This window comes from Spinacia oleracea, chromosome 5 (assembly GCF_020520425.1).
Source record: "Spinacia oleracea cultivar Varoflay chromosome 5, BTI_SOV_V1, whole genome shotgun sequence".
In the NCBI taxonomy this organism is placed as follows: Eukaryota; Viridiplantae; Streptophyta; class Magnoliopsida; order Caryophyllales; family Amaranthaceae; genus Spinacia; species Spinacia oleracea.
In genome coordinates, this window is record NC_079491.1 from 97,381,192 (window position 1) to 97,453,280 (window position 72,089).

Genomic DNA, 72,089 nt, shown 5'->3' on the forward strand with positions numbered 1-72,089 from the left:
GAACAACTGTGTAATCATGGATCATCAAGAAATTCCTAAATGCTTCTTTATACTGTCGCCACGGAAAAGGTTCAGGTAGGGAGAACTCTTATATTCTCAAGTTTTATATAGTCTTTATGAAAATCCATCTCCACCTATGTTGTGTCCTTTCTCCCAAAGCATTTCGCATCTGTTATTCTTGGTCTCTCCCTGTGAAGCAAAGTCGGACATAGAGTTGATAGGGAACCGTAGCCAAGTGGCTAAGGCATGAGTCTGCAAAACTTCTATTCGTCGGTTCGAATCCGACCGGTTCCTGCAGCGCCATTCTATTTAGCGATTACATACCGAAAGCTTCGCTTTAGCTATTACAAACCTCAGCCCTTGCTTGGTTTAAAGCTAAAGCTATGCTTTTGAATAAAGCGAAGATTTTGGAAAGAAATCTACCCCTTATTGTTAGCCTTCCTTATCCTTTTTTAGCTAAGGTTATGAAATAGCTTAGTGCACTAAGTAATTTCATTTCCTTACCCTCAGAGGTGAATCGTTTACGGGTTTAGGATAAAGCAATCTAGATAAGAAGACCCACCCGACTGTAACCTTCGATCTCTTCTGGCATCTGATAGTTTCGGTATACATGGTTGGAACTCAACCCTACTCCCATTTAGTAGCTAGGCACTGCTATCTGTCGGAAAGTTCAGGCAAAACTACATCTTGTCCTTCCTATCAGGTAAGTAAAGAAGTCGCTCCACCGATCTATCGAACTTTCGCATGCAAGAAGGCAGCTGTCACTCGGAGGAGACGGGGAATGGAATGAACAAGTCAATTGGCAGAGAAGGTAATCTTGCTTCCGACAGCTCAAAGACAGAGGAAATTAGATCGAATCGATCTTGGATGTGCATATTGAAGTAAGCAAAATTGCTTTACCTTAAGCTTTGGAGACGTTCTCAGCAACTCCAAGATAGATATGTGGGCAGGTAACTTACTGAGATGACCGAGAAGATCATACTCCGGCTGTGTGGCTACCTTTTGCGCTTGATCGGCAACCCTTTCTTCTTGGGTCAGGTCGTGCATAGATCCTTCCCGTCTTGGTGACAGGATTGATTTCGTGACCAGCTTTTGCCTATTAAAGATGCAATCGTAGCTTCCTTCGGTTCTGGAGGTTGCTTTCTTCGAACTATCGTAGTAGATCTTCTGGTATGTAATCTCTTATGCGAAGCTGTTGGGAGTGCTAATTTGCTTACTCGTCCCGAGTATGGGAGTAGGGGAGTCTTAGTCAAATTACCCGGGAGACTCTTATTAGCTCATATTGATTAGAGTTTCTATGCCGACGGTTCTATTTATAGCGTAGGATTTGACGATCGTAGTATGATTGATTCCCTCGAAAATCCTGAGTCCCTCGCTAAAGACATGGTAGCCCCTCGCGCTTAAGACAAGAAAGTGAGGCGCTAAAGTCGGCCAAAGATGCAACAAAGCCAGCTCCTCTTTCTGTTTCGGCATAAGCTATTTAAGCTGGTTCGGATGAGGAAGTAAGGTCTGTTACGCAAGGAACGTAGTCGCTTAAGCGAAGCTTTTGGTTAGGTAGGTGGTTTTTTCGAAGCGTAGAAGGAGACTAAGGCATCAGTCGTGCCGGAATTGATTTCCTATTTCTAGCTGAATGAGGGCCACACAGCCGTCAACCCTTTTTAAGTGCAGTGCCTAGATACAATCTTCTGGTCTTTCGTCCGCTATTCTAATTTCTCTCTTAGAAAATGGCCCTGGCCCCAAAAGCGCCGGAAAGAGTCAAGACCGGTGACGAGAGCAGCGGCAAGAGAAAGAGCTGGAAAAGCCTTCCGGATCCGGGAAGGCGATGGACCAGGTTCGGAATCCGAGTTGGAGAGATCTGCCCCTTAGGCCTTTTCCGCTTACGGCTCAACTACGGATTGAGAAGTAGAAGTCCAACCGGAAAGAAGAGTCAGCATACGCCCCTTATTGATAGGGGCGGCCTTCTTTGATCGTTCCACTTCGGAAGTCAAGGAAGGAGCCGACTAGACTAGAAGTGTACTTACTAAGCTAAGAGAGGTCTGCCGAGCCTTGAGATTGGGTCCTTCGTTTGGAACTCCCCTTTTCCTTTCCCCTTTGACCTGTGCCAAACTCTACATTTGCTGTTGCCAGGTGGAATAATTCATTCAACCTAGGTCGGCTCTTCTTTCATCTGGTCCTCTCCTTTCTTTCAAATAGTTATCCCATTACTGCGGCACATGCGGTACCCGCTCTTGTTCTTGATGTGGCTCTTTCGGATAGATGCTCCTGTTCTTTCTGCGGATGCGCTTTACTTCTTTCGGAGTATCCCAAGCTGTCTTGTTCAAGCTATGGATCTTAGATAGAGAAGGAGTGTGAAAGCTAGATCTTGAAAGTAGTGCGAGTTAGGCCCGAATCCAATCCCTGAGATTGGAATGAGATATCGAACAATTCATTCAACTGAAAATCAATATTTTGTTTGTGTTCGGGGAAGTATGAAAGTCTGGGTATCCCGCCTGTGTTATCTCTTCTTCTTCTGCTAAGGGTCATCCGTAGCTTTGAGCGACTTTTACGAATTCTTTGGATGAAATACTCTTTTGTCAACTGCAACTGGAAACGGATTTCGCTTGGCCGCGGCTACTATAATTTGCAATTTGACAGCACGTATGTGTATGTAGTCGCTTAAGCGAAGCTTTTGGCTCCTAGAGGCTCGAGAGACCTTTCGGACAAAACGTCGCGTCTTGCCGCTGGTTAAAGGCAGGCAGAGAGATAAAAGGACCACTTCACGCTGAGTTTCATAAAGGGAAATTCGGCCTCCTTGATTCTCGCCTCAAAGCCAACGCATGAGTTTGGTGCTTCCATTAACCGCAAAAATATTGTGCTCAATGAGGTCCCGGTACCTTCTTCTTGGAGCTAGGCTAAAACTCGTACACATCTCCTGTCCGAACGATCATCTCCCGTCGTCCTTCCGGCTTGCTATGTCTTTATATCTCGAATCACTCGTGATGGTAGGACTCTCTCTTCGCCTTGGCTGCTGATTAAATTGAAGACATCCTTTTAGTTTAGAGGCGCCATCTTTCTTAAGAAAAAACGTAACTTTCATAGGCCTCTAGGTGGTCTTTTACTGGTGCTCTACTTGAAAATACGATAATTGAGTTTTTGAGACCAGTGCGATAAAAGTTTGAGACTCCGTTTTGTTAACAACAGTGTTTCTTCCTTACTTTAACAAGTAAGCAAGTAAACTACCTTCACGAGTAAGGATCGTCTGTGCTATGAGTTTCTCTTCCTCGATAGTGATCTAAGGCAAGTATAAATCCCTCTTACTCAATAGTGGCTAAGGCAAGAAAGTATGATCAATGATCTTCTGCTAATGCTAGCGTCTTTTTCATCTCTAATCTCATCTATGCTTCCGGAAAAAGTTTCACCTACCCGCTATTCTTCGGAAGGAAGGGGTATCCGTCACTCTCCTCAATGGAGGAACCCGCCTTTGCTGCCTCTAGTGCCCTCTCCCCCAAAAATCTCAATCTAGGTTCGATTCAAGTCCAGATCAGATCCTGAATCCTTTCTTGCCATCGGCCGAAGTTGTGCTGACCAGAAGAGTTAAGGTCAACCGGAGAACCCTTAGAGAGAGACTCGGGAGCTAATGAGCTGCCAACAAAAAAAAATTGGCATCCTCAGATGGTCGAGGCAAGCTTTTTTATTACAGATCCTATTATACTTCCAGACCTAGGTTCACAAATGCTGGCTAAGCAGATCCAGGCCCTGGTCTTAGGATCCCCATCCGCTGCATTCGCGCCTGGAATAAGCTCCGGGAAAGCGCCCTTCCAACCAGCTAAGGAATGGGAGCGGGCGATAAGTAATCACCATCCTCGGCCAAACCTAGGGCATCAACCGCCATCACAGATAACAAAAAAGCAAAACCCGACAGTTTAGAGTTCGTGCTTCATTTTGAAGCAGATTCTTATCATCTCAGCTTTTGTCCGAGAAGAGCTTCATGGAAAAAAAAGGTGCCTCTTTAACAGATCTTTTACTGGAGGAGAAGAAGTCGCAAAAGCGGAGTTTTTGGATTAGACCTCCTTTTTCGTTTCTCATTACCAATCTCTCCCCCCATTTAACATTGTGTATTATTTTCGAAGGGAGGTGGTATCTTTCAACATGAAGAACCTTCATTCTGACCGATCTTTGTGATTCCAAACCAGAAAAATGAGTGTGAGAGAAATAAAGGGACACCGAATGATGCTTTGTATCTGACCTAAGATCCATTCCGAACTCAATATCTGGAATCGTATTTTGAAAAATGTATTGTTCCGTGTTCGGGAGACATGCTTTTAGCAAAGTCAAAACTAAAAAGTTGTTTCCTTTTTTTTTCTAAGTGACATAGAACATAGAAGAATAAGAGCGGTACGGAAGAGAGGAGACAACCCGCCCTACCACCAAGACCAGTATGGATTCATTAATGAAAAGCATTGTGGGTGGAGGCCTCTCATACTAAGACGACTATTAGAGCTGATCCGACCAGTCGAATAGATTGGCATGCCGCAAGTAAATCTCTCCTTATGCCGGTGGTTGGTCTGTAGGTGATGAAGAGAGACCATAGAGTTTGCTGCAAGGAATTTCTTTCTCGCCAAGTTAGAACAAAAGACGTGAAAAGAGCCGGTCCATACTGGCGAAATAAGGATAAGGCTGGTGGACAATAAAAGACTGATTTGTCACAAAGCGAACCAGCAAACCAGATGTATGGGCCCCATACATGGCATCCCTATGGAACTTCATTCTTGCGACATCTCTGAACGTCAACTTGTCACCACTAAGTGATATGCGGCGATGGTGGAACACAATGTTATGATTCCGGCGATAAAGAGTGCTATATGGACACCGAGAAACTTTTTCTGACCTGAGTGAATGGCGCTAGGAATGGAGATGGTGACAAGCTCAAGTCAAGCAGAACTAAGAATGGAAAATCTTCATTAAAAAGAACTGTTGTCAATTAACAAAAAAGATTGATCCAAGGATCCGAAAACAAAGCACAAGAACGACAAAGTGAAAAGGTTCCGAATGTCCATCTGAACCAGATCGAATCCGGAAGCACAGAAGATGGACTCCGTGATGTGCCTCTATCCAAGACAATGACTGGAGGATCTGAAAGAACTGGGATGGATCATCCCGGATGAAGAGGACCCGTAAGAATGTACCCCTCCAAGCCTTCCAATAATGAAAAAGAGAATAATTAGGAATGTGAGATGCGCGGCTAATCCGTAGTTCCGGCGCTAGTTTTGTTCGATATCACAAACCGTGACTGGTTATTGTCGCGGAAACCCGTGTAGGCGGCGAATGAGCAGATTTCTCGGAGAACTCTGAGTCTAAGGAGGCTCAGGTTCAGAGCAAACCCTTTTATCTTCCAAGATATCAATGTGGATGAACCTCAACAACCTCTATACCAGACCATTCATTCTATCTTCCTCCCAATTCGAAGTTTTTTTCCAAACAAAGAAGAATCCCCATGGCATAAACAAGCGATAATAGAATGAAAAAAGTGACTCCGCACCACACCTACTTAATTGTGTTGGGATATCGAAGATTGGGATGGAACCCCAACGACAAAGGAAGAGCATTTTCAGGGCTTAGCTCATATATGTAAAGGCCTCTCCAAGAGATTCGTCAGATGAGGGCGGTTCCGTTGCCTCAATCGCAAGGAGTTTTTCCAGTCGTCAATCTCGGCTTGGTAGGCTCGTCGGTAGGTTTCGAGTTCAAGAGCATCAGTCAACCTCGTAGCAAGAAACTAGAAAATTTCTTTTCTTTCAAGTCAGAAGAGGCTCCTCCCACACCACAAGGATGGCTAAACTCGCCGCAGGAATGGTTGAATATCAGGGCTTGTTCTACCCCAGCTCAAAGCTTTCAAATCCTTAGAACGAGACAGTAACCGGGTGGGTTTGAATTCCTTCCTTCATGCATGTAAACAACCTAAAGCTTATGGAGCTTTTGAGCTTAAGCGAAGCTTTCGGTAAGAGGTCAATGGTAAATGCAATCCCTCCTCCCAAAAGCTCTTAGAGCTTTAGCGAGTCAACTACCTGTGCTGTGAGAAAGCCTTACCTTAGAGATGTATCGACAGTTATCTTTCTTTTAAGATAAGTGAAAGCTGGCTTAGGAGCGTGCCCCTATAAAAAAGAAAGTTCTTTCTAGTGCTTAGCTCTTTTATTCGTAATGTCTTCGAGCCAGTTTGAAACCATGACCTGGCAAGGAGGTATATTGAAAAGCGGCACGTACCAGTCTTTCATTTCATTCCTGTAGGTACTTGATGAAGTAGCTAAAGCTTTTGTTTTTGGATTGAATAAGCTTCAGGCTTTAAAGCAAACTAATTTAAGAGCAAAGTTCGAAAGAAGGAGAGAGGTAATGGTATAGCACTATATGAAATATATAAATATTTAGGAATTAGGAAGCAGATGGGACATAAGAGAGAGAAACTAGAGCTTATGCCAAGGATTACTTTTCAAAGACGATCAGTCTACTACTCATTTTGAAAGGATATCCCCCTACGAGGATTGCTAGTTAGCCACCTTCCATATACAACCAGTTGAATATCCGACTTCAGGAATTGACTCTGCTACTCTTTCATCCAAGCCCAGTTCAAGCTCTCATATATAGGCCTCGTCTTGGTCGAATATCACCAACCAAGGTCAGAATTTTCGCTGTTAAGCATGTAGCTAGACTTTCTTTTTTCAAGAGATTCTGTAAGCTAAGAAGGTAATTGCTTTGAAATGCCCAGTTCTTAGCTCTTAGCGAGAATAGGTTCGTAGCCAAGGTAGGGCCGAATCCACTTAAGTAAAGCTTCCCAGCATTGAGTTAAGTTCCAAGCCTTCAGTCTGTCAGGTACTTATCAAGACCCACGATTAGCAGGATAAGCGCCCTTTGATGCTATACTTCCTTCACCAATGTAGTCTATTGCTCTCCTTGTCGATGACCCGCATAGCTTAGTAGCTAAACGCCAAGCTAAAGGAATAGCTTTGATTGAAAGATATCCCATTTCCCCCTTCGCATTCAATAAGTTCTTTTTTGATTTATTGAAATTGTACACCAACTAATTACGACTTCTCCCACTTTAAAGTGAACAGTCACTAACGGAGGTCAACTTCCAAGAGGTAGGATTCCGATTCCTCGATTGATTAGTTCTCCATTCCAAAGCAACAGCCGACGTTACAGTGTAGTACCCCATATGGGAGAAACCCCAAGAGGAGACTCTATTCTCGGTATTCAGCCAATCACTTAGACTGGCTTGAGCTAAGTGGTATGGTAAGGCCTTTGAGGCAGTGCCGTATGTTTCATATTCTATTGATCAAATCCAGTTTAGGCAAGTCCCCACAGTTGATTCGTGCTAACTCCTAGCAGCGGTTATGTAGGATCTCTGAGACCAAGCCATAATTCAAATGGATAATCACTTGAACTAGTATACATAGCGAAGATACGGGCAAAATGCCTCGATGCGCTGCAGTCACTACTTTGACTCCTTTTATACAATTATGAACTTTACGTAACTTTCTCAATTTCAACGCAATTTATCCTTTTGGAGTTGACGTAACAAACTACGCGAGCCTCCCAACGAAGCCAACAGAAATCCTATCTGAATAAAAAAAAATAAAAGGCAGTTTCATTATGGTAGTATACCGGCCGCCTGTTCTTGAACTTCCAGTTCCAATCGAAACATATAGATCCGAAATGGATTTGTATGGATAGCTACTTCAGTCTTGCTCGTTGTTTCTCGAAAGTATCTTTTTTCTGGGAACATGCTTAACCAGAAATTTAGATGTTCGCGATTCTTCATCCACCGATGCAGAAAACGCTCCAGTTTTCCATTCTCAAGCAAAAAGTTTATTGACAACAGGTCGGCACGAAGTGATTCCTCATGCTCAAAGATGAGCCGATCATTCGTTAAGGACGGTTTATGGATCATCAAATTCCCACAAATGGAATGAAAAGTGGGTCCATGTAAATGATCGAGACCCCGCAAACAACAACGTTCCTTCCCCATATGGAGTTCGGAACCCAAAGGCAATCGTTGAGTGAACTGTATCTTCTTGGTGTTAGTTGACCTAAGCCGCACCATTACTGCTGGGGTGGGGCTCGGCCTTCGAACCGTACGTGAGATGAGTTTCTGCCTCATACAGCTTAGGCCGAAGACCGGGGGAAGTTACGAAGAGATGAGGAGACCCAGCAGCTGTCGGTCGGGGCGGGGACAAGCTTGTGAAGAAGCAAGCTTCCCAAAAACCGACCCTATAGCGCTAGCGCTTCGCGTTCTTTCTATCCCATTCCGGGATAGGTAGCTAATACTAATCTAATAAGTTAAGTAGTCGTCTGATCAATCGGCTCGGACACTAGACCGCTCTTGCCCGCCCATTCTGTCTCGTCCTAAATGGAATCTTTTAGTTACGCTGCGCTCCGACCCGAGTCCCCAAGTCCGCTTTTTCCGCCCGCAACCCAAGAAGTTGGCAAAGCCAACACAACATTAGGGCCGTCCCCTTCATTCTATGCTGACCTCGGCCGGGGCTGGCTTTTTGGGAAGCCCTTTCCCACTGCGCTCACGGCCCGGCTGGCCTGCCAGCGGTAGTGGGAATTATCCCGTTCCCTTGTCAAAGACTTAGTTGGATGCGGGATCTACTCCACGAGGAGCGGTACGGACGTAGATGATATCATCACGACCTCTCTTTTCGTACCGCTAGGGATGCTGAACGCCACTTCGCCAACTGGCGTTACCTGCGCGTTCGTGTCTCTTAGTGTGGTCAGCACTGGGTGTTTTCGAGCAGCGAAGCTTACACCCATTCGCATTAGTTCTTCCAAAGTTCCTTACCCTTATACACGAATTATGGAATAAGCCATCTTCCTATCAAGGTTAAGGATTCAACTGAGCACCTCAGCGGCGGGATTGAATACCCGGATCGAATCAGAGTTCACACCGCCCGCCATGAATAAATAGGAGGCGTGGGCCACAGGTCGCACATAAGCCGCCGGGTCGCACGACAGAAGAACACCCAACATAAAGATGCACACTCCCCCATGTGAAATATTCATCTTCATGTTCACTTTTTGGTAGTAGTTGCGACCAACAGCCATCAGCTGTCGGCTCGTTGGTAAGGCGGGAGCTTCAAGCCCGATTTCAGGTAGCACACCCCCCATGCAAGCACCACCCGACGAAGGGGGGACGGGGAAAGCTACAGGCCCAAACCCTTCGACCCTTCTTTCTAAATGGGGGCGCCCGGGGCACTTTCTCTTTTCATTTCGTCGTTGCTCATTCCCGTTAGGCCGAAGTGTTTGGCCTTTTCTTCTCCGCGCCCGCTCACGCTTCGCTGACCTATCGCGTGGTAAAGAGAAGAAAGTATGAAAGAATAGTAAACGGAGCACACCGTAAAAAGATTCTAAATAGGGTAAGTCCCCCTTTAATTCGAGAAGAAGAAAATGAAGAATGGGAACGAAACAAAATAAGGCGTTTCTAGCTCTAGTTTCGGATGAGCTTCTCCCAATTATGTCTGGTAATAAAATAGGGCAACTTGCTCTGACCAAGACTCCACTTTTGACTCCGTCCATAGAGCGTATGAATTTCCTAGAATGTAGATAAACCAAAAGAAGGAATCAAGGGGTAAGAATAGGAATTAAAGTACCATTGGAAAAAGGGGCACCTGTGGTAACATCTCTACTGACGAACCATTTCAATAGTACGGGTGCTGCCGTGCCACAAGGCACGACCATGGAAGTAATGAAAAAGAAAAAGTTCTGGAGTTTTACTATCTGCTCTATCCGTTCGAGTTTCTCTTTTCTCTCTAAGATGAAAGACTAAAAAAGAAAGTGTTCGCAAGGCATACCGAAAGGATACCAATTAAGCCGACCATTAATGACTAGTTTGAACACGAGGAGGGGTCTGATCCCTTATTTGATCAGACCGCTCTTAGAAAGAGAAAACAAAAGAAAACTCTCCAAAAGCTTCGCTTTAGCGACTTCTTAATGCTTCGCACTAAGCGTGTATACAAAAGCATAGCTTTAGCTATTACAAATCCAAAATTTTCTCTTTAGCCCAACTTCGAGCTTTAGGTTGTTTACATGCTTTATGAAAGCATGGAAATATTGAGTGTTGGAGTCACCTAATTGAATCCAGTCAACTCTAGACTTCTGTTGCCAGATCTTCTCCTCAATCAAACTCCACTTTTCCAATTGTTCCAACTACTTCTTTGTAAGTGAGGTTCGTTTTTTCGGTTTGAATAGGGGATCTTTTTTTATTGAAGTAGCCACGACTTTGGTCGTGGTTAGTTTAAACACATAAACTTAGTCCACTTGCAGCCATGTTGATAAAATTGAATGACTTTACCAGTCACTCGCCCTCGTAAGATCATCTTACCCTGTGGTCGACATTCTATTCTTCTTAGTCGTAGGTGCTCATTCTATTTTGATTTGAATGGGCCGAGTCTCCCGAGGTACATATGGCCGGCCCTTCGGGTGTCTCGATGATACAAAGAAAAAAAAGACGAATTCCAATCACATCCCCTATCACTTAAAGCCAATCCTTACCAAAGGAGGAAATGAAATCGAACAGCCTGGCTGCCTTCTTTTTTTCCTCGTCAATCAAGCTGCACTTCCTTCTAACAAGTGGCTGAGAGTTAGCAAGTAACCTTTGCCTCTTGACAGGAGGTTCGCTATCCCCCTCCTTTCCGGTCCGGCCGCGGTACGGCACCTGAACTCGAAGCTACGATCAGATCCGATTTGATAGGCTGCCTGCAGAAATAGCGATCGCATAACAATTCATTCTTGTGTGTAGCGCGCGGGGCCATGTCTTCCGAACGATCATAGTACGATCGCTCATCTAATATCAAATCAATCTATAGATATCACTTCCTTTCCAAAAGCTTCGCTTTAGCGACTTCATACCCCCATAGCCAGAAAGGATAGCGTATCTACAAAAGAGAGAATACGGGCCTTACCCTTAATTTAGTTTAGACGCGGTTCGAATTTACGCTATAGGCTGTGTTAAGCATGATTCTTTGACAGAAAATCGATTTTTTTCCATGACAACAGTCGCGACTATAAAGAGTGCGGCGGTATATAAAATACTGCTGAATAGGCAAGAGGTCAGGTACTCTCATTCCCGATCGGATCGATATTGGCTAAAACTATCTATCCATAGCATTTCGGACTGATTCACTTCTTTATCGAAGCCTTATCCGATCCGGGAAGACCTACTAGCGACTAGAAGCGGGCACGGTGATAAAGCTTTGGTCCAAGACTCATTGGAAAGGTAATGGACCAAAGGAATGTAATAGCTAAAGCTATGCTTTTGGGAGGAGGATACTTTTTAGATACGAAGAATTATAGGATGATTCTTCTTATTCAAGATTTATCCATATCATATAAAGGGCTAATAGAGTTGCGCTTTCTTAGTACATTGCCTTTCATTACCAACCTGTCGTCTTACAGCACGAAGTTCTCAGATGTTCGCTACTCTTCTATTAAGAAAGGCGGAGAGATGTTAGCCTTTCGCTATTAGTAAGTACTCCCTTAGTTTTGACCTAATGAGCTTTCTTTACGTTGAGTTAACCCGGCGGGTTCGCCTAGTGGAGAACGAAGAAGAATTCTGGGCCGAGTAGACTCCATGCGCATCTAGTGCAGTGGCTTGGAAGTAAGCTACCTTGACCATCTTCCGAAGTTCTAAATAATCTACTGATCAAAGTAAGAGCGGACTGCTCTACATTCAGTCACGCCGCAGTGATCTTCTTCTAGTTGCGGGACGAAATCTGGCAGCCAATTGTTGGCTCTGAATAACCAGCCCAGCAATAAGCTCAATTCTTCCATAACATAAGGGGGCGAGGTTGCGCACGAGCCAAGTGACGTAAGTGCACAAGAGTACTTCGCGCTACAACCATCTCTTTTTTATAGGTTTTACGGACCGATGCCTGCTGCTTCATCTGAGAGAAAAGAATCATAGATATGCCGGTCATTAGAAGGAAGAACCGCCATAAAAAGATTCCTCGTGTATCATCTGTAGCAAAACTATGAACGGGAGCTAGAAATCCGGACCGTATTGAAAAGGTTCCTAAGACACAGCATAGAAAAGTCACAGTATTAAGAAGCAAAGTCCAAGAATGAAGAAGGGGTAAAATGACTCAATGATTACGAGCTGTGGCTAATACCCGAGGCATAAAAGAAGCATTTTCTACGGGATCCCGAAACCACCAGCCACCCCGACCTAATTTATGATGATCCCACCAACTTCCTGGCAAGATTCCTACGAAAAGCACCGACATGTCAAGATCCAAATTCGAATTGGTTCCTAGTCCTGGTCAGAGACCACTGTGTTCGCGCCGGCGGTCCAACAAAGAGGCAAAGTAGTGGTCTTTGTCTTTCCATTATGAAAGAAACGCTTCGCCCGCTCCCTCCCCGTGTCCACTAGCGCTCTTGTCCAGAGCGAATAGAAGGCGAAAAAGCGCCGCCGAAGCAGCATGAGCAGGCTTCTTTTGCTACGCAACAATAGAGCAGGATAGCATTTGGCGCCCACATCTTTGAATTTAAGGGTAAAGAGCTCGCTTGTTATACGGGATCCGACACATCCAGCAGAGAAAAGCAGCGTTCCGTTCTTTTCGGCGACATCCTTCCGCAATGGCGGCGAGTGGAGTGCCACAATCCCATTCATCATTTTTTATCTACATAAGGCAAAGCTCATAGCACTGGCGACGTCTCCGGCATAAATGCAAGGAGGATGTATAGCTAATATAGGATCTTGTGAACAGGATTGGATTCTGCAAGCGGTTCGGTACGAACGAAGAAATTTCGAACAAAAGGATCGAAACTCGCTGATAGGAAAGGAAAGAAGAAGAAAGCAATGCCAAGAGCTCCGTCAATCCGCTGTTCATCGATAGACGAAGCTCTCTCTTTATCATCTCGTGCCAGATGCAACAATGGATGAGTCCTTTTTCCTTCCCTCGAACCACGAGAGCGCCTAGCGCCCAGAAGAGCAAAGCTCATTTTCCTTTCAGGGTAAAGCGGTGCGTAAAAAGAACTGGCCCGTCAAAAGTCTGGTTCCTTCGCGAACAAAGTTCTGAATCAACAAGAGTTCGTAGAACGAAGAGAGTGTACAACTGGGGTTCGTGAAGAACTCTACTTTTTTTTCGTAACGAGGAAGATATAGAATGGAGTTCTTCACGAAGTTTAAGACAAAGGAAAAAAGAAGACTTTCTCTGGCCTCCTCGTTTTGAGACATTATGGCTTTGGGATCGACCCCGGTAACAAAGAAGGAATCCATAAAAACTTGGGATCCGACACCATAATAAAATACTACCTTCATGATTAGACCATGTCCCTGAGATTTGATAAAAGAAAGGTGCATTAGCGGTTAATACGTTGTAATTGGATAAGTTATTAGGAATATGACATAACAAATGACCAAGGAAAGAAAGAAGAATACACAAAAATGCGGGTGCTGCACCAAACGCTGATGGTTGTTTCTTGTTGTAAGTGAATGCAATGAAAAGACCCAAAAATAACGAATAATAAAACAATTCATATATTGACATTTCGTGCTCATTTCCCAATTTCTGCTTTGTTATTCCCATCATCCGGTAACCACAGGATGATCCACAAGAAAGGTGGCAGGATTCGAACCTATGGCCGGCCCACCCCTGACCTGCTGGGTTGGGTGGCCGGGTTAGCACCCCTCGTCGCCTCTGTACTCGAAACAGATGCGCTTCGCTCCCCAGCGCCTTGTCTCCTCACTATAAGAGAGTAGCTGCCAAAACAAGCTCTCTAAGGCTAAGGTCGCACCTCAGATCTGAACAAGGGAATCGCTTGAGAACTAACTGCATACCTGAAGTTAGCGTGTGTGCGCATAGCCTTATCTTTTAAGACTTCCTTTAGGAGGATAGAAAGTGTTTTGACAACAGCTAAGCCTACTTCTCATGTCCCCACTCATTGATTAGCCGATACGAGAGATGGAGTTAAGCTACATCAGCTATAGAATCGAACAATGGACCGGAAAGCAATCAAGATCGGAAAGAAGAGCTGGCAACGTTTTGCCTTCTTCAGAACAAGCAAACTAGCGACTCCTATTATAGCTCATGAGGTTATAGATAGTTTGTTTAGTGTGGTTCTATAAAGAGATTCTTATTACTTAGTAGAAATTCCCTAGGAGTTTCACCAGCGGCCTGAAGGCCTTCCCCCTGGCTCCCGCTTGTGCTTCTAAGACCTAGAACTCAGAAGTCAAAGTAGACTTGCTTCTTAGCTTCAGGCACTTCCAAGTCACCTAGAGCAGGCCTTAATAACTTACCGACCGAATTGTACTGACTTGACTGCGCTTGGATTCTCGAACTCTAAGAGCGGATTGAAGGAAGACATCCGATTCGATCTGTCCGCTTTCAACCCTTTGCTCCTTCTTCTAACTTATACAGCTTTCTGTAATTCCATCTAATTGGCCTATCGGTGATATAGACTCTTCCTGACGAGTTGCCTACCAGGTAGCTGCCTATAGCTTTTACCTAGTTCATTTCCCTTTAAGGGGATCTACTACTTATCTAAATAGAAAGATAGGGCCAAAGTCAAGTGATTCAACTCAAGCACGAACCGCTACCTCCTCTTCTCCGAGTTCAGAAGAAAAAAAGTTCACTCAAACATTTGTGAGCTCCAAGTCTAAGAGCCTCTCCGGTACGAGAAGTTAAGGGTGAATTTCTCTTCTTTAGCGAGAGTCGAAAGGGCGTGAGCCAGTGGCTATGGGGAAGGAAGGGTCTAAGTAAGGAGCTATTGATAGTGACGAACTTTCACGTGGTAAATTGTTGGCTAGGAAGTGGACAAAGCGTCTCTTACAAAAAAGGGTGGTTATAAAAGTAGGAAAAAAAAGTAGCAGTCCTTTGTATGGTTAGTACCCTCGCTTACCTCTTCTAGTATCCTTCTGTCTTCCGTAAAACTGCCCGTTGTATCAATAGAATATTTATTCATATCTCTTTGCTTTTTAAGCATCTCATTCTCTTTTTTGGACTGTGCATATTTCTCAGACAGAATTAAATGTCTAATCTTTAGACTCTCTATACCCTCACCCAAGCTTTTGAGCAGAATTTTCTTACTTGCGTTATCTATACTAGATAGGTCTATAATAGATAAAGGCTCACTATTGATCCATATCTTTTCACCTATTGAATCAGGAATCAATTTCATGAACCTCTTATTATTCATAGCCAAACCAAGAGTGTGCGTACCAGTTTGCTTAAATAGCACTAGGTTTTTCATATCTACCCTGAAAGTCTACCTCAAGCTCTGTTTTCAATTCTGGATTCTTGTACTGTGCCTCAAACCAACCGAAATCTTTCTAGCTGAAACAGACTTTTCTACTTCTTTTATGGGGTTCGGACAAGACCCTTTCTTTGAAATCCAACTAAATAAAGTGAAGCAAGCGGTAAGTAGAGGGGAAGATTCTAAAATTGGGTTTCTCTTAATTCTATTGAAGTCACTTAGCCTAACAACAGGTTACGGCACACAGGCGGAGGTCTCAACTCTTATTCTATTTCGGGCACGTGTAAAAGACCTCTTATCCTTCGATCAATTAGTCGATATAAGTCTCTGAAACGTTAAAGGGTAAGATTCTCTCTCCTAAAATATTTGCGTAGGTTAGGGTGTTCTACTAACTTGCGCCATCATCATTAATGGCGAAGAAGAAGAAAGCTACTATCAATTCCGAACAACTAGAGTATTCTAAACAAGCTGATGTAAGTAATCCCATGAGTAATCAACAAATGGAGCCACCTCGAGTAATTGCGAATAAACCCATTTCTGTGAACCCAAATAAATCTGGAGAGATAATGGTTCATTCTCCTTTTGTCCATCCAAGTGTTGGATTGGTATCCATGGAATTGCATAATGCTATTATTGCAACTAATCGATCTCTAGGGATGAATGGAGGTGCACCTGCTACAGTTGCCAACGAAATAGTAACCCCTGGGGAAAATGGAAATCAACCTAGCAATACTATCTTGAATAAAAATGGGGAAGCAATGGTCCCTATAATGAGGAGATTACTGGAGCTGAATGCTGAAATTGATAAGGCTCTTAAGGGGCCGCCTCAACCTTATACAGGTACTCAATCTCAATCTATGCCTCGTTCTGGGAATCGTAGAATTATGTTAAATGCTAAGGTTCATAATGCCCAACCTGCAAGTGAACCAACTGTGCCTGTGGGAAAGGATGCTTGGACTGGTTTGTTTACAGGATCCAAGTTAGCTGGAAAGGGTGTTGCTCTTGCATTTTTGGCTCCAATTTATAAAGAAGGAAAGAAAATAGCTCAATTGCAAAAAACGGATGTTGATATTGGGACTGAAAAATGGTTGAACTCTGTGGTTTTATATGTTGTTGGGGATATACCCACTATAGCATCAGTTAATAGATTCATTTCTAGTACCTGGAATCATGTTGCTGAGCCTGTTGTTTATCTTCATGATGATGGATATTTCATCATTACCAGACTCAAGAAGATCAAAATGAAATTGTTTATGGTGGTCCATATACATTTTATAACAAACCTGTTATAATAAAACCTTGGTCCCCTGCATTTCTGTGATGAAGTACTTAAGGTGATACCACTTTGGTACGGCTTCCTAATCTGCCTCTGAACTGTTGGGGACCGGATTCCCTTACTAGAGTCGGTAGCCTTCTTGGAGTCCCTTTGTATGCTGATGAGTGTACAACTGCTCAGTTAAGAGTTTCGTTTGCTGGAGTGCTTGTAGAGATGGATATTACTTCCCCTCTCCCAGATGTTATTTGGATTGAAGATGCTGCAGGGAACTTGTTCAAGCAAAAGGTTGAATATGACTGGAGGCCTTCATATTGTAAAATATGTCATATGGCTGGGCACAATTGTGATCAGCAACCTGCTTTGCAACAACCGAGGGTTCAGCCTAAGATCACTCAGATATGGATGCCAAAGCAGACTACTCAACCAGCCGCACCTCCTAGCCACTTAGTAGCTACTCATTTGCTACTGCCACTGATACTCCTACTCAGGCTCCAACAGTGGCTCAATCAGGAGCAGATGCTGGGTGGAGGTTGCTACCAAGAGAGGTAGTAGAGCTATGCCAGTACCATCAAGAACAAGTCCTAATAATTCTTTCTTTACTCTTGATGACGAACAACAAGGAGGTGAGATGCAAAATGAAGATGTAGGAGATTTCAATAGTGGGGGCGTTGCTTCAGGGCAAGCTGGATTGCAATTCCTTGTCAAATGAGGTTTAATCTGTGCACTTGGAATGTCAAAGGTTTAAATGAGCCTCTCAAAGTCTCTGAGGTTAAACACCTTATTAATATTCACAATATGAAAATTATAGCTTTGATAGAAACTAGAGTTAAGTCTCTCAAAAAATGAGAAAAAGTTTGCATTGGACTTGGGAAACAAATAACGCTCATAGTGATAAGGGGAGGATTTGGGTTGGATGGCAACATCTTGATGTTGATATGACAATTTTAGCTAGTTCTGATCAGTTTATTCATTGCATCATAAAAGATAGGCATGGAAGCAATTATCTCTTCTTCACTTTATGGTCTGCATACTATCGACACAAGGAAACCTATGTGGAATGATATTATAGGTTTGAGAAACTCTGTCACAGGGCCGTGGCTTTTAGCAGGAGACTTTCACTCTGTCCTTTCTTTTGAAGACAGAATTCATGCATGGAGCTCCTATTATAGGAAATCAGAGATTTTCATTATTGTATTGAAAATGCAGCTCTCTTTCCTATTAGTAGTGGTGGCAATCTCTTTTCTTGGCAGAAAGGAATTGGTGAAGGAAAAACTTCAAGCAGAATTGACTAGTGTTTAGTAAATGTTGATTGGATGCATAATTTGACTGATGTTGTTCCCGATTATTTGAATCACTCCATTTCAGATCATACTCCTCTTCTTATTAGTTGTTTACCTGAAGCTAGCGGAGGTAACACAGTTCCCATTTTTCAACTATCTTGCTACTCATAGCAAGTTTTTTAAGGTTGTTGAGGATGTTTGGCAGGCTCCTGTTAATCATGGTAATCATATAAACTGTGGATAAAGCTTAAAAAGGTCAAGGTGCAGTTAAAAACTTAACTTTACACTCAGAAGAATTTAGAGGCACTGTTGCAAAAATAGAACACGCAAGGAGTTCTTTGAGTGCAAACTCAAATTCAACAACATGCAACGATTTGTATGAGGAAGAGCAGGTATGTATTCATGAGCTAAGGAAATGGTCAAAGGTAGAGGAGATTGCGTTGAGAAAAAAGGCAAGGAATTTAATAGCTAAAGCTATGCTTTTGGATTGCTTGGTTTAAAATTTTCTCAACGCAATCTCCTCTCTTAAAGAAAGGCAAAGAAGAAACAGGATGTCAGTGCTTATCAATGATCAGGGGGATAGGCTGATAGATGCAGATGATATTCAACGTGAAATTTTTAGCTTTTAGAAATCTTTGCTGGGTTCATGTGCTTCTGTTCTGCCTACTGTCAATATTCCTGCTCTCAGAAGTGGCCCTAGATTAAGTAAGGAGGCTGGAGAATACCTTTCCCAAGAAGTTACTGGAAAAGAAATTGATCTGGCTATGTGGAGTATTGCAGATGATAAAGCTCCGGGATTGGATGGCTTAAATGCTATTTTTTTAAAACAGAGCTGGAACATTATTAAAGGTGACATCTACTCTGCTATTCAGGAGTTTTTCAAAACTGGTATCATGTCTAAACTGTTTAATGTCACTTCTGTCACGCTTGTTCCTAAAGTTCCTAATCCAACGAGGGTTCAGGAATACAGATCTATAGCATGTTGCAATATTTTAAGATTATTTCTAAGATTCTCACTAGAAGAATGCAAGGCATTATTGATTGTTCAGGACTGTCAAGCTGGTTTCATCCCAGGGAGACCAATTTCTGAGAATATTCTGCTTGCCACGGAATGTTTTAAATGGTACGGGAGGGCCAATGTTTCTCCTAGGTTTATGCTAAAGATTGATCTGAAGAAAGCATATGATTCTTTGGAATGGTCCTTTCTTCACGATGTAATGAAGGAACTGGGTTTCCCTGAGACTTTTGTGCAGTGGATTTTTCCGTGTATCACAACTGTCTCCTACAACATTCTTATCAATGGCAGGCCCTGTGCTCCTTTGGAGGCAAAAAAAGGACTAAGGCAAGCCGCGCCTTTTCTCTTTGCAATTGGAATGAAATACCTCACTCGTCGCATGCAGCAACTGTACAAAAACCCCAACTTCCATCCAAAATGTGAGAAATTTTTATCACATCATGTTTGCTGATGATCTCTTGATGTTTGCTAGAGCTGATTTCATTTCAATAACAATGCTTTTTTTTAAACCTTCCAACTTTTCTCTCATGCTTCTGGTTTGGAAGCAAATATTGAGAAAAGTAATATCTACCTACGAGGGGTGTCTACTCATGACAAACAGCAGATTCTGGATGCTCTTAGGATTCCTATGGGAGAATTCCCGTTCAGGTACTTAGGCGTGCCTCTTTCTACTAAGAAGCTTCCGTATGCTCATTGTAAATCCTTAGCTTACAAGGTGGTAAGTAGAGCTAAAAGCTGGACAACTTAATTTCTTTCATATGCAGGCCGGTTACAGTTGGTTAAAGTGATTCTTCTCAGTCTGCAATCCAAAAACTTCGCTCCGATTGCTTAAGCTCAAAACCTCTTCGAGCTTTAGGTTGTTTACATGCTACTGGTGTCAAATTTTCATACTCCCTAAGATGAAAGAAATTCAAGCTTTTTGCAGGTTGTTCCTTTGGACCGGAGAAAAAAAATCCTTCAAAGAAAGCTCTAGTTTCATGGGCTCAGTTATGTCTTCCAAGGGTTGCCGGTGGTCTGAATATCAAAGACATAGGCTTATGGAACAAAGCAGTAGTTACTAAGCTACTTTGGGCCATTACTTTTAAAAAGGACAGATTATGGTGCAAGTGGGTCGATACTTATTACATTAAAGGTAGAAGTCTTCATGATTTGACGTGTCCTACTAATTGCTCTTGGGCTTTGAAGAAAATTATTGGCAGTTTCGCACTTGTGACTAATGCTGGTGGATGGGACCAGGTTGTGAAGAATGACTCATTTTCAATTAAAGCAATGTATAGAAATTTGCTCGGCGATCACATTAAACTGGGGTAGAATGATCTGCAATAACAATCACCTAGAAGCTTGTTTATTACTTGGCTTACTGTTTGGAGAAGACTTCCCACCCTTGATAGATTACTTGAATGGAGAGTGGTGAGTCATAATGTTTGCTGCCTGTGTGGTAACTGAATCAGTTGACCATTTCGTTTTCTTGTGTTCCTTTTCTGCTGGTATCTGGAACAAGGTTCTTACCCTTCTAGAATTTCTCTAGAAAAGCTGATAGCTTTACTGTTGAGCTGGATTTTGTGATCAAAATGAGTAAGAAAACTGGTGATAGGCATAAGTTGTACGTGGTGTTCTTTGCTGAGACCGTCTATCATCTCTGGTTGCAGAGGAATGAAAATGAAAATGACAAGGAAGCTGTAGGAATCCAGAGGCTATTCTGAATGATATCATGTTTAAGGTAGCTTGCAGAGCTTCTGATGCTCAAAATTCTCTCTTGCTTAAGCTTAAGCGAAGCTTTTGGTAGTTGACTCCCTAAAGCTCGAAGTTGAGCTTAAGTGAAGATTTTGTTTACACGCTTAGTGCATTAAGGTAGTTTACTTGCTTAAGCCTAAGAAATATCTAAAAGGCACAAAACCAAAACAAGTGAGAAATCCGGGGTTCAAGATAGCACGGTTCCAGCTTTCCCGCTCAATAATGCTAAACTTAGCTAACCTGCAAGCACTCGCATAAAAAATTCTTTGGGGAAGAGTAAAGGCGCTTACTCTTACTGTTAGATTGACTAAGGCAAACGAGTGTTCTCTCCTTTTTCTTGCACTTTATTCCCCTCCTCCCCCTGCGGTTAGATTAGTTATGGAGTTGGGCAGCGGGAAGTTCGCTCTTGCAGCTTATCTTCTTAGCAGCTATTCCAGCAAGCGCCTCTCAAAGTAAGCCTATCCATGATAGTATAGTCTGAGAAAGCAAGCACTAAACTCAAAGCTTATGGCAGCAGCTAGAGTAACTCGAGTATTAAGAAAAGAAGGAGGTGTCCTAACGGAGTTCGTTTCTCGCGCTTATGCCCCCCCTCTGCCCTTTCTCCATTCCGTAGATAGAATCTGGAAAATGAGATATACCATATACATACCTTTTTTCTTTTTTAGGTAAGCGCTTAGTATAGTAGTTTGACCTTTTTAATATACCTACCGGCCGTTATATGCTTTAAAGTGGAGATAGGTTAATTCCTATCTTGAATAGCTATAACAAAGGGTTTTTTCTATGAGTTCGATCCATTAGGTTCTTCGATTTGTTCAGAAAAGAAACCAGAGACAATAAAACATCTTTGATTACGATTAAAAAAAAAGATCAAATAGACCAAGATCCAATTTCGGGTCATTTCTTGGTGAACATGATCTGCCATAATCTCTTCGATTCTTTCATTTATGTGCCAGAATACAGAGATATTGGGTAGGAAAGTGGAAGAGACTTTTTTCTATATGATAATCAAAGGGAGTGGGAAAGCTGCAGTAATTCTTTGGAAAAGCCCGATTCTCTTTGTCTTCGAGCTTACATTCTTCAATCCACTGATTCGTTCCTTCATATACCTCCCCACCAATAGATAGAGACAAATAAGAATAACCAAACCACGTCTACAAAATGCCAGTACCATGCAGCTGCTTCAAAGCCAACGTGATGTTCCTTGGTCAGATGACCAAAATATTGGCGAATACCACATATAATCAAGAAAAGAGTACCTATAATCACGTGAAAACCATGAAAGCCTGTTGCTAAGATAAAGGTAGAACCATAAATACTATCCGAAATAGTGAAGGGTGCGTCATAATATTCCATTCCTTGAAAGCCTGTGAATACTAGAGCCAGTAAAACGGTAGTTACTAAAGCGTAAACTGCTCGTTTTTGCTTCCCTGCGAGTATAGCATTATGAGCCCAAGTTACGGCAGCTCCGGATGAAAGAAGAATAAGGGTATTAAGAAAAGGGATTTCCCGAGGATCTAAAACCCAAATCCCTTTTGGAGGCCAAATACCTCCGATCTCTACCGCATGTGCCAAAGAAGAATGAGAAAAAGCCCAAAAAAAAAGCAAAAAAGAACATAACCTCCGATACGATGAACAAAATAAAACCATATCGAAGTCCTAATTGTACGACTTTGGTATGATGTCCTTCTAACGTGGATTCGCGTAGAACATCACGCCACCATACAAACATGGTATATAGGATAAAAATAAGGCCCAAACTTAGAAGTGTTGCACCCCCTTGAAATGAGTGCATGTACATCACACCTCCTACGGTCGTTGCCAAAGCTCCGAGTGAACCCGAAATAGACCATGGACTTGGATCTACCAACTGAAAAGAATGCCTTTGAGATTCAATCATAAAGCACTTTGTCTCAGTTGTATGTAATTTTAGGTTATGATACATATGACAAAACATAAATCATGCGGAAAACCTTAATGTCAGGAAACATATTATTTACACATAATCATTTAGCATAATTTAGGAGCATACACTTTGTAGCGTGCCCTCCCTAGCTGCGCCCGAACCTGACAAGAACAAGTCTTTAGGACTCCAAATGTCGTCCCTCCGTAGATAGTCCACAGTACGTCCGGATCCGCCTCAAGTTAGACCAACTAGAATCGCCCTTAAGGTTACTAGGAATTTCGGCTATTGTGTTTGCAAGTGTATGGCTGATTTTTCTTTCAAAAACTTACCCTTTGAATACTTCAATCGTGTCTGTAAATAATGACCCTAGGCACTTATTTATAGAGGTATGGAAAAGGAACTGGAATCCTATTAGGATACTAATTAATTTAATTAGAATCCTGCTAGGACTCTATTTAAATAAACTTTATCTAATAGGTTTAGGATTTAATCTTTTATCGAATCCCGATAGTTTTAGGATTCGCACACGAGCATCGCACGAGCACCGTACACCCGCGCAGGCCTTGCGGCCCACGCTGAGCGCACAGCGCTCGGCCCATGCTGCTGTCCGCGCGCGCCCATGGCTTCGGCTGGGCCTGGCTTGCGCTGGGCCTGGTCGAGGCTTTGGCGTGTGTTGGTGATGTGTGTGGTTTGCTGGGCGATGGCCTGGCTTCGTGCTGGGCCTTCGTCTAGCGAGCCTCGTCCGATGCTAATTCGTACGATACGCTTACGATTAAATTCCCGATTTCGGAATTCATTTCCGATACGAACAATATTTAATATTTCCGATTCCGGAATTAATTTCCGTTTCGAACAAATATTTAATATTTCCGTTTCCGGAATTATTTTCCGATTCCGATAATATTTCTGATTCTGACAATATTTCCGCTTCCGGCAATATTTCCGATTCCGGCAATATTTCCATTTCCGATAATATTTTCCGATACGTACCATGTTTCCGTTTCCGGCAACATCTACGACTTGGATAATATTTATATTTTCGATACGATCCATATTTCCGTTTCCGGCAATACCATCGTTTCCGGAGTATTCACTTGCTTGTGACGATCTCAGCTCCCACTGAAACCAAGATCCATCGATTCCGAATATCCATAGATGGAGTATTTAATGCCATTAAATACTTGATCCGTTTACGTACTATTTGTGTGACCCTACGGGTTTAGTCAAGAGTAAGTTGTGGATTAATATCATTAATTCCACTTGAACTGAAGCGGCCTCTAGCTAGGCATTCAGCTCACTTGATCTCACTGAATTTATTAACTTGTCAATTAATACTGAACCGCATTTATTAGACTTAACATTAAATGCATACTTGGACCAAGGGCATTATTTCCTTCAGACTCCCACTTATCCTTAGGGACAAGTGTGCATTTCCTAATTCCTTTGTCGCTCGATGCTTGCTCTTGAACATAAGGTAAGAGTTGTCATCATTATTATGTCCAGAGGTGTTTCTCGGTTTCAGAGTTCAACTGATCAAATAAACAGATTATCATAACCTATGATTTATCTGAGCACGGCCATGCATTTTACAGTTTCTAGTTCTCCGAGTGGCCTTGTACAACTTTCAGCATCTCATCCCGATTTATGGGAGGACAATCCCAATCTTGCGATCTTGAGATTAGACTTCGTTTGATAGGTGATTACCTGAGCGTTGCCTTTATAGCCTCCTTTTACGGTGCGACGGTTGGTCAACGTCAAAGTAAGCAGTTCTCAAACAAGTAATCTCAAATCACTCAGGTATTGAGGATTTAGTGTCTAATAATTTTAATGAAATTTACTGATGACAGATTTTCTTCTCTTACAGTAAAGTTTCATAGGTCTGTCCGATACTAGTCTTCCCAAAGTAAGTATCTATGCAAATGATTATGACATTGCCATGTCCATATAGTTCAAGAAACAGAACTACTAGTCATCTTGCATTCTAGTCGTCTAATGTTTTCTATGCGTCCATCTTTATAGAAACTCCGACCAGGGACCATTTTCAACTTTTGAAATTAAAGTTCACTTGATAGACATTTCTTAGTCACATGACTGGTCCTGACAGTCTATCTTGAATATTTTGTCAAATTTGAAGGGACTCATCATTTAATACTAAACCAAGATTAAATGGAATATGAAAATACATTTCATATATGATAAATGTTCAACCCCAATGTTTTACAACCATGGGCCTCAAACCCATCTTTAAAACAGTTCATGGAATTCAAAGCTATGCTTGATTTCCAGTGCTACAACGTGAGTGTTGCTTCTCACTTGTTGCATAGGTTTAGTTATCATGCTTGGCCAATCTTAATATCCTTTTCATCGAATGTTCTTCGAGATATGATGATAAGATCTTTTGAGGTTGTTATTATGTGATCTAGTCTCTCTTACTTCAATATTGATTCTACGCATTTTGCAATGAAGAGCCATCAAGTTAGCAGACATGTGATCCACCCAAGTTCAGTGAAGAACCTTTTAATGTAAACAACTCAGTTTTATTTCTTCTTAGGCAATAAGTACTTCTACTTCAACTGTATAGGTTGCTAGTGATGCTTTGGTTTGGATTTACTTATCCAAGCAGTTCACGGATATGTGGAAGACTTTCCAGCTGTATCTTAGAACATAGAAATTATTATTTTAATTTCCCACGCAACAACTCATGGTCTCCAATCCATGTTGCTATTTCGAAACACGATGCTTTTTAGCTCGTCCTTGTCAATGGTTAACTCCAAAGGGTTTTTCTTGATCCTTTGCCAGTGTTTATGCGTGTAGCATCAATATTTAGCATATCGTTATTTCCTTGAATCAAGAACTATTCCTATGTACCTTTTCAAGTACCATAAGTTTTCTTGATCTCAACCAAGCTGATCTTCTCTTAGATCAATAAAGATTGGTATATGTTCGTTATGCCTAAAGCCATACGATACGTTTTTGGTGATCCTCATATTATATCATATACATGATAAATTCTTTTGAAGAATAATTCCCAATTGAATTCTATTCATGTAACTAAATTCTTTGACATATAATATAGGTGAAAAATCTCATTAGATTCTTTGATGTTTAACTTAGTAAATGCTTATACATAGTTCAAACATTCATTACTTAGATTTATTCATATGGATCGAATATCTCCAATGGAGTCTTTCGTGTTTGATTTAGTAAATGCCATTACTTAATCCAAAACAATATCATAAGATCTTTGTAAATAGAACTTAATACCCAGTATGTACTAAGTTTCGCCTTGGTCCATCATTGATGAATAATTTAAAACCTAACTTATTAGCATTTGAATGTTATTTCACAATAGAGAGATATGTGTGTGATACACATAGGACCAATTGAGTTTTATGTACTCCCACTAAACTTCTTATATATCTATAAAAATCATGTTCATTTTATGAAACTAAAATACTTATTAGTTTCACTAAAATATAATTCTAATTCCCAATTGCTTGCTTAAATCTGTACTTAGATTTCATAAGCTAGCTTTCCTTTTCAAGCTTTATTTATTTGGATCCACAAATCCTATGACATACCATATACATAGTTTTTCCAACATTTGATTGAGGAATTGTTTTTGTCATCCAATTGCCATATGTACCAATATGCAATCATTGCTTGACTTATAGACTTAAGCATTACTATTATGCATGAGGTTTCAACACAATCCACATCGTGAATTTGCTTGTAACCTTTAGCAACTAATCTATCTTTGTGTGTGAACACAATTTCATGTTTGATGGTTTTTATCCTTAAAACAAACTTGCAACCAATAGGTGTGAAACTATTCTTGCAAATTAACAAAATTTCAATTTTGTCATCAAAACATTGAGTATGTTTTATGGCCTCTAACCATTTAAAACATTTGAGTCTATATATGGCCTCTAACCATTTTAGGGAATCTGGGTTTCGTCATAGCTTTCTTACAGGTCACAAACTCATTAATCTACATGATAATAGTTTGACTGCAAGTTGTAGATTTCTTTACTATCTAATAGAAGAATCGCATAGCTTCAGTGATCTGAACTCCATGTTTCTTCACTATCTAATAGAAGAATCTCATAGTTTCAGTGACTTGAACTCTATGCCTACTTGGGTATAGAACATCAAACAATAGAATATCAATGGCCACTTGAAAGTCCTTTGATTATTCCGTTCTCCTTGAAGCACTTGTAAAGTCTTCTAAGAGATGTCTATTCTTTAAAGCCACTTCTAAAGTCCTTAAAGAATAAGTTCGGATTTTCTGAAGCACTTCGAAAAGCCTCCGGAATGTCCGTTTATGTTTGTTGTTCGCCTCGAAGACTTTTGAGGTCTATTTTCTCCCACTTGTCATTTTGGAAACGAATCTCCAAAAGGACATTATTTTTTTTTTGGCAAGTAATAAGAATTTATTAATTACCAAGAGGGCAAAAACCCCACCACCAAAACAACCAAACCACAGCCACACCAGGCCAAGGAGCAACTAGCTATTACAAGCTACCCTAAACAGAATTCTGTTTACAATACTTAAGCTACTGTCTAACTGGTTAGAAAACACTTTAGAGTTCCTAGCTAGCCAGATAGAATACACAGTTTCACAAAACAAACTATTACACATTCTAGCATTACTTCTAGTACTCCTGCTTGCTTTCTGCACCCACTGCACTTCATCATTCCAAGCTCCAACAGTTCTATGAATGCCACTTCTCTGCAGAACCTGATTCCAAATATCAGCTACAAAACTGCAGGCAAAGAAAAGGTGATCCCTACTTTCATCTGTGCTGTGACAAAGGCAACACACACTATCAGCTATAACATTCCATCTTCTCAGCCTTTCCTTAGTTGCAAGTCTATCCTGCAGGGTCAACCACACAATAAAAATACTTTTAGGGCTAGCATGACTGTTGCAAACAATTCTCTACCGCCCCACAGACTCCCCTTGTTGTCTCAAATGATTATACATTCTCTTAATCTTAAATCTTCCTGCAGTTACAAACTGCTGCAAATCACCAGAGCTACTCAGAGTCTCCCTTTGCTGCCAAATCTTCTTCAAAGACCAAGACAGCCCATTAGGGATTGGCATGGTCCAAAAGTCATTATGCTTCACATAGTAGGCAAAAGGATATTATTTCGAGCAAACAAACATTATGTTCTCAAATATTCGTGGTAGAAACAATACCCTTGTGTCTCATTTGAATAAATCACAATGAAACATATATCTATACTTGGGCCTTAGTTTGTTAAATAACAAACACTAAGCTCCCACTAAGTTTAGCAACTCTCTAGATATATATTATTGAAAAGATATTCTGAAATTACTTTTCAATAGCTTTGACGAATTTGGTTTAGTCTGGTGGAAGTTGAGCATTTTGTTTTAGAAATTATTGAAAAAGTCTTTATGATTCATCATTGATCGAATCAAGTACTAATTGACTTCAATCATTCCAACTTAGATATGTCATATCTTATGGAGCTAGATTGTGAAATTACAACACACAATCATTGATGATCATATTTGGTCTTAAAGTAATCATCGACATGATCTAACTTAGATCTTTATGATTTCTTGCCAAGTGGATTTTATACTTCTGAATCTTTGAACTAGCCAAACAGATTCAAACTTATATCACATTTGAGTAAATAAACCTATATTCACTCAAATCTATGTGAAATAATAAAGTCATAAAACCATTCTTTAGCTTTGAACTCTATCGTATAGGCGTTCTAACAATAGTTCATATCTTTTGTTATTTTCAACAAGTAAGACTAGCTTGTCTTGAATTGATCTAGAAATCAATCAACTTTCAAAAGTCCATCTGAACAGAGCTTATGAATGTTAACTTGTTGATATGGTCTAAGCAACAATGCCAAAGTTTAGTGGAACTCAAATCAAAGGTTTGATTTGAACCTAGTAAAGTTTTTATTGTTAAAGAGTTGTTTGTTTTAATCAAGCATATTGACTCAACCCGTAAATGACCATTTCATTCAAACAAACAAAAAAACATTGTTTTTGTTCTTCTGAATGTGAGTCTTTCTGTGTTTGAAAACAAAAATTTAGGTATGCTGATTGCGGAACAAAATAGCCATTAAGTTTCAGCCTTTGAAAGGACTTAAAACAAACTAGATGACCCTACAACTAATGTAGCATTGCCATGCTTCATTTCCCACTTGTAGGTCATTTGTGTATCCTAGCTTCCATTGTTTGAGTTATTACCGAAGTAAGAACCTCAAGCGGTATATGATACCAAGGAATTTTGATTGCTAGGTCACTTCTCTTTAAACATTAACTTATAGGTAGAAACGGAATTGTAAATTCCTTTTCACTTGTTCCTTGTTTTCCTATTTCTTGTACCCTTTCTTATAGTCTTAAGAATTGAATTCTCTAGTGTTGACTTTTATACTTTGTTTAGACATGTCTAATGTCACTCCAACAAAGTTCTTACCATTTATGTTGAAGATTCTGTTTCAACTAGATGATCTTACCATAAGCTTCTAAAGTTCTCTAAGCATCTATCTATTCAAATGTCTAAGGACTAGACGCATTTGAGAATTAAATGGAAAAAGATTTTAGGTTGTTAACCATTGGTAAAGCTGAGCGTTTAAACTCAATGCTTTATGATCTCAAAACTACATTGTATTTTGAATTCACAAGCACCAATTGGTTTGCCATTCGATTTTGATACTCGAAAACAACCATAAAAGTAGCTATAAGAAACGTACATTTTGAATTGCTCATTTTCTCTCATTTCCATGAATCGTTCTTGGATTCACTACCAATCGAGGAAATTTACTGTTACCTTTCTAAAAGGATTTATTGCAGTGCAAGATATTCAATTATAAACAATAATTAAAACATACATTGAAGCATGCAAAGTCTAAACATTTATCATGAATAATAACTTGAAAATTAAAGCAATCATGCAATTTAAACAACTCATTAGCATTTTATTCGAGTTATGTGTTCCGGCAGGTGTGAATAAAATGATTCCAAGATCCTAAAATCCATTGAAGAATTAAGCACAGTTTGTCGACTCAATCCTAAAACATCTTAGGTAAGCAAAAACCTTTTGCTAATAGTCTAGAAACTATTCTTGGTTGATAGGCACGTCGAAGAACTTATTAGGTAAACCTATCGATTTTGCCACGACATAAAAGGACTCCTTACTCATATCGTTGAGTTTCACCAAAACTAACATGTACTCACAATTATTTGTGTACCTTGCCCCTTTAGGACCAATAAGTAACACCTCGCTGAGCGAAAATTATTACTAGATTGATGTAAAGGATATCCAAGCAAGTGTATATTTTGGCATGGCACCTTTTAACTCAATTTTTAAGTTTGGAACTTAAGGCTCTTACTATGTTGGTTAGATTTTAAGTGAACTAAAATCCTTAATCATGCAACATAATCAAGCCACAATCTCATGCATAATTAAGACATATTTAAAGCAATAAATAACTTAAAGCATGCATAAGATAAAGGAAAATTTGTAATTATTAATCCAACCTTTGCCCGTTTTTCTTTAATTAAGCCTACCTATGCGATATTTCTAAATAATCCAACCTTTATGACCCAACTACTATTATTAAGTCTGGATGACCGGTTACCTGCTACAAAGTCAAGGAAAGTTTGTAATTATTAATCCAACCTTTGCCCAATTTTCTTTAATTAAGCCTACCTATGCGATATTTCTAAATAATCCAACCTTTATGACCCAACTACTATTATTAAGCCTAGATGACCGGTTACCTGCTACAAAGTCAACGTGAAAAACGTTGACAACCTAAAGTTGGTTTCCCTCCTAAAATATTGGACACTTCATCATTACTTACCACCTAAACAAGGATTTCATTTTTTTTTCCAAAAAACCCTTAACCCTTCTCTTCTCTGTACCGTGTTTCAATTCCTCTCTCCTCCATTACTGTTGCTTCAACCACAATTGTACTGGTTCATGACATCATCATCGATTTTCTTGTGGAAATAGGTGACTTCATCCACGCGCATTCAAATTTCGTCTCCAAAATCGTACAATTGAAGATGAACTTACGAACCTTAGCGTTTTTGTTCCTTTTTTGGTAAATTTTGAATTTTGGGCTTCCTTGATGGTCAGTTCGTAAAAACCCGAGTTGTTGCAATAATATAGTTTTTTTTTATGTTGTGGGATGTTGGTTATTGTGGTCTTGTTGAAAATTTATAAAGAAAAAATAACATTGAATTTGAAGATGATCCAGATCCAACAGGCAATTGCTTTACCCCAGCCATAGCAATTGCTGATTATTTTTGATGAACTTCGAATGGAGAGGTATGACTGTATGAGGGATCGACAATGGTGGAGAAGAGGTAGAAGAGAAATAATGGAGAGGAGTGCAGAGATGAAGCAGAAAATCGCAGAGGAGAGAGGAACGAAAATTAAAATAGCAATTAAAGAAAATAAGGGGAAAATTTTTTTAAAAAATAATTATAATTGTTATATGCCACGTAAGGGTGAATACCGCCTATAGCAGGTTAGTAACTTGTTAGGCTTAATAATAGTAGTTGGGTCATAAAGGTTGGATTATTTAGAAATATCGCATAGGCAGGCTTAATTAAAGAAAATCGGGCAAAGATTGGATTAATAATTACAAATTTTCCTAAGATAAATGTGATCTAGTATGGCCCGACTTCATCTTGAAGCTTCAACTTCAAAGTCCGTCTCAAAAATCTCCGTGGGAGGCACCATTTTCTTCAAATAGGATAAGCTATAATTAAACTAATTACAACTATTTGATGGTACGCAGACCATATTTGAATTGAAAAACAATTTTGGTACTTTAGACCAATTACATTCAAATTAATGGTACGCAGACCATATTTTCTATCCTATTTGGGTCATACTAGTCACTTCATAACCTGCAAAACAGTACATATACAATATATACCATTCACCCATTCATTATCATGAATGGCCCACATATCTGGTTAGTAAAACACGTTATGCATCACATAAATATTTGCAGCAATTAATCAAGGGCACCAATAATCTACAAATTATTCAGTCCTTATTAATTCCAATCAAGTTGTTTTAACCTTAAGGATTTGTAGACCTAATCAAGAGTTTATGACTAAAAGGGCTCACACTTAAATCAATAAATTCATATGCTTTACTAATTTTAAACATAAAAATGTATTTCTAGTCTAACCGGAAACATACAAATTTTATTAAAATTCAAAGCTCATATAAATTTATAATTGAATCCACAATTTAATTTATTTTCAGTCGTATTTAAATTAATTCATGATTTTAATTTTAGTAAAATAATTAGAATAAATGAAATTTATTATAATTATAATATTCAAAATAAAAATCCAAAAAATAATTTAAATTATTAATTTTAAAATTAATTAAAATTACATAAACTGAAAATTTCAAATTAAAATTTTAAAACGATCTAATCGTAACACAAGGTACGCAACATCACCATGCAACGCACAGCCATAGGCCACACGCACGCAGCCATCGCTGGCCATGTGCGCGCAGCCTATGTGCTGCGTCGCATCTGCTGCTGCTCACCATCGCGAGGCATCATCGAAGCACGCTCGATGCTCACCATCGTTGGGCGCGCGCCAGCGCTCGTCGCACGCGAGCCAGCGCTCGCTGCGCGCGAGGCTTCGACGCAGTCGTAGCGCTCGTGGCACACGAGCCAGCGCTCGCTGCGCGCGAGGTCTCGATCGTTGCGCGAGGCAGTGCGCGTTGCACGCGACTGCTCGCTGCCTTGCTCTCGCCCTTGCCCACTCGCCCATCGCACACAGCACACGACACAAGGCAGGGCTGCTGCCTTGTCCTCGTGCACCATAGCCTTGCTCATTGCATTTGTACCGCATGGGCGACGAGCTCCCTTGCTCGTCGTCGCATGCCCGCACTATACAACACCCCTTAAGGGTAACACGTAGCGTCCATTTCTTTGTGCGTGCAAGTTATATGAGCGAATCGCATAAAAATTAAAAAATTTATTTTCAAAATTAATGACAAATTAATAAATCATATTAATTTCATAATTTTAGGGCGAAAAATCGAAAATTTATTAATTAATTGATTTCCGATTAACATGGATTCAAGTCTAGGTCATAAAAATTTAAAATTTAACACAAATTTACAATTTTTATGGTGGTTTTTAATCATAGGTATCTAGTTAAATTATTAACTAATTATGAAAATCAAATTAATTCTAAATTATTCCAATTTTCAACAAATTAATCATAATTACAAATTAGATTGCATAATTAACAAGGCTAGGTATTCAAACTTGTTAAACATATACAGTAGGTCAATAAAAAATTCAAGTTTTAACAAAAAGAATCGCAAATATTTAATTTAACATCTTAAATTTACAAAATTTTGCGTTCGAAAAACTAAAACCTCCGAAAAGTCATAGTTAGGCTTCGAATTTGAGAATTCTGGGTTCGGCCGAAAAAGACTTTTTTGTCAAAATTTTAGAATGCCTTTTACATGCGGAATTGAAACAAAAATCACTCGATTTGGATGAGTAACGAAGAAACTGCCGAAAACCTGCGTACATATAATTAAATAAACGCAATTTGCAATTAATTAACAGTTACGAAAATTAATCACCCCTTTTAATTCTTGCAAATTTGTAATATTTAACCATGTTTATGCAATTTAGATTATGAAAATAATAAGAGGCTCGTGATACCACTGTTAGGTTATGATACATATGACAAAACATAAATCATGCGGAAAACCTTAATGCCAGGAAACATATTATTTATACATAATCATTTAGCATAATTTAGGAGCATACACTTTGTAGCGTGCCCTCCCTAGCTGCGCCCGAACCGAACAAGAACAAGTCTTTAGGACTCCAAATGTCGTCCCTCCGTAGATAGTCCACAGTACGTCCGGATCCGCCTCAAGTTAGACCAACTAGAATCGCCCTTAAGGTTACTAGGAATTTCGGCTATTGTGTTTGCAAGTGTATGGCTGATTTTTCTTTCAAAAACTTACCCTTTGAATACTTCAATCGTGTCTGTAAATAATGACCCTAGGCACTTATTTATAGAGGTATGGAAAAGGAACTGGAATCCTATTAGGATACTAATTTTGTTTTTTTTTGGCAAATAAAAATTTTATAAACCAAAAGGAAAGAGCAACAGCTCAAAGATTACAAGCACCAGAACAACTGGAGCACTAGTTCCCCAACAGGAACAAAACAAAACCACCTAAACTAGAACCTGACAGCAACAGGCCTAATACAGCAACAAAGCAATGTCTGAATCTCTACATCTGCAGGCAACCTTAAACACAATTTCTTTAACAATTTGCTCAGCTGATTGAACATGACCAGCAAAGACTCTTTGATTCCTTTGAATCCACAGGCAATAAACTGCTTCAGCAAAACCAGCAAGGAGAAGTTTGCTCACAGCAGTACATTTTTTACTCATTCTCATAGCAAATTGGAGCTCCTGATCAAAAGCTTGGCTGCTCCTATTGATATTCAGAATCTGTAGGAATTTCTGCCAGACTTGTCTAGCATAAGAACACTGAAAGAACAAGTGCTGCACTGATTCTGGATCAACACCACATAAACTGCAAACACCATCAGTAGCTATGCCCCACTGCATGAGTCTGTCTTTGGTAGAAAGCCTCCCATGAACAGCAAGCCACAAAATGAAAAGACTTTTAGGGCTAGCAAAGTTATTACAAACCACTCTCCTCCACTGAACTTTAGGAAACTGACCCAACAAACATAGGTACATCTTCTTGATAGAGTAACCACCAGTAGCAAAAAACAGTTGCTTGCACATAGGATCCCTATCCAGCAAATCTCTACACCCCCAAATCTTCTTAAGAACCCAAGAAGCAGAACCTGGCAGAGCCATGGTGAACAAATCCTTGCCCTTGATATAGTATGCATTGACCCATTTAACCCATAGAGCATCAGGTTTGAAAGCCAAAGCCCACAAAAGCTTCAGAATAGCAGCTTTGTTCCAAAGATAGAAGTTTTTCACATTTTGCCCACCAGCAACTCTAGGTTTACACACTGAATCCCAAGCAATGGGAGCTTTCCTAGAGGTTTTGGTGTCACCAGTCCACAGATAGGTCCTACAAATTCTTTCTATCTCTCTGAGAACCTTTTTAGGGAGCATAAATATTTGGCTCCAGTAGGTTTGAAGGCTAAACAAGATCACCTTCACCAACTGTAACCTTCCAGCATAGGACAATTTCTTAGCAACCCAAGAAGAAACTCTAGAGTAGAATTTATCAATGAGAGGTTTACACTGGTTAATGGTAAGTTTGGCACTAGAAAGTGGAACTCCTAAGTATTTAAAAGGAAGACTGCCTTTAGAAATACCAAGAGAAACCATAATTGCATCTTGTTCCCACTGAGGTACACCAGAAAAATAGATCTCAGTTTTCTCCATATTAGCTTCCAACCCAGAAGCTTGAGAAAAACAGGAAAAAGCTTTAAACATAAGCTGCAGGGAGATAATGTCACCTCTAGCAAAAAGCAACAAATCATCTGCAAACATGAGATGAGTGAGCTTGATCTTCTCACATTTAGGATGATAATTGAAATCAGGATTGATAGCCAAGTTCTTCATACATCTACTCAGATACTCCATGCAAATGGCAAACAAGAAAGGAGAGAGAGGGTCCCCTTGTCTAAGGCCTTTCTTTGCAGGAAAAGGCAGCATAGGTTTGCCACTAACAAGAATTGAATAGTTCACAGAAGTAACACAGGAGTGCACCCACTGAATGAACTGCCCAGGGAAGCCAAGCTCCTGTAACACCATGAAGAGAAAAGGCCATTCAACAGAATCATATGCTTTTCTCAAATCTACCTTAACCATACACCTAGGGGACATATGAGCCCTATTATATCCCCTAATCAGCTCAGTTGCAATAATAATGTTATCAGATATGTTCCTACCTGGCACAAAACCAGCTTGATATTCAGAAACCACTTCAGACACCACCCTTTGAAGCCTAGCAGTCAAGATTTTAGATATAATCTTGTACATGGTAGAACAACAAGCAATGGGCCTAAACTGAGTAACAGAAGTAGGACATGGGACTTTAGGGACCAAAGTCACTGCAGTACAGTTAAACTTGCCATACAAAAAACCAGAATTAAAGAAATCCATCACTGCTCTATATATATCATGTTTTATAATAGGCCAACTTTTCTTAAAAAAGAATGAGTTGAAACCATCCAAACCTGGGGCTTTGGAAGAGTCAATGCTAGCCAAAGCATCATCAATTTCACCTACAGTAACAGGCAAGCAAAGCAAAGCCCTAGAATCAGAAGATAAGACATTTCCATTTCTGATAGTAGGCACATCCAAGCCAGGCAGAGAAGAAGCAGCTGAACCCAGAAGCTGTTTATAGAAATCAATGATCTTGGACTGAATCTCAGTAAGATCAGTGATCTCCACTCCCCCATCTCCATGAAGCAGATGCACTTTATTTATACAGAATCTCTCTTTCATAGCAGAGTAAAAGAACTGGTGGTTAGAATCTCCCACTTTAACCCACTGAACCCTAGACTTCTGCTTAAGAGCTTGTTCTTCAATAGCTAACCACTTTCTGAGATTGCAAATAAGCTCTTTTTCAGTACTAAGCAAGTGAGGACTGTTATCACTCCTCATCTGAGTTTGCAAATTGTCTAACTCACTTCTATAATACTCAATTTTCTCAGCTGTATGAGAAAACTCCTCCTTATGTAATACCTTTAGCTTGTGTTTAACTCTATTCAGCTTAAACCAGATTTGAGCCATTGGTCTACCCCTATCCTCTCTATTCCAGCACTCACCCATAATACTCTCAAAAGAGGAGTGATCTGCTAAATAGTTCAAAAATTTGAAAGGTCTCCCACCAGAAGAAGGGTTAGTAATGCAAGGAATGATAATAGGAGAATGATCAGATAAGGAAGGATTCAAGTATTTAGTAGACAACTCAGAAAAAGAGTCCATCCACTTCATGTTTCCAAATGCCCTGTCAATCCTGCTCCATACTCTAGGGTCATCTGTACCCTTGCTAGACCAAGAAAAAAACCATCCAGTGCTATGCAGTTCATTTAGGTCACAATCTGAAATACATTGATTAAAATCCCTAGTTTCTGCATTACTCACAGCATTTCCATTAATTCTATCCCCAGAATAAAGAATAGAATTGAAGTCACCAGCAACCAGCCAAGGACTAGCTGAACTACTAGTACTCAGATGGTTCAACTCATCCCACAAAGCTTGCCTATGCCCTACACTATGCAAGCCATAAACAGCAGTAAAGAAAGAAGAAAATCTATGGTCCTTAGTGTGGATCCAACAATGAACATTTTGAGAGGAACTACTAAGAATCTGTAAGTCCACATCAGCAGTCCTCCAACCAACCCATATTCTACCTTTTGGAGAGTGAGGATAGTTGCAGAACCAAGTCCAAACCCCCCCAAATCTCTTCTGAACCTTCTCCTTATTTCCAAGCCTTACTCTTGTTTCTAATAAAGCTACTACATGAATACTATGATTATTAAGGAACCTCCTAACTTCATTAGCTTTGAGAGGCTCATTAAGCCCTCTTATGTTCCAAGTACAGATATTCATGGATTAGGAGGATCTTTTCCAAAACCAACTACCCCATTCCCAACATTCTCATCTCCCTCACAATCAGATAAGTCCTCATCAGACTCTTGTTCCAACACAGCAAAAGAGTTCTCTACTCCCACAGCTGTACCACCTCCCTTACTCTGAGTCTTCCTGGTAACAACCTTCCATCCAGTGTTTGAGTCTGGAGTAGGAAGACCTTGATTACAAGGAGTGACAACTTGAGCAGCAGCAGTAACAGGGTTCACTGGTTGAACCTTCTTTTGCACCCAAACTCTCTTTGGTTTCACAACCTGCTTTGGTTTCACAGGAGCTGTCTTAGCACAGTCATGCCCCACCTTGTTGCAGGATTTACAAAAGGGGGGAGTCCAATCATAAACAACCTGTTGTTTCATCAGTTTACCTAGCTCATCTTCTATCCAGACACAATCAGGCAATGCCAAAGTGACATCCATTTCGATTAAAACCCTGGCAAAAGAGATTCTGTCCTGTCTAGTTGTGCAAGCATCAGCAAATAAAGGAACACCCAAGCTGCTACCTATCCTACTCACCGAGTCAGAACTCCAACAATTGAGAGGAAGATTAGGGAACTTCACCCAAATGGGAATCACCCTAAGAATTTCTTCACAGAAATCAAAGTTTGCCTTCCATGGCTTAATAATCATGGCCTTGCCAAAGAAAAGGTGAGGACCATCTGCTAACACTGCATTCTTATCATCCATAGACATGAATTTCACCACAAAATATCCATCGTCATGAAGAAAAATCTTAGGCATGCTCACATAGGACCAATTTGCAGCAACATACTTAGACAAAGAAGCTATAGTAGGGGTATATCCTACAACATACAACACAATAGATTGCTGCCAGTGCTCATTCAATTTATCCAATTCTGAGGGTTGCAACTTAATCACTTTCTTTCCATCCTTAATAACAGGAGCAATAAAAGAGAGAGGAACTCCTTTACCTGCAAGTTTCGACCCTGCAACAACAGAGGACCACGACGTAGGCTTCTCAGGTTGTTCCATCTCCAATCTCCGATTAACTGGAGCATGCTGACCAGAAGCTCTCTGATACTCCGCAATCACCTCAAGCAACTCACGAGTGACAGGTCCAGTACTTGGATGAGGAAGGAATTTTGGATCTATATTAGAGGTATCAACAATCTCCTCCCCTCTAGCTTGATTCTCAATACTACGTTCAAGAGAAAGAGCTACTCTCCTTATGCGTGCCGCTGTTGTCTCCTGTAACATCTCCATAGAAGAAGCAGCTTGAAATCCAGTTGAAGGGGGAAACCCAGAATTCAACCCAGAGGTCGAGTTCAGACCCCCAACCCCTCTCATGGCATTATTCGACCGATTTTGATTACCAGAAGAAGATGGCAAACCTTCCTGATTAGTTTTGTTAGAGTGAAGCTTCTTCCTCCCTCCCATTAATGTAGGATACTAATTAATTTAATTAGAATCCTGCTAGGACTCTATTTAAATAAACTTTATCTAATAGGTTTATGATTTAATCTTTTATCGAATCCCGATAGTTTTAGGATTCGCACACGAGCATCGCACGAGCACCGTACACCCGCGCAGGCCTTGCGGCCCACGCTGAGCGCACAGCGCTCGGCCCATGCTGTTCTCCGCGCGCGCCCATGGCTTCGGCTGGGCCTGGCTTGCGCTGGGCCTGGTCGAGGCTTTGGCGTGTGTTGGTGATGTGTGTGGTTTGCTGGGCGATGGCCTGGCTTCGTGCTGGGCCTTCGTCTAGCGAGCCTCGTCCGATGCTAATTCGTACGATACGCTTCCGATTAAATTCCCGATTTCGGAATTCATTTCCGATACGAACAATATTTAATATTTCCGATTCCGGAATTAATTTCCGTTTCGATCAAATATTTAATATTTCCGTTTCCGGAATTATTTTCCGATTCCGAGAATATTTCCGATTCTGACAATATTTCCGTTTCCGGGAATATTTCCGATTCCGGCAATATTTCCATTTCCGATAATATTTTCCGATACGTACCATGTTTCCGTTTCCGGCAACATCTACGACTTGGATAATATTTATATTTACGATACGATCCATATTTCCGTTTCCGGCAATATCATCGTTTTCGGAGTATTCACTTGCTTGTGACGATCTCAGCTCCCACTGAAACCAAGATCCGTCGATTCTGAATATCCATAGATAGAGTATTTAATGCCATTAAATACTTGATCCGTTTATGTACTATTTGTGTGACCCTATGGGTTCAGTCAAGAGTAAGTTGTGGATTAATATCATTAATTCCACTTGAACTGAAGCGGCCTCTAGCTAGGCATTCAGCTCACTTGATCTCACTGAATTTATTAACTTGTTAATTAATACTGAACCGCATTTATTAGACTTATCATTGAATGCATACTTGGACCAAGGGCATTATTTCCTTCATGTAAACCCCCCTTCACCCCCACCCCCTAAAGTGTTAAAGAGGGGCTCTTTGGGGTCTCATTTTCTTTCTATCTCACAAGACAAAGAAATAGGAAGGGATGGTTCTTTCATTGCATTGATAGAAGTCTAACTAGAAAAAGATCTCTCTATTACTTTGAGAATCAAATCGTTGGTTTGACCGACGAACTACGTGGGAAAATGGACCTTCTTTCTTTTATTTTCAGCAAGCAAGTATTGGAAGTGTCTTCTAATCGACCTGAACAACATATACGCCTTTTATTGATTATTTTTCATTTTTTGAATGAACAATTCATAGTTGCGAATTGCCCTGTAGACCCGTCGGTAAGGAATGCTTTGACGGACTTTGTTTATCATATATAATGAGCTAAAGTGGCTGGCGAAAGGGGAGTACCCTGGGGATAAAAAAGAACTCCCCTTAAGCGGTTCAATTCCTCTAAAAAGCGTATTGGACGAATTCCGTCGATAATAAGGTATGTAGTCGCTAAAGCGAAGCTTTTGGGAAGCCTCGATCTTTTTTTCGACCTCCGCCTGTTGATAGACGAGATCAACGAGAGTCTTAAGGGGAAACTGCTGCACGAAAGAATGCGGAGCTAGCCTATTATATTAGAAAGTTGAGCTCGTCTAAGGTCATCGCTCAGCAAGGGCTGCTCCAATACAGGAATGTCCGGAACAAAAACAACAGGATCTTGCCCCACTCTATAGGGCTCGTTGACTTGAGCTTGGATAAGCTGCCTCAACTCTGCGGGGTCATAAGAGGACCCGCGCGGATCGGCGAAAGCTACATTAGAAATTACACTAATTAACAGCAAGAGCACCGGGGAATATAATTCAAGAGTTATTTGGGGAAAAAAAAAGTACCCTGTGGTAATACCTCAAATAAGTCAAAAGTCAAAGAAACAAGAAGGTGACCAATAGAAAATCATTCTGATGGTCATATTTTGAAACTCCCTTGGCTGTGTAGAACATGGATTAGCATTATGTCATTCTTACAAGTGATCACCCATCCAGGATTGGAAGAAGTGCTATATGAATACCAATATGAAACTTCATACACCTTAAAGTTCATAGGACGAAAAGAGATTTTTGAGGCCCTTATACTCATTATGTCTAGCATTGAATAGGCTGGGTATGCACCCTATCAATATCTCAAATCAATAATGGGTTCTATTTGGTAACTAAATGGACATTTGAATCAAACCGAACTAGAACTAATTGTCAGACTATTGTTCTCTTCTTTCCTAAAAGGCATAGAGTAAGACATGGATTTATCAAAACGATAAATTCTTTTGATTGTATGATGGACTCCCCTGAAAAACATTGGCGCACGTGTAAACGAGGTGCTCTACCTAACCGAGTTATAGCCCTTGTGTTTATGCTACATATTTTAGTATGTAGATAATTTCTTGTCAAAATAATTATTCCACGATCCACCATCATAGCTCTTTTATCTGTTTGATTTATATTGCTTATATATAATATTTGATTTATAATCAATCTATGGGATGGTTATATTTAGTCCTCTTTGTAATTTGTAATGATAAAAGACCTACTTAACTTAGCGGTTAGAGTATTGCTTTCATACGGCGGGAGTCATTGGTTCAAATCCAATAGTAGGTAAAACTTATTAGATACCCACGACTCTGGCATCTAATAAGTTTTAACTTTCTGGCAATTCGCCTCTTTCGGGATCTTCTATGACTCTATTAGCTTCTTTCTTCCAACGTCCAACGGAGGTCACTTCGCTCGCCTAAGAAGGAGCTGTGGGACTTTTTGGATCAATTGCTGAGGAGCAGACGATCTTGGCTTAGAGACATGCGCCTTTTAGCTTGTTATCGCTTTTTAGGTTCTTGCTCTGGTTTCAGGGAATCCCTCACCCAGTTCCATATGGTTCCGAAGGAAATCCTAGGGCATTAACCTTTCTGGGAAGCCGGTCCCTTTACATAGCCATAATAGGAAGTTTTTTTGAAGTATCTGCAATTGAATCGGCTGCTAGAGAATAGGCCGCTAGGGGTACAGATTTGCTAACTGTTCAATTAACCCTTTACTCACTTAATACTAAAGATATCCTACAAAAGAAAATTGAAGCTACCCTCCAAAAGCTTCGCTTAAGCTCAAAAGCTCGAAGAGCTTTAGGTTGTTTACATGCTTAAGCTTCGCATAAGCGATTTCATACCAAAAGCTCCAAGAGATTTAGCTACTTCATACGAATCCTTTTATATATTTTACCTTCTGCCCCATTCGCAACAAGATCCCGAATATAGTCATTGAGCTTTTGGGTTCGGTAAGGTGGGTTCTTGGACATAGTGTCGGTAAAAAAGACATCCACCTCCCTCCGAATCTCCAAGAGCGTCAAAGATTTAGTGGGCTGGCAATCAAAAACTAGTTGGGCTATCTCCTCCTGCTTTATCTTATCATTCTTATACTGGAGGCCTAGTGTTTTAACTTGCCTCAAGTCCTTCATTTTCTTCTGGTTCGGGTTGATCGCATGTCATAGGAATAACCGGATTCTCTCTCTGGGGTCCTGGTAGGTGGTTAATCCTGCCAGAGGACGAAGAAGAACCAAAATATGGATCGGTGATGTCTTCAATCCCCCCTACGAGTATATAGCCCAGCTGAAGTGTTAGTCTATATCCTATCAGATATATCACCGCAGATAGGACAACCTGGAGGCTCACGGGGAGCCTCTTAAACCCACAATAGAGAACAAGTAACGCATAGTATAAACAGGAAATTATACTTTAGAATAAAGCAGCTCTGGCTGAAGCAATTGTAGTAGCTCCGGCACCTATTGATTTTGCACCTTCTAACATAACAGACTAGAGAATTTCTTTTCCTAACGCTTTTTCATTCACGATTTTATGTTCATCATTTCTTCTTTCGCACCTTCCAAAAGCTTCGCTTAAGCGACTTCATACCTTATACTCCATATCTAAATTTGAGTGAGGGAAAGACAGGGGTTTGGTTATCGTCAACGAGCCTCCCAGAAAAAGCTTAGAGATAAGTGCAAGTGTATTTCGCTTGCTGAAAGGTACGCACCTGTTATGTTCACCATTCCTAGGGATGCTGGCTTCAGGTGGTTACCTCAATGGTTGTCTTCTCCTGTTAAGAGTGTGACTTCTGTCAAGAGTTGTAAGTTACGGACCCCCCTATTCCGCATGGAGTGGGATATATTCCCTCTATGCGTGTGGGATCGAGCCATCTTTTAGTTTAGGTATGAATCCAATTTATATCTCGCCTTTGGCCATTTAAGCATGAATTAGTCGAGTGGGCAGTCAACTTCTTAACTCCAATGTTCGCTTTTTTCTTATTTCCTCGTATCATCTACCCGGTGAGATGGATCCTGGCGATGTAAAATTTACATGGTCAATGTATTCTCAGGTTACAAACCGGGAATCAGTTTACTGTCGTGCAGCTGCTGCTCAAGCAGGCATTTTCGAGTCTAAAATCCTGTAGGAAAGTAGCCGACGAGATCAAAGGGTTATCCGATGATCAGTTGTTGAGTCGATTCCCATTGGGAAGACTGGGCTTTAAGGATGGGGGGTCTGGTAAGCTAAGGTATCTCCCGAACGCATTCAAGCAAGCTCTTACGCGTCCGGCCCATGATTGGTGTATGGCCGGTTTAAGGCGTATACCCACGGCCTAATAAATAGATAGAAAGCGGAACTTTTCACCAAACTATGTAGTCGCTTATTAGAAGCTTTTGTTGACTTGCTTAAGCGAAGCTTATGGACAGAACTTTGGAACTTTTAGAATATCGGCTTTGTTGCTTGCTCTTCACACGCCGCTGCTTTGTTAACAACAACCAGCCAAGCCGTTGAGACTCTCTTTCTCAAGCCAGCAGAGAGGGAGAAAAGTGTTCAAGATCGATTGCTAAAAGGTGCGCATTGAATGGCTCCCCTTAACTGGAGGACATTCATATTCAATTGTTCCTGAGCTTGCTAAAGGGTCAAGTTCAAAAAGGAAATCCTGGCGCACTATTAAGCGTTGCGGGTGAGCAACCCATCATTGAAAGGTCAAAAAGGGCTTTTTTTCTTGTTTATCTTGTGATTGAAGCCTCTTCGTCTTTCGATCGCATGGGCATGACGAACTAAAGTAACCTATGTCGTCAGTTCTCTTTCTGTTTTTACGAATCCCAATGGAAAGAAGCCCTCGCTAAGGCGGGATGGATTGCAGCTCGGTTGAGCAGCCGGGATTGGGGGCAGGGAAGGAATAGACCAAATTCTAGAGCTTTAAGCTAGCTTTGAAACAAACGAGGCAGATACACGAAGTTAGATCAAAAGCAAGCGAGCAAGGTGGGTGGGAATAGATTGTAAGTTGTACTAATTCTTTTGCCATGGGATGGGGTAAGGGCAGCTAAAGTAAGCTATTCAGAAAGCTGGCTATTCGACCGTGTTAAATCAGTTTCTAGTTCATAGATAGGGCTCCTGAGCTCCGAGGGAACGAACCGTGTTCAGAACCAAGCGATCGGATGAGTATAGGAAGGGCGATTAATCAACTTGTTCAGGGCTTTGACTAGGGCCGATATATGGGAATTTTTGACTTAGGGTCTAACAAAAGAAGAAAGAACTATGCCACGTAGACGGGCGGAAATCTCCTTTGGAAGGTTCGAGAACTCCACTCTAGGGCGATTCCAACCTCGAACATCGGGTTTCCTCTCTTTATTCAATAGAACAGTGGCCAATCTAGAGAAATCATCAATAGGTCTTCGACCTACCCCTATAGAGAAGATCTATATATCAAAGATCTTCAAATCCCTCTACAACGGGAAAGCAGTTCCACCTAGGACTGCCGAAAGCATGGACAGAAACTCCTACTGGCATTCCTCGTTACTTAAATTAAACGCAATCCTAACTGTTGTTCTACTTGATATTTTTTTTATACAGAACGGAGAAAGAGAGTGGAGTTCGGTTTCCTAAATAGAAATGGAAGTAGAAGAGGCCCCTTTATTCTATCTTTAGTCGACACCCGCCGAAGCATAGTAGTATCCAGTATATGGATTGAAAAGAATAGTTAGTAACTAGAAACCAAAGGAACGGAAGGCTGTCTGCTTGCACCTGTCAAGTTAAAGGATCTTTTTTCTTAGCCTCCCTGAAATTCCGATTGTTCAGAGAATCAGATCGGTTCTATTAAATACAAGTCGTATTGATGACCAAGAAAACTCTGGAGAAGAAGAAAGCTTCAACGCTCCCCAAGACAACAGAGCCATCATTGTGGATAGGGTAAAAAGCATCCAACGCAAAGCGGCCTTTCATTCCGTTGTTTCTTCGTGGCACACCCTCCCCGCAAGCTCTTTCTATGAAGCCCAAACGGGAGAGTTTCTCCTGGAAGCGGAAGAACTTTTGAAATTGCGCGAAACCTCACAAAGGTTTATGGGTATACGGATATAAATCCAATTCAAATTTCTAATTCGAATGTTTGTTGCTTTGTACATAAAAATAATCAAAGCATTACAAATTGCACCCCCTCTTTACTATTTCTACCCGTCTCAGGCGGGGAGTTCCTCCGATATTCTAGTAATATTTTTTATTAAATTCAGTTTTCAGTTAACGTAAATAGCAGAATCGTGGATAGGGAACTTTACTAGCAACCTACCCAATTTATTGTATAAATTTTCGGAATCAATGGTTGGACTATGCAAACTATAAATACCTTTTCTTGGATAAAAGAACAGATTACTCGATCCATTTACATATCACTTATATTATATATATCAAACTTAAACATTTAGCAAACAATGGTGAAATAAAGGAATGTGAAGCTCCAGAATCAAAAAGAACATGGGCAGGTAAAGAATGGATAGAAAAGGTACCGGTGATACAATATCATCCTCATCTGCTTCATCTTGTCTCATCACAAAAACTCTTCCAGTTGGCGGTGGTCGAGGTGGGTTGCGGTTTGAACCTGAGGCGTTGTTGTTGTTACGACCACGATCGTTGTTAGTTGGAACTGGTCCTCTCATGGTTGATGTCACTTGATTTGGGCAATCTCTGACGTAATGATCATGACTTCCACATCGGTAACAAGCATTTGTACCCACACGACATTCACTCACAACATGACTCCTTTTTCCACATTTGGCACATCTTTGCGACCGATTGTTCCTTCCTTGAAATCCTTGTCCCCTATTATTTCCTTGATTACCATCATTCCTCCTTTGATTTCCCTGATAACTTTGGTTAGGCTTCTTTGCTCCTCCTTGGCTTTGGTTATCATTTCTCCTTTTATACCCAACATTCTTCGCTTCTCGAAGTAATACCACTCGCTCTACATTAACTGCGATATCAACCATATCCTGATATGAAGTAAACCTTTGAGTGGAAAACCTATCCTGGTACTTAAGGTGCAGACCTCGCTCGAAATGGTTCATCCTGGACTGTTCTGTCGACACCAAGTCTGGTGCAAACCTTGACAACTCCATGAACTTATTTGCGTATTCCAGCACGCTCATTGTTCCTTGTTGCAGGTGGAGAAATTCATCTTCCTTTTGTTTCCTTAAGGATGGTGGATAAAACTTGTCTCTCATTAACTTCTGAGGTTGGTCCCAACCAAATCCTGACACATTCTTTCGTTCCTTGTTAACTTTCCACCATAATCCTGCTTGGCCCGTTAAATAAAATACCGCAAAGTCAACCCTCCATTTCTCCGGGCATTGCATGGTTTCAAAAATTGATCAATGCGACTTATCCAGTCCTCGAACTCAACTGGACCAGGCTTGCCATCGTAGGATGGTGGGTTGAGTGATGAAAAGTTCTTGAACATCGTTGCGCTTTCATTCCCACTTACATCTTTCTTTTTCCGAGAATTATGGACTAATTCGGCCAACATCGCACTCACATTTTCTAATCGTTCCATTCTCTCCTCATGTCCATCAACATGGACATTCTCCTCGTGGATAACATTGTTATCATCATGAACATGGTGCTCATTGTGAGCTCCGTTGGTAACATCGTTGATAGCATCAATAGTCGACATTCTGCGTAACATATCTTATCAGGTTGAAGCAAAACAATAATATAAAATAACCCCTTTGATCCCGTTCCTACACTCACAATCATATTCATTTTAACTTAGTAAGATTTTAGAACATTCTTTTTAACTCATTCCTTAAAACTCTTTACTTAAAGCCTAATGAATTCTATTCGTGCGAAAAACCCATAAGGTTTAGCACTTATGGTCCAGAACCATTGCTCTTGATACCAAACTGTAACGCCCCGACCTCTAATCCAATTATTAAGGCATAATTAGCAGCGGAATTAACCTAATTTGGTCGGGACATTACCTGCCGTAACTCCCTCTTGGGAATTACGAGGCAACCATCAATCATAAGCTATTAAATCCCAAAAGTTAATATAATAATCCTTTATATTAACGAAATAAAAATACATAACTTACTAAGAGTCTTTAATTAAACTATTAAAACATTAAGCATAAAATAAGTGAATATTATTCAAGTGAAATTCCTCGCCACTACTCGTCTCCATCGTTCCCCGCAGTACCTAAAACAGAAAACAAAAACGGTGAGCCGAAGACTCAGTAACCAACTATTCTAGCAACGTAAATTCATTTCAATTCATTTTATTTAATAACACAGGGAGAATAGAATAATGTAAAAAAATTTATAAAGTCCTTTATTTAATTCATTCATAACTTTAGGGCGCACATGCTAGCCGTGGCAAGTATGACATGGTGGAACGTCTTCCACGATGGACCGTTGTCCATAAACATGGGGCCCTGGCCCGGGAACATGAGAGCCTTGGCTCAATGGGCGGATGCCCCATGGGTACATGCATGACCGAGAATCGTAACCTGTGAACATATACTGCCAAACGGACTAGGTATTTCACTTTCATTTATCATGTTTCGTTTAATTTTACATTTTAGCCTTTCTACTTCAGTTGAAGTAACATATTTCATTTAGATCATGTGATCAAAATAAATCATCATTCCTGTCATGGTTTCTTATAAACATTATTTTATAAGAACATTCAATCAATCATAATATAAGGAATAATTCCATCAAATCGTATTATAATAAATAATTCAATAAAATCATATTTCATTTCCCGCAATTCACAAAACATGTCAAAACATTCATTTAATAAATCAATCATAACGTTGTAATTTCATAATCGCATTTATAAGGGAATTGCGGGTACTAGCAATAGCCGTTACCTTAATTCCGCGTTACGTTAAGCTTTGTCCTTGGTTCGTTCTGTCTGAGCTCCGAGTCCGAATTCTTTCAAAAGATTAAATTATCGAATTAATATATAAAATGATAAATATTGTAAAATTAATATCAAAACGATTAATATTTTCCAAATAATGTTATTAGTTTATAATTTATAAATTAAATATGAAATAACTTAAATAAAACGTATAATTAAATTCAAGTTTTAGGAAAAAGTTTTAAATCTAGAATAATCATCAAATTTGTTTGTACAACAATATTAGAATGAATAAGTATAATAATTTACCTATTAAGTAAAACATAGTAGTAAAACATATTAACAATATTAGAATAAGCAAATTTGGGCCAAGATATGAGTTGGGCTTACTTGGATTGTGGAATAAAACCAAGCTCAAAAATAGGAACTTGGTTCCTAAAGCTTCACGTACACACACAACCAAACAGAGAGGAAAGCAGGGGAAGCAGCAGCAGGGAGCACGACAGAGGGAGGAGAGAAAAGGGAAGGCTGGGCGGTGGACGGTAACGGAGAAGGGGGTGTGTGTGGCGGTTCTGGGTGGTCGTGGAAGTGTTGGGCGGTCGGGGTAGTGCTGGGTTGTCGTGGTGGTGGTGGGTGCAGCAAGTGGTGGTGGCGGCAGTCACGATAGTGGTGGTGGTTCAGAATTGATTTTAGGAGGTAATTTAGAAATTTGAAATCATAACTGAAATCGAATTTGAAACTGAAATTGAATTTATTAATCTGATTTGTGTTGCATTTGGGGATGAATGATCAGCTATTTATAGAAGCTTGGGTGCTCCATTGATGCCACAAATCATCTTGTTTGATGTGCCAAGTGTGAGAGGTTGAGCAAGGAAATTGGTGATTCATATTGGCTACTCTAGTTTTAGGTTTACAGATTTGCAAGTTAGGTTTGCTGAATTAACAAGAGAATTGATTGTAGTAGAGACACATAGAAAGTTGGTGGTTGAGTTCTCCTACAATGGTGACACGATTGAATGGAGGAAGAGAAGAAGTTTGAAAACTGATTTCTTGTGAATAAGGGCAATTTGGTAATTACGAAATGTTAGACAAATTTTCAGAATTTAATTACTAATAACCAAAATTAAAATGACAATTTTGACTAAATTAATTTCTGAAAATAATATTTATAAAGTGCAAATAATTAAATTTAGTTTCCGAATAAGTCGTTAACGAAAACGTTATTTTATAATTTTTTTATAAGTTACGAAACATTTAAAACGTAATTATTGGCGAAAATATGAGATTAAATTTTATAATCTAAAATAAATCGTGAAATAATATTAAAAGCCATAAATAAAACTTTTGTTAATTAAATATGAAATTACAACTTAAAACGAATTTTAAGAGAATTAAACTTAATTAATCGAGCTTTAAAATTCCGGGGTATTACAGTTCTGTGTCATCCGGGGTATTTCAAGAATTTTCATTTACTGTGTCATCAACAGTTATATGTTTGTTCATTTAAATCTACATCGTTTGTTCTTTTAATCGTAATAGGTACAAGTTGTTCTTTTTAATTTTTAGAGTGTTCTTTTGTTAATTTTGTTAAAATTAATTAATATAGTCTAAAAGTGTACATTGATTGTTATTTTAAATTTTAATAGCTAGCTAGTGTTCTTTTAAGTCTACATTGATTGTTCTTTTAAGTCTACATGGATTGTTCTTTTAAGTCTACATTGATACAGTTAACTAAAATACATTTTAATTAGAACATAAAATGCTATGAAAACAACAATAACTCTTAAAAAAGAACATAGATCTAATTCGTTACATAAGAACAAAAATACTTTTAAAAAAAATAGATCTAGTTTTAATTGCATGAAAAAATGGTGGTTTTAATTAGAACATAAAATCGCAGGAATAGAACAAATAACACTTAAAAGAACAACATACATCTGAAGCGTCAGATAAGAACAAGGAAAATTTGGTAATATTAATCCAACCTTTGGCCGATTTTCTTTTATAAAGCCCACCTACGACATATTTTTTAATAATCCCACCTATACCACCCAACGACTTTTATTGGGCCTAAAACGTCATAAACCTATTGTAGGCGATAATATGTCCCTACGTGGAAGTACTCTCCCTCGATATATTCAGTCATCATCATCAAATCATCACCATCTCGATGATTTTTTCACCGGTTATCGGTCACTTAAGCCCAATAAAAGTCGTTGGGTAGTAAAGGTGGGATTATTAAAAAAATATGTCGTAGGTGGGATTAATAAAAGAAAACCGGCCAAAGGTTGGATTAATATTACAAAATTTTCCTAAGAACAAAAATACTTTTGAATAAAAATATAGATCTAGTTTTAAGTTCGTCAAAATATTGTCGTTTTCATCTTTGTAATTAAAACAGTAGGCAATTGAAAAGAACAAATACTATATGTTAAAGAACTTAGATCCGTGTTAAAAAAAGGAAAAACCAACTTACTCCCTTTTTTCTTCTTCTGTTTCAGTTTCTGCATTTTCCTGGTTTATACTTTCCAACAACTTCGCATCAATTGTTGTTGTACTTTGTTCTTCCTTCCTCTTTTTTGGTTTTAATTTCACCAAAGTCTTCGATGGATCATCATCACCTCTATTTACCTTTTCAAATTGTTTATAAAATTTCAAATTAACTGCCACATTTTCAAATTGTTTATGAAATCATCCAAAATTAAATTTCACTAAAAATTCATTAAATTCACTAAAAATTCATAAAATAATGAAAAGTAAGCAGAATTCTTACTGATTTGAACATGTCGCATCAACTTCTTCTCCGTTTTTCGATTGACCCATTTCAATTGTTAGGGTTCAAGTTTTTGAAAGCAGATTATCACCTCAAATAAAAAAAACTGGCGAATTATTGAGCGTGGAAATAGTAGAATTTCTAACTTTTTGTTTCAGATTTGTAAGAATTTGAGAGGTTTTTTAGAAGTTTTTTTTATTATTGGTGGTTCAAGTACAATTGCATGTAGGTTGAGTGTGAAAATGAAGGTCGCATTCAATTATCTATTTATATAAAACACGTTGAGGAGATAGAAAATAACTGTTACAGTATGTTTGAATTTCTTTATAAAAAAACTTTTGTTTTCCTTTTATTTTGTTTTTGTTGTTCTTTTTGTCCCCTATTTTTGTTCTTTTGATCGGTAAGTAAAAAGAATATGATGTTCGTTTGAATAACATCAGTGTTCTTTTTCATGTTTGAATAACATCAATGTTCTTTTTCATGTTTGTTTACAAAATACATTGAGGAGAGAGAAATTAGCTACCACGTTCCATGTTTTTATAAAATAACTTTTGTAATTTTTTTAATAAAGATAACGAGGAGAGAGAAATTAGCTTCCACATTCCATTTCTTTATAGAAAAACTTATTGTTGTGGGATCTTTTGTGGTGATGACGTGTCACGCGTTCCTCGGAGGTATCAAGTATGCGCTGGCACGATCTTCCTGCAACCTGCAAAACAAGAATATTCCCGTAGGAATATTCCCTCCGATGCCTAAGTAAGTATTGGTTAAAGAGAGAAGTAATTTGTAGAGAGAAGGCAGAGCAAAGATAGTTTAAGGTAGGTGGGAATGTATTGAATTCCCCCTTTTACCTAGGGATCTGCACTATTTATAGTGATAGGGTTTCTTGGGATTTGATCCCTAAACCCTGGCTGCATGATTGGATGCTTTCTGAGATTGGGACATGTGTCCGATTAGTAGGAGGTCGGATTAGACCTGTTGGACCTTTTGCATTTTGTGCTTGCCTGCAAACTTTGGGCTTTTTAGACATGATTGATTAGGGATCCTACCAAGCAAATAGGCCTCATGGGCCTAAGTGATGGGCCTTGAATCTGGGTGCGGGTATTGGCTCTGTATGGATTCGATGTATGCGTGCTAGAGGGCCTTTGGGCCTCCTCTTTGGGCTATCATAGTAAAGCCATGTGGCACTCTTTAGTTTAGGCCACATCACTTATGTTTTGTGGTTTTTTACCTTTTATTATGTTTTTGTTGTTCTTTTTTCGCTTTCATTTTGTTCTTGGAAAATTTGGTAATATTAATCCAACCTTTGGCTGGTTTTCTTTTATTAATCCTACCTACGACATATTTTTTAAAAATCCCACCTTTACTACCCAACGACTTTTATTGGGCTTATGTGACCGGTAACCGATGAAAAAGTCATCGATATGGTGATGATTTGACGGTGATGACTGAATATATCGAGAGAGAGTACTGCCACGTAGGGACATATTACCGCCTACAATAGGTTTATGACATGTTGGGCCCAATAAAAGTCATTGGGTAGTAAATGTGGGATTATTAAAAAATATGTCGTAGGTGGGATTAATAAAAGAAAATCGGCCAAAGGTTGGATTACCAAATTTTCCTTTGTTCTTTTGATCTATAAGGAAAAAAAAAACTAATGTGCTTTTCAAGGAATATAAAATCTTTGTTTTTGGTCTTTTTAAATTATTTTTGTTATATTTACCTTTTCTGTTTTTTTAATTCATTTATATTATTGATACTTTATTTTTTTGTTATTTTACTGTTGAATTGATCTTGTTCTTTTTTTAAAGTACTTGTTCTTTAAATATTCTTTTCTTCTTTGTACCTGTTCTTAGGTTTTTAATATAGTGTTCTTTTTAGGTTATGTCTAATGTTCTTTTCATTTGGTGTATTATGTTCTTTTGCTATATCTTATGAGTTATTTTCCGTTTTTCCTTTATTTTTGTTTTTTCGTTTTGTGTTAAATTGTTTGCGTTTTGGTGCAGGTGCACCTTCCTCTACGTGTACGCGCCAGCACCATCCGCGTGTTGCATAACCTCCACTTTCAACACTAGACCATTAACCAATTAAGCTATAATCTTTTACATGTTATCTATGCAAAATATTAATATAATATAGAGACTTATCTTATGAAAAAAAACCTGAAACAAAATTTCATTTAAAAATATGATAATTATTGTTATTCAAGAAATAATCGGGGGCACCGGCCAAACCCAAATACTAGTTTCTAAATGAAAACCCGAAATTTCAAAAACAAAATAAAATAATAATTACACCATTGATAAATGTGAAAAGACAAGTAATAAGGGCAATATTAGTAGAGGAAACTTTGATGGGTTTGTTCTTATGCCACATGAATGAATCTTCTGCCGACAATATATAGATAAATATTTATGTTTAATTTCCATGTTATCCATATATAAAATTGTTTTACATTGGAGAAGAGAATGTTATTCCTTTCGTCCCATACTTTTTTTTTTTTCATTTGTAGTTTATCACGTTAATTAAGGATAATGTAAACATTTCATTATTTTTCATTATGATTATACATTTTTACTTGTACTTTTATTGGAAAGTGCACAATTTAGTACAGATTAATGGGGCGAGAAAAAACAATAAATGATTTGTTATATTCAACTAATACATGAATTAAAAAAAGTGAAAAAAAACACTTTTACATGCATACTTTATTTAGAGTAGGGATGACAATCACATCTGAATTCGAACTGAGTCCGGCCCGATTAAAAATATCCGAATTCGAACGGGAGGCGGGTCGGATATGGAGTCTGCGGAGACTCCGACCCGAGTCCGAATCCGAACCCGAACCCGACTCGAAATTATTTCAATATGTATTATTTTCATACAAATGGTTTTTTAAAGGGAAGTTCCCAATTTAATCTAATATATTTAATCAAAGAGTTTATATTTGTAATTTATTAATTTATTAATTTATTAGAAACTCTTCAGATTTTGGCAAATGAGAAATAGGATTTCTAATTTATTTTATGAAGAAAATGTGTCTTTCACCCAAGGTGCATTAATCTAATACTAAACTTCAGATTAATTACGAATAATTAATTCAGTAAGATCAAGTGATCGGAACAACTAGCTGGAGCAATGTTTCCGATCAGTGAGTTCTAATCCTTACCAGGCTCCCAGCTTACTCTTCATTGAACCTACAAGGTCACACTAATGACATAAAATAGATCTCTAGATAACAAGAATAGGAAATTCATTTAATGGCTATTCAGGAATTTAGTTCGGAAAACGTAAATATACCATAAGACGTAGGATCGGAATCGTATATCGTATTTGTGTATATTCGTAGGCTGGGCCAAACGAATAATCGTATCGTACGACACTAGAACGTCAAGTACTTTACGATAAATAATAGCCGTAAGGCATTAGACGCAAGACGAAAAGGGAATGAGCAAGTTGCTGGCCCATGAGCTCAAGCGCACAAGGGCCAAGCCCATGGGCGCAACAAGTCAACAACCTAGGACCACCAACAGCACAACAACGTGCAGGCCCATTGTTAGGTTATGATACATATGACAATTCATAAATCTTGCGGAAAAACCATTTAGCCAGGAAAACATATTATTTACACATAATCATTTAGCATAGTTTAGATGCATACTCTTTGTTGCGTGCCTTCCCTAGCTGCGCCCGAACCGAACAAGAACAAGTCTTTAGGACTCCAAGTGTCGTCCCTCCGTAGATAGTCCACAGTACGTCCGGATCCGCCTTAAGATTGACCAACTAGAATCGCCCTTAAGGTACTAAAGATTTCGGCACTTTTGAGCAAGGAATGTGTCTGAATTTTTCTCTCAAAAAACTCACTTTTGAATACTTGAAAACTTATTATAAATTGTGAACCCAGGCCACATATTTATAGGGGTATGGAAAGAGAATTGGAATCCTACTAGGATACGAATTAATTAAATTAGAATCCTAGTGGAACTCTTATTTAATTAATTTATCTTTTAGGATTAGGAATTTAATCATTAAACGAATTCTATACGCTTTACGATTCGAGTAACACACTTCGAGTAATACGCTAGCACCGCACGCAGGCCTTGCGGCCCACGCACAAAACCAGCCCACTCGCCGCAGCCCCGCGCGCGCGCCCAAGCTTCAACTGGGCCTGGCTTTTGCGCTGGGCCTGGTCGCATGCTTGGCGTGTGGTTGTTGCGCTTGGCTTGCTGGGCGATGGCCCCGGCTTTGTGCTGGGCCTTCGTCTGGCAGGCCTCGTCCGATGCTAATTCGTACGATGCGCTTCCGATTAAATTCTCGATTCCGGAATTCATTTCCGATACGAACAATATTTAATATTTCCGATTCCGGAATTAATTTCCGTTTCGAACAAATATTTAATATTTCCGTTTCCGGAATTATTTTCCGATTCCGATAATATTTCCGATTCAGACAATATTTCCGATTCCGGCAATATTTCCGATTCCGGCAATATTTCTATTTCCGATAATATTTTCCGATACGTACCATGTTTCTGATTCCGGCAACATCTACGACTTGGATAATATTTATATTTCCGATACGATCCATATTTCCGTTTCCGGCAATATCATCGTTTCCGGAGTATTCATTTGCTTGCCTTTGACGATCTCAGCTCCCACTGGAACCAAGATCCGTCGATTCCGAATATCCATAGATGGAGTATTTAGTGCCATTAAATACTTGATCCGTTTACGTACTATTTGTGTGACCCTACGGGTTCAGTCAAGAGTAAGCTGTGGATTAATATCATTAATTCCACTTGAACTGAAGCGGCCTCTAGCCAGGCATTCAGCTCACTTGATCTCACTGAATTATTAACTTGTTAATTAATACTGAACCGCATTTATTAGACTTAACATTGAATGCATACTTGGACCAAGGGCATTATTTCCTTCAGTCTCCCACTTGTCCTTAGGGACAAGTGTGCATTTCCTAATTCCTTTGTCGCTCGATGCTTGCTCTTGAACATAAGGTAAGAGTTGTCATCCTTATTATGTCCAGAGGTGTTCCTCGGTTTCAGAGTTCAACTGATCAAATAAACAGATAATCATAGCCTATGATTCATCCGAGCACGGCCATGCATTTCACAGTTTCTAGCTCTCCGAGTGGCCTTGTACAACTTTTAAGCATCTCATCCCGATTTATGGGAGGACAATCCCAATCTTGCGATCTTGAGATTAGACTTTGTTTGATAGGTGATTACCTGAGCGTTGCCTTTATAGCCTCCTTTTACGGTGCGACGGTTGGTCAACGTCAAAGCAACCAGTTCTCAAACAAGTAATCTCAAATCACTCAGGTATTGAGGATTTAGTGTCTAATAATTTTAATGAAATTTACTTATGACAGATTTTCATCTCTTACAGTAAAGTTTCATAGGTCTTGTCCGATACTAGTCTTCCCAAAGTAAGTATCTATGCAAATGATTATGACATTGCCATGTCCACATAGTTCAAGAAACAGAACTACTAGTCATCTTGCATTCTAGTCGTCTAACATTTTCTATGCGTCCAATTTTATAGAAAACTCCGACTAGGGACCATTTTCAACCTTTGACATTCAAGTTCACTTGATAGACATTTCTTAGTCACAGGACTGGTCCTGACAGTCTATCTTGAATATATCGTCAAATTGAAGGGACTCATCATTTAATAAACCACAAATTAAATGGAAATATGAATTCCTTTCATTTATTGTGAATGATTAACCAATAATGTTTTACAAAGATTTAAACTCTAAAACTTTAAAACATTAAACAGAGACATCAAAGCCATTCTCCAATATGCTTGATTCCCATTGCTGCAGTGTGCGAGTTGTGCTTCGTCTGCGGCAGAGGTTTAGTCAATGGATCTGATATGTTGTCATCAGTTCCAATTTTGCTTATCTCGACTTCTTTTCTTTCAACGAACTCTCGTAGAAGGTGAAATCTACGAAGTACATGCTTGACTCTCTGGTGGTGTCTAGGCTCCTTTGCCTATGCAATAGCTCCGTTATTATCACAATACAGGGCTATTGGTCCTTTAATGGAGGGGACTACACTAAGTTCACCTATGAACTTCCTTAGCCATATAGCTTCCTTTGCTGCTTCATGTGCAGCAATGTACTCCGCTTCAGTTGTAGAATCCGCAATGGTGCTTTGCTTAGCACTTTTCCAGCTTACTGCTCCTCCGTTGAGGCAGAAGACAAACCCAGACTGTGATCTGAAATCATCTTTGTCGGTTTGGAAACTTGCGTCCGTATAGCCTTTAACAATTAATTCATCATCTCCACCATAGACCAGGAAGTCATCTTTGTGCCTTTTCAGGTACTTCAGAATATTCTTGGCAGCAGTCCAATGCGCCTCTCCTGGGTCTGACTGGTATCTGCTCGTAGCACTGAGTGCGTACGCAACATCCGGGCGTGTACATATCATAGCATACATTATTGAACCAATCAATGATGCATATGGAATCCCATTCATTCGTCTACGCTCATCAAGTGTTTTTGGGCACTGAGTCTTGCTTAGAGTCATTCCATGAGACATGGGTAGGTAGCCTCGCTTGGAGTCCGCCATCTTGAACTAGAGCTGTCAAAAATCGACCCGACCCGAAAACCGACCCGAACCCGACCCGAAAATACTGGGTCCTGAACAAGATTTTGTGACCCGTAACCCGATTTTATCCGAACCCGAACAACCAGAAAAGGAATGGGTCAAAACCCGACCGAACCCGTTTTAGACCCGACCGATTGAAAATCATTGTATTTATAGTAATAAATGAGATTATGAGAAAATTTAAGCATAAAAGACACGTTATTTTTACTATTGTTCTGTGTAATATGATTTTAATTTGAATTATACGCCATTTTATGATTGAATTTGACAAAATATAAACTTTCGTAGGAAAATTTGTTAACTTGTGCCAATATTTTGTATATTTTTCACCTAAATTAATGAAAATATAATGCGCGTTTTAAAATCTCTCAACCCGTTGGGTCGACCCGAACCCGAAAGTTCTGGGTCTTGAACAAGCATTTGTAAACCCGAACCCGAAAGTGACCAACCCGATTCAACCCGAACCCGAAAGTAAATTTTTACAACCCGACCCGACCGACCCGTTTGACAGGTCTATCTTGAACCTATCAAGCACCTTATTGATATAAGTGCTTTGACTAAGTCCAATCATCCTTTTAGATCTATCTCTGTAAATCTTGATGCCCAATATGTACTGTGCTTCTCCTAGATCTTTCATCGAAAAACATTTCCCAAGCCAAATCTTGACAGAGTTCAACATAGGAATGTCATTTCCGATAAGTAATATGTCGTCGACATATAATACTAGGAAAGCAATTTTGCTCCCACTGACCTTCTTGTATACACAAGATTCGTCTGCGTTCTTGATGAAACCAAAGTCACTGACTGCTTCATCAAAACGTATATTCCAGCTCCTGGATGCCTGCTTCAATCCTTAGATTGACTTCTTTAGCTTGCATACCTTTTTAGCATTCTTTGGATCCTCAAAACCTTCAGGTTGTGTCTTAAACACAGTTTCTGTTAAAACGCCATTTAAGAAAGCAGTTTTGACATCCATCTGCCATATTTCGTAATCGTAATATGCAGCGATTGCTAACATTATCCGAATAGACTTTAGCATTGCAACCGGTGAAAAGGTTTCATCGTAATCCACACCGTGGACTTGCATGTAACCTTTTGCAACCAATCTAGCTTTGAAAACTTCAAGTTTCCCATCCTTGTCCTTTTTTCAGTTTGAAAACCCATTTGCTTCCAATGGCTTGGTAGCCATCTGGCAAATCGACCAAATCCCATACTTGGTTTTCAGACATGGAGTCTAATTCAGATTGCATGGCTTCTTGCCATTGCTTGGAGCTAGGGCTCGTCATAGCTTGTTTGTAAGTCGCAGGTTCATCACTTTCAAGTAATAGAACGTCATAGCTCTCGTTCGTCAAAATACCCAAGTACCTTTCCGGTTGAGATCTATATCTTTGCGATCTACGCGGGGTAACATTTCTAGATTGACCATGATTCTCACCAGATTCTTCTAAAGATCTCTGAGTTTCATCCTGAATGTCATCTTGAGCATTCTCTAGAGTTTGTTGTTCGACTCGAATTTCTTCGAGGTCTACTTTTCTCCCACTTGTCATTTTGGAAATGTGATCTTTCCCAAAAAGACACCATCTCGAGCAACAAACACCTTGTTCTCAGATGTATTGTAGAAGTAATACCCCTTTGTTTCCTTTGTATAGCCCACAAGGATACATTTGTCAGATTTTGGATGAAGTTTGTCTGAAATTAATCGTTTGACGTATACTTCACATCCCCAAATCTTAAGAAAAGACACATTTGGAGGCTTTCCAAACCATAATTCGTATGGAGTCTTTTCGACAGCTTTAGACGGAGCTCTATTTATAGTGAGTGTAGCTGTATTTAGTGCATGTCCCCAAAATTCTAATGGAAGTTTGGCCTGACCCATCATTGACCTGACCATGTCTAGCAAGGTTCTGTTCCTCCGTTCTGACACACCGTTCCATTGTGGTGTTCCTGGAGGAGTCCATTCTGATAGAATTCCACATTCTTTCAGATGGTCATCAAATTCATAGCTCAGATATTCACCGCCTCTATCAGACCGCAGTGCCTTAATCTTCTTGCCTAATTAATTCTCTACTTCACTCTGAAATTCCTTGAATTTGTCAAAGGATTCAGACTTATGCTTCATTAGGTAGACATAACCATATCTACTGAAGTCATCAGTGAAAGTGATAAAGTAGCTGAAACCACCTCTAGCATTTGTACTCATTGGTCCACATACATCTGTATGGATTAAACCCAATAGTTCATTTGCTCTTTCTCCAACTTTAGAGAAAGGTTGCTTTGTCATTTTGCCAAGTAAACATGATTCGCATTTACCATAATCCTCTAAGTCAAATGGTTCTAGAATTCCTTCCTTTTGAAGTCTTTCTAAGCGTTTCAAGTTTATATGGCCTAATCGACAATGCCACAGATAGGTGAGATCTGAATCATCCTTTTTGGCCCTTTTGGTATTTATGTTATATACTTGTTTGTCGTGATCTAATAAATAAAGTCCATTGACTAATCTAGCAGATCCATAAAACATCTCTTTAAAATAAAACGAACAACTATTGTCTTTTATTAAAAAGGAAAATCCCTTAGCATCTAAGCAAGAAACTGAAATGATGTTTTTAGTAAGACTTGGAACATGGAAACATTCTTCCAGTTCCAAAACTAGCCCGGAGGGCAACGACAAATAGTAAGTTCCTACAGCTAATGCAGCAATCCGTGCTCCATTTCCCACTCGTAGGTCGACTTCACCCTTGCTTAACTTTCTACTTCTTCTTAGTCCTTGTGGATTGGAACATAAGTGTGAGCCACAACCTGTATCTAATACCCAAGAAGTTGAATTAGCAAGTATACAGTCTATAACGAAAATACCTGAAGATGGAACGACTGTTCCGTTCTTCTGATCTTCCTTTAGCTTTGGACATTCTCTTTTGTAATGGCCTATTCCATCACAATAAAGACAGCTTGATGTGGATTTGTCCTGCTTTGATTTAGCATTGCCCTTGGACTTTCCACCTTTCTTGAACGGTCTCCTTCTAGCCTTGAGTAAATCTTTGGCTTCACAATCCAGTATTATTTCAGCCTTTCTGACAAGGTGAACAAATTCTGCAACTGTTTCTTCTCTTGGTTCACTTAGGTATAGTTGCTTGAAGCGACCAAACCCACTGTGTAGTGAATTGAGCAAGATAGAGACTGCCATCCTTTCGCTTATTGGTGTTCCTAGTAGACTTAGGCGATCAAAGTATGAACGCATAAGATCTACATGGAACCTCAGTGGGACGCCTACCCTCTGTTTAGTGCGAAGGAGCTGAACATGTGTTTCTTGGACCTCCATCCTATAACACCTGTTGGGAGAACTAACCTTTAGACCAGACATTGATTCAATCAACTCATGGACGTTCAGGTCCCTGTCCTCCGTGCTTCCACGACAGATATCCCTCAGATTCTTGATGAGCGTAAAAGGTTCATAGGCTACAAACCTTCTAGCCCAATCATCAGGGATATTGTTCAGCATGAGACTCATAACCTTTTTGAGATCCGCATCCCAGGCGTAAAATCTCTCAGGGGTCATGTCTCTGGCATAGTAGCTTGGCATGGGATGTGATAGTACATACTCAAGTCCATTGAGTTTGACTATTTCAGCTATCTTAGCTTCCCATTCAAGAAAATATGCTAGGTTCAGCTTGACCATAAGCTCAGAACCTATGATGATGTTTTGATTGTTGTTTGCTATATTAAAAACTACAATTGAAAAGAATAAACAAATAAATAACCATTCACAGTTTCTCTTAATAAACTTAAATTCTAGCATACATGCATAATTCAATGTTTATTAAGCATTTTATTCAAGTTATGTGTTCCGGCAGGTGTGAATAAAATGATTCCAAGATCCTAAAATCATTGAAGAACTAAGCACAGTTTGTCGACTTAATCCTAAAACATCTTAGGTAAGCAAAAGCCTTTTGCTAATAGTCTAGAAACTATTCTTGGTTGATAGGTACGTCTAAGAACTTATTAGGTAAACCTATCGATTTTGCCACGACATAAAAGGACTCCTTACTTATATCGTTGAGTTTCACCAAAACTAACATGTACTCACAATTATTTGTGTACCTTGCCCCTTTAGGACCAATAAGTAACACCTCGCTGAGCGAAAACTTTACTAGATTGATGTAAAGGATATCCAAGCAAGTGTATATTTTGGCATGGCACCTTATAACTCAATTTTTAAGTTTGGAACTTAAGGCTCTTACTATGTTGGTTAGATTTTAAGTGAACTAAAATCCTTAATCATGCAACATAATCAAGCTTTTGATCTCATGCATTTTAAGACATATTTAAAAGCAATAAATAACTTAAAACATGCATAAGATAAATGTGATCTAGTATGGCCCGACTTCATCTTGAAGCTTTAACTTCAAAGTCCGTCTTGAAAATCTCCGTGGGAGGCACCATTTTCTTCAAATAGGATAAGCTATAATTAAAACTAATTACAACTATTTGATGGTACGCAGACCATATTTGAATTGAAAAACAACTTTGGTACTTTAGACCAATTACATTCAAATTAATGGTACGCAGACCATATTTTCTATCCTATTTGGGTCATACTAGTCACTTCATAACCTGCAAAACAGTACATATACTATATATACCATTCACCCATTCATTATCATGAATGGCCCACATAGCTGGTTAGTAAAACACATTATGCATCACGTAAACATTTGCAGCATTTAATCAAGAGCACCAATTATCTACCAATTATTCAGTCCTTATTAATTCTAATCAAGTTGTTTTAACCTTAAGGATTTGTAGACCTAATCAAGAGTTTATGACTAAAAGCGCTCCCACTTAAACCAATAAATTCATATGCTTTACTAATTTTAAACATAAAAATGTATTTCTAGTCTAACCGGAAACATACAAATTTAATTAAAATTTAAAGCTTATATAAATTTATAATTGAATCCAAAAAGTTTAATTTAATTTCAGTCGTATTTAAATTAATTCATGATTTTAATTTTAGTAAAATAATTAGAATAAATACAATTTATTATAATTACAATATTCAAAATTAAAATCCAAGAAAATAATTTAAATTATTAATTTAAAATTAAATAAAATTACGTAAACTGAAAATTTCAAATTAAAATTTCAAAACGATCTAATCGTAACGCAACAACCTTACGTATCGCACGCCCATGGGCCACACGCACACAGCCATCGCTGGCCATGTGCGCGCAGCCCATGCGCTGCGTCGCATAGCTGCTGCTGCTATCCTTCGCAAGGCTCCACGCGAGCTTGTGCTCGCTGCGCGCGCGCCAGCGCTCGATGCACGCGAGCCATCGCTCGCTGCGTTCGCTCGCCAGCGCTCGCTGTGCGCGCTCGCCAGCGCTCGCTTGATGCGAGCCAGCGCTCGCTGCGCGAGGCATCGACGCTGGGCGCAGCACTCGTGGCACGCGAGCTTGCGCTCGCTGCGCGCGAGGCTGCGCGCGCTTGTGCGAGGCAGTGCGCGTTGTGGCACAGCTCGCTTGCTGCCCACACGCGACTGCCGTGCCTTGCCTTCGCCCATGCCCATTCGTCCATTGTTCATAGCCCACGACATAAGGCAGGGCTGCTGCCTTGTGCTCGTGCACCATGGCCTTGCTCATTGCATTCGTGCCGCATGGGCGACGAGCTCCCTTGCTCGTCGTCACATGCCCGCACTATACAACACCCCTTAAGGGTAACACGTAGCGTCCATTGCTTTGTGCGTGCAAGTTATATGAACGAATCGCATAAAATTTAAAAAAATTATATTTAAAATTAATGACAAATTAATAAATAATATTAATTTCATAATTTTAGGGCGAAAAATCGAAAATTTATTATTCAATTGATTTCCGTTTATCATGGATTCAAGCCTAGGTCATAAAAATTTAAAATTTATCATAAATTTACAATTTTTATGGTGGTTTTTAATCATAGGTATCTAATTAAATTATAATTAATTACGAAAATCAAATTAATTCTAAATTATTCTAATTTTCAACAAATTAATCATAATTACAAATTAGATTGCATAATTAACAAGGCTAGGCATTCAAACCTGTTAAACATATACAGTAAGTCAATCAAAAATTCAAGATTTATCAACAAGAATCGCAAATATTTAATTTAACATCTTAAATTTACGAAATTTTGCATTCGAAAAACTAAAACCTTCGAAAAGTCATAGTTAGGCTTCTAATTTGAGAATTCTGGGTTCGGCAGAAAAATACTATTTTTGTCAAAATTTTAGAATGCCTTTTACATGCGGAATTGACACAAAAATCACTCGATTTGGATGAGTAACGAAGAAACTGCCGAAAACCTGCGTACATATAATTAAATAAACGCAATTTGCAATTAATTAACAATTACGAAAATGAATCACCCCTTTTAATTCTTGCAAATTTGTAATATTTAACCATGTTCATGCAATTTAGATTATGAAAATAATAAGAGGCTCGTGATACCACTGTTAGGTTATGATACATATGACAATTCATATATCATGCGGAAAAACCATTTAGCCAGGAAAACATATTATTTACACATAATCATTTAGCATAGTTTAGATGCATACTCTTTGTTGCGTGCCTTCCCTAGCTGCGCCCGAACCGAACAAGAACAAGTCTTTAGGACTCCAAGTGTCGTCCCTCCGTAGATAGTCCACAGTACGTCCGGATCCGCCTTAAGATTGACCAACTAGAATCGCCCTTAAGGTACTAAAGATTTCGGCACTTTTGAGCAAGGAATGTGTCTGAATTTTTCTCTCAAAAAACTCACTTTTGAATACTTGAAAACTTATTATAAATTGTGAACCCAGGCCACATATTTATAGGGGTATGGAAAGAGAATTGGAATCCTACTAGGATACGAATTAATTAAATTAGAATCCTAGTGGAACTCTTATTTAATTAATTTATCTTTTAGGATTAGGAATTTAATCATTAAACGAATTCTATACGCTTTAGGATTCGAGTAACACACTTCGAGTAATACGCTAGCACCGCACGCAGGCCTTGCGGCCCACGCACAGCGCCAGCCCACTCGCCGCAGCCCCGCGGGCGCGCCCAAGCTTCGGCTGGGCCTGGCTTTTGCGCTGGGCCTGGTCGCATGCTTGGCGTGTGGTTGTTGCGCTTGGCTTGCTGGACGATGGCCCCGGCTTTGTGCTGGGCCTTCGTCTGGCAGGCCTCGTCCGATGTTAATTCGTACGATGCGCTTCCGATTAAATTCTCGATTCCGGAATTCATTTCCGATACGAACAATATTTAATATTTCCGATTCCGGAATTAATTTCCGTTTCGAACAAATATTTAATATTTCCGTTTCCGGAATTATTTTAAGATTCCGATAATATTTCCGATTCAGACAATATTTCCGTTTCCGGCAATATTTCCGATTCCGGCAATATTTCTATTTCCGATAATATTTTCCGATACGTACCATGTTTCTGATTCCGGCAACATCTACGACTTGGATAATATTTATATTTCCGATACGATCCATATTTCCGTTTCCGGCAATATCATCGTTTCCGGAGTATTCATTTGCTTGCCTTTGACGATCTCAGCTCCCACTGGAACCAAGATCCGTCGATTCCGAATATCCATAGATGGAGTATTTAATGCCATCAAATACTTGATCCGTTTACGTACTATTTGTGTGACCCTACGGGTTCAGTCAAGAGTAAGATGTGGATTAATATCATTAATTCCACTTGAACTGAAGCGGCCTCTAGCCAGGCATTCAGCTCACTTGATCTCACTGAATTATTAACTTGTTAATTAATACTGAACCGCATTTATTAGACTTAACATTGAATGCATACTTGGACCAAGGGCATTATTTCCTTCACCCATGGCTTTGAGGCTGTGTGTGTGGGGGGGGGGGGGGAAGGGTTTGTGCAGCAACTCAGTAGCAGCACGCCGCTCGCTGGCCTGGGCGCGGCCCACGACCCATCGGTTGTGCGCTTGCTTGGTTGGCTGTTCTGGTGGGCATGCGTGCAAGCTGGCCGGTCATATGTCTTGTTATTTTGGCCGGGTGGTAATATAACCTAAGGGTTATTTCATTAGTAAGCTCAACTCATTTTCCATACTAATGATCATCAAACCCTACACACACATAAAACCCTAATTCTTTGTGTGCCTCCAAATCGATATTTCACAAAAAGCTAAACACCCTTGTGGAAGATCTAAGCTATTGGAATCAAGGCGGATCTGAACATGTCGGTGGACTATTGTAGAGGAAATACATATGGAGTTCTTGTTCGTGTTCGTGTGGCAAGTGGGAGTGTAGACACCTAAATCGTGTCTCCCCTCTGGGATGATGACGATACCATTATCCTTACTAGGCGGTTGGAGCAACTCCGTGCGGAAATCCCAATTGCTAAGAACATCTCTAAAATACAAAATCCAAAATCCAATCCCCGAGGCCGTTCCCCTTCCAGAACTCGGTACAAAATACAATTTTCAAAAACCAATTTCAAAATCCAAGTACAATCTCATCTAGTAGACCATTCCATTGGTTTTACTAGGCATTTTCCACTCGAAATCATATAAGGCAAGTCAAATTCGGGCGCCGACCCACAAAACCGAGCAAGCCGGGCCTCGTCCCGTAAAACCGAAATTCAAAACCCGAAACGGCTTATTTTTAGACGCAAAATCAAGTCTTAACCCCCAAGAAAACACTACGTGCCAAGTATCGTACTATTTGACGAAGGTACGTCAATACAAGACAAATCAAGGACGGAGCCTGCGTCCTTGTTTTGGCGGCATCATATCCACGCCACGTCACCAGCGCCCAGCGCTGCCAGCTGCGTGCTGCGCTGGCAATGGCTGGCGTTTTGCAGCCATTTTTCCTATAAATACCCCCTAATTTCCACCATTTAGGGAGGGAGATTCAATATACAACGTCGTAATACAAAAATTATGCCTCAAATCCAAATCAAAAAACCCTTCAAAAACACATACAAACTTCAAGTTCTAAGAAATTGGGAGCTCTAAAAGGAATTCTTGCCTAAACCTAAATAGGTAATTCCGAATCCCACCATATTCAATCATGTTTCTTTGATTTTCCTACTTCAAAAATGATTAGCAAGTTGGCATTTTTACTACTTAAAATGTCACTTGCAACAATCATACATCTTTTCAAAATCCAAACTTTTCAAAATACAAAAATACAAACTTTCAAGATTCAAGGATGTTCAAAGTTGTTTGTAATCACTTCTTTGAACTAGAATCACTTTCAAGTATGGAGTAATCAAAGATGACACCTTTCTAACTTTTAAAGGTTTAGTCTTTTGAGATTCAAAACTGCATTTTTTCAATATACAAGTTCAAGTTTTCAAATTTCAAGATCCCACAATGTTTAGGGTTGCTCATGACTACTTCCCTAAACTAGGATCCTTACAAAGTAAGGGCACATCAAAGATCTAACCTTTTCAACATTAAAAGGCCCGATCTTTGAGATTCAAGTCTCTTAAACTTCAATATTTCAAGTACAAGTTCAATATTTCATGTTCAAGTTCAAGTATTTCAAGTTCAGTATTTCAAGATTCAAACTTTCAAGTTCAAGTTCTATATGCAAAATCTAGGATACTTTGGGATGAGAAACTTCTCCCAAGTTGAGATTTTTGGCTTTGAATTCGTGTCGGGCGCACTTATTTTTAAGGAGCCGCTTGGCGTTCGAATCTCATGTGCCCAAGTACAAATTTCAATATCGCACTTTCAATTATGCACCTTTTAATATTGCAATTCAATTATGCACCTTTCAATTCCGCAATTTCAATATCGCACTTTCAATTCCGCAATTTCAATATCGCACTTTCAATTCCGCATCTTTACTTGCCTAGTCCTTCTAGGCAATGTGGACCTACTCCCTAGTCCATCTCTAGGGGGTCTTGTATTTACTAATTCCGCACTTATTTACTATTGTGATGTTGCTTTATTTGCTTTATTGATTTCATCACCATACATGCTAAATACAAAAAAACGCAAGGTTACATCACGCTTAACAAAGATAATTTCTTGGACAAACCGATCTTAGGTTCCCTTAAATTAACTTTAAAGCAAAGTGACCACCATACAAAGTAGAGATTCTATTTGCTCTAAAATTCAAACCCACATAGTCTAAACTAGGGTATTTTTCGAAAATGTTGTGCTACGTACTTGAATAATTTCTAAAGCTCGCGGAATAAGAATCTCTTACCCGTGCCCGAATCTCACCCATCCGTTTCGAAGATTCAAGTCTTATCCTAATAGAGTCATTTACGGTCTTTCCAAACAAGACCCTAAACAATGTATGGTGGCAACTCCTTCGAGATACAAAAATACGATGGTTTCTAAAAACCACCCCCCTTGTAGGGAATTGCATTACAAAAAAAATACCCCAACAATTCTGGCGACTCCACTGGGAGTCTTTCTAATTTCAATTTCGAAAATGCGAGCAGATTTCGAGCAGCAAGCCACTGATCTGCTTAAGTACTGGATGCCAGCACTGGCGCCATACGCAGCCACCTGCGCCCAACGCCGCTGCCTGCATCCAGGACAGTGGCTCACAGTGGCTTGTCGCCCACTTTTGCTCAACTTTTCGTGTTGGGAGTTAGTCTATTTTTGAATCTTGAAGGACGCTCCCAAACCTCGAGAACGAATGTCGAAAAACGAGCTTTACAAATACAAAATTCAAGTACGATCTCAATTTCAATTTCTAGGCATTTCATGCATTTTTCGAAAACCATATTTGTGCTAAATGAATTTCTACCTTGCCCAAACGGATGTGTTCTACGTTCGGGCTAGCCCCGGGGGTAACGAAATGGTGACTCTCCATACGGTTCCCGACCAAAGTGTGAGACCATTTCCGCGCCTACCGAAACTTGGCATTTACTTGACATTCCCGATGCCAAGTATGGAGGCCGTCTGCCGACACACACCTCCCTTAGGCGGATGTGCAAGTTGTCGCCGGATCCGTCTCTTAGTCAAGTACCTTTTGACACCTAAAGCCGACCACTTGTATCATACAAAACTTAGACCGACCTTAGGTTGAGAACTTTGCATGTCGCATTCATATTCATGATTAGTGTGACAACGTGCTACTTGTTCATTGTGTGGGCGTCTTTACACGCGTGAATGGCTAACCTCGAGTTCTAGCTTGCCAAAACCAATTAGCCTCCAACTAGGAAACCAAACCCCTAGAAGCATCATTCAAACCTCATATGCATCTAAATCTCCGATTTAAGGTCTTTTAGGAGTGCCACTCCATTTGATTCAAAACCCTCAAACACGCCTCACGCACAAATGCCAAATTCAAAATTCAATCCAACGGCGTCATAATGCCGGATTTTCGAGTCCAAATTCCAAATTCCAAATTCAAAATGCAATCCAACGGCGTTATAATGCCGGATTTTCCACTCCAAATTTCAAACTTTAAATACAAAATGCCATCCAACGGCGTCATAATGCCGGATTTTCTAGTCCACATTTCAAGCTTCAAGTCCAATCCAAATTTTCTAGTCCAAACCTCAATTTTCAAGTCCAAATCCAACGGCGCCATAATGCCGGATTTTCTAATTCAAAATTCGAGTTTCAAACTTCAAATACAAAATGCAATCCAACGGCGTCATAATGCCGGATTTTCTAGTCAAAACTTCTATTTTCAAGTTCAAAATTCAAATCCAACGGCGTCATAATGCCGGATTTTCAAGTCAAAATTTCAAATTCCAAGTTCAAAACCCAAATCCAACGGCGCCATAATGCCGGATTTTTTGATTCAAATTTCGAGTTTCAAGTTTCAAGTCAAGATTCAATTCAACGGCGTCATAATGCTGGATTTTTCAAAATTTCTATTTCCAAGTTCAAAACTCAAATCCAACGGCGCCATAATGCCGGATTTTCTAGTCAAAGTTTCAAATTCCAAGTTCAAAACTCAAATCCAACGGCGTCATGCCGGATTTTCTAGTTCAAACATTCAAGTCTTCAAACCTCAAACTCAAGTTTCCAATTCCAATTTCAAAACCTCAAGTTCAAATGTCCAAGCTCATGGCCGGCGTAATGCCAACTTTCAACTCCAACTTTCAAACCTCAAATCCCATGTCAATCTTTCGAGTTTCAAGTCCTACGCTCAAAGTTTCAAGTTCCAAATTCATACCGTCGTAATGCCGACTTTTCCATTCCATATTTCAAACCTCAAGTTTGAAGTTCAAAAAATCCAAACCTTCAAATGTCAAGTCCTATATCCGAAGCTTCCAATTCCAAATCCATGATGGCATAATTTCCCTCATTCAATCTCATTTTCAAACACTTCAAAATTCCAAGTCCACGGCGGCATAATGCCGGACTTTCAAATTCCCAAATTCAATGTCTCAAATCCATGGCGGCAAAATGCCGGATTTTCCATATTCAAAGCCTTACAAAAGTGCGTCTTTTCCATTTCAAAGTTCAAACTTCGAATCAAATTCAAACTTCAAACTCATTTTCGAGCTACAAATCCTTGCTTTCCATTGCTCTCAAATTCAAAATTCCAAACATTTCCAATGGGTTGAAAATCCCTTGAAATAATACAAGTCAAATTGAAGTTGGCTACGGCGGCCATGAGCTGAGTGATTTGATATTTTTAAGATATTTGTTTAGGCTAATGATTAACTCCATACAAATTTCTCATCCTATGCTTTTATTTTGTACATATTTTAGATCAATGATTTAGTATAGAAGCAAGAAGAAACCGAATCTTAGATTTCCTATTTCTTCAAAATGGAATCTGTGAAGTTTTAGGAGTTTGGAACCAATTCCTGTATGATTTACTTGTACCTGCTTTTGGCATTCTGTTGTAATTTCACTAATTAGAAGCCTAATTGGATTTCTCGTTCAATTTTGTCTGACTTAGTTACATCATTACAATTAGAATGTCTTGAATTTAAGGGATATTAATTGTTCCTGCTCAATGTATTTTTTTTCTCTAAATTCAGTCAAATCACATTGCTTTCCTGTAAGTATACGATACTGAAAAGGTCAAAGAGATGGAAACCAAATTGGATTGTAAATCCATCTTCTTGACACATGAGTTTTTCATTAAAAGTGCTAACAACAAATAATGTCATGATATTTACTAGAATATCTTGATATAGTTTACAAGTATTCAATGAATTGCTTAAATTAATTGATTTACTTGGGCAGAATACTATAATGGCTACTGATTTGCATGTTAGACCAATCTTCTCGTACTTTCCAGCCCATTATCTTAGAATATAACTACTATATGTATAAGGAGATTCAAAGTTCTAGTTTCAGTGTAAAATCTTACCGCACAAAGTCCTTTTTGGTACGACTTGTAAGGTAATCACATCTTTTCGATCAATTCCATTTTCTAATAATTCTTCCTTTTTTTGAGTAGAAGATTTATTTCCAGTTAATTAATCCATATAATGTGGAAGGAATTTGGTCAATGTTATCCTACTATGTTAATCATTTTTACTAGGTGTTCCAATAAAACCATGTATATCTCAGATTCTCATCTAACTTGTCTTGGCCGTGAAATTAAAAAAAAATTGAAAACATTAAAGAGCAAGTGAACATGAACAGAAGGGATCTCAGAGAGTCAGAGGCAGGGGAAGGAAAAAGAGGACCATTGAGACTAACCTTTAAGGGGTTTGCATTTGCAAGTTATCCATATTGATCGACGCGATAATTTATGGTGTGAATTTTTGGAATATGATAGTCTTTACTGATTTACATATAGGTATGATTTACATTATATCCCCTCCTAATTAATTATACCCAATATATATATTATTATTATTATTATTATTATTATAAATATATATATATATATATATATATATATATATATCCAATGAGAAGATCACTAAAATGAGAAGAATGAGAAGCAATCTAAACCGTCCGAATAAATTAGATCGGATGGCCAGATTAGCGCGTTAAAATGAAAAAAAGAACGACAAACTGAACCCAGAAAATTAGAAAAATTAAAACGCCATTCTCCCTCCCTTCAACTTACTCGATTGCGACCTACTCTTCCATGGCGGACGAAATTTAATCAATTGCTCATCTTCTTCAACTTACTCGATTATTCTCGCATATCTCTTTAGCTTCTTTGCGATCTTTTTCCAATTCTCCAGGTATGTTTTTTATTTTTTTGATTTTCCTAATTTTTCTCTCTTCATTCAATTAGTCCGTAGTTGTTCTGATTATTTTGTTGGTGTTCTTCAATTTTTCTGTTCTTCAATTTGATTTTTGTTCAATTAGGTTCTCGATTAATGTCTTATTTCTCTTATTCGTGTTTCTATTGATATTTTCGATTGATAATTTGCTCGAAATTGGGGTTTCTTTTGATTTTGTGGGATTAGGTTCTTCATTGAAATTCAGGTGATTTCTTTGATTGAGTAGTCTTAAAAGAAACATTATATTATGCTGTTGGTGGGTAGGGCTGCAAGACCTTGTTACATGAATTTTGATGTGCCGTGCTTTCTTATAGTAAAGATAACTTGATATGAAACAAAAATGGATGACTCTGTGTCTAGTGAGTGGTCTGCCCACAATTCCACAAATATATCGTTGGAACTCTGATGCCTGTACTGGATGCTAGTGAAAATACCACGTTCGTTGAATTCATTGTAAAGTGATTCCCTGAATGCATAGGTTTGGTTTAGGAAATAGGGAGTGGTGGTTCTTAGCTTGATCCTATGTTTACTTGCAACCTCTTCTTTTTAAGGTGGAATGCCAACTAATTTATCTAACAATAAGATGATAAACTACGTTTACAGATAGCTTCCAACTGCAAGCTACTTTCTTTCAGAGATTATGCATTAATTCTAGGTGATATTACAGGGTTTATAGAAAGCATGACCTTTTTGCAGCTGTGTGGTGTTGGTCAGTTGCAGTAGGCCGTTAGGATGGATATGTGCAAGCCCGTCAAGATGAAGGCCTGCTTCTGTAAAACCATGATAAATAAGCTTATCTTCCTGGTCAGAAAAGGAAAATGATGTGAAGAGTAAGAAAAAAAT

At 39.3% G+C, this 72,089-nt stretch overlaps 3 protein-coding genes, 2 long non-coding RNA genes and 2 pseudogenes across 5 annotated transcripts in view; 2 read left to right on the plus strand and 5 right to left on the minus strand.

The window, feature by feature from the left end:
- Positions 1-7,513: 7,513 nt before the first annotated feature.
- LOC110802029 (cytochrome c biogenesis CcmF C-terminal-like mitochondrial protein) lies at positions 7,514-11,644 on the minus strand. Its single transcript, XM_056829897.1, is given in 5 exon segments — positions 7,514-7,600; positions 7,602-7,681; positions 7,684-8,057; positions 8,981-9,792; positions 11,636-11,644. Coding segments are annotated over 5 exon segments (1,362 nt in total).
- A 142-nt stretch (positions 11,645-11,786) lies between these two features.
- LOC130461108 (cytochrome c biogenesis CcmF N-terminal-like mitochondrial protein 2) lies at positions 11,787-12,354 on the minus strand (annotated as a pseudogene).
- A 338-nt stretch (positions 12,355-12,692) lies between these two features.
- Positions 12,693-12,910, plus strand: LOC110802046 (uncharacterized). The gene is given in 2 exon segments (XM_022007478.1): positions 12,693-12,726; positions 12,729-12,910. Coding segments are annotated over 2 exon segments (216 nt in total).
- An 8,694-nt stretch (positions 12,911-21,604) lies between these two features.
- On the minus strand, positions 21,605-22,424 carry LOC130460893 (cytochrome c oxidase subunit 3-like; annotated as a pseudogene).
- A 4,513-nt stretch (positions 22,425-26,937) lies between these two features.
- Positions 26,938-27,537, minus strand: LOC130461717 (uncharacterized). The gene is made up of 2 exons (XM_056829898.1): positions 27,385-27,537; positions 26,938-27,309 (listed from the first exon to the last, which is right to left on the minus strand). Exons 1-2 carry the CDS (start codon positions 27,535-27,537, stop codon positions 26,938-26,940), a joined length of 525 nt encoding a protein of 174 aa, XP_056685876.1.
- A 43,498-nt stretch (positions 27,538-71,035) lies between these two features.
- The window catches only part of LOC110802044 (uncharacterized), a 7,497-nt gene continuing 6,443 nt past the window's right edge, over positions 71,036-72,089 (plus strand). Inside the window, exon 1 of the long non-coding RNA XR_002537057.2 lies at positions 71,036-71,204. This is a non-coding gene — a long non-coding RNA (uncharacterized lncRNA). The remainder of the gene's footprint in view (positions 71,205-72,089) is intronic.
- Positions 72,048-72,089, minus strand: part of LOC110802043 (uncharacterized) — a 6,275-nt gene continuing 6,233 nt past the window's right edge. Inside the window, exon 5 of the long non-coding RNA XR_002537055.2 lies at positions 72,048-72,089. This exon is cut by the window's right edge and continues 3,173 nt beyond it. This is a non-coding gene — a long non-coding RNA (uncharacterized lncRNA).

Excerpts from the sequence above, each read along its gene's own strand:
- LOC130461717 (XM_056829898.1), bottom strand. The coding sequence starts at position 27,537 with ATGCCAATCCCTAATGGGCTGTCTTGGTCTTTGAAGAAGATTTGGCAG. Across the intron at positions 27,310-27,384 it reads TGAGACAACAAGGGGAGTCT|GATAGACTTGCAACTAAGGA; the intron begins GTGGGGCGGTAG and ends TTGACCCTGCAG.